At 40.9% G+C, this 72,089-nt stretch overlaps 2 protein-coding genes across 9 annotated transcripts in view; both read left to right on the plus strand.

Annotated features, from left to right (window-relative positions):
* The first annotated feature begins 19,741 nt into the window (after positions 1-19,741).
* On the plus strand, positions 19,742-35,128 carry Fcrl3 (Fc receptor like 3). 8 transcript variants are annotated; one of them, XM_048357361.1, is made up of 14 exons: positions 19,742-19,884; positions 20,658-20,678; positions 21,905-22,147; positions 22,644-22,865; positions 23,090-23,374; positions 24,164-24,442; positions 24,842-25,120; positions 28,317-28,595; positions 28,950-29,069; positions 31,504-31,528; positions 32,584-32,696; positions 33,227-33,295; positions 34,783-34,814; positions 34,902-35,128. In XM_048357361.1, the coding sequence occupies exons 1-14, from the start codon at positions 19,824-19,826 to the stop codon at positions 35,034-35,036; spliced, it is 2,163 nt and encodes a 720-aa protein (XP_048213318.1). In that variant the 5' UTR covers positions 19,742-19,823; the 3' UTR covers positions 35,037-35,128. The 8 variants fall into 8 exon arrangements, 7 of the variants coding, with proteins under 7 accessions (XP_048213318.1, XP_048213319.1, XP_048213315.1 ...); XM_048357358.1 differs by having other exon boundaries at positions 19,743-19,884; positions 22,602-22,865; XM_048357363.1 differs by having other exon boundaries at positions 19,743-19,884; positions 22,602-22,865; positions 23,222-23,374.
* Positions 35,129-55,359: 20,231 nt separating this feature from the next.
* Positions 55,360-72,089, plus strand: part of Fcrl4 (Fc receptor like 4) — a 19,917-nt gene continuing 3,187 nt past the window's right edge. Inside the window, exons 1-6 of the mRNA XM_048358209.1 lie at positions 55,360-55,463; positions 57,445-57,465; positions 64,479-64,736; positions 66,059-66,313; positions 68,059-68,343; positions 69,085-69,372. Of these exons, the coding sequence (XP_048214166.1) occupies positions 55,433-55,463; positions 57,445-57,465; positions 64,479-64,736; positions 66,059-66,313; positions 68,059-68,343; positions 69,085-69,372 (1,138 nt within the window). The 5' untranslated portion in view covers positions 55,360-55,432. The remainder of the gene's footprint in view (positions 55,464-57,444; positions 57,466-64,478; positions 64,737-66,058; positions 66,314-68,058; positions 68,344-69,084; positions 69,373-72,089) is intronic.

Raw genomic sequence — 72,089 nt, forward strand, 5'->3', positions numbered from 1 at the left:
TGGCCTGTTCTGATTTTTGTGTGGTTTGTGAAGGTTGTTATGAATATCCAAATGGCCCTTGGCAGAATAAAAAATTTCCCATGCAGCACTAAGCCCCACAAAGTGATCTAGCAGAGTATCCCCCACCCCCCATGCCTCCCAGGGGAATGACAATGCTAATTTGCATATTTGACTCCTGTTGTTACTTCCTCTTTTCAATCTGTAAGGGGGATTTCCTTTCATTCTTATATGTTCAATGATGCACTTATAATTAAATAATGTTTATTCATCAGTTAAAATCATTGAATATGGGAAGACTTTCAAGATTTTTAAATGTACCATAACAGAGTCAAGATTCCCTAATTCTTGTTTTTCTAGTGGGAGTGCTACTTGATTTTGACTTTAGAATCCCCTCTTCTGTGTGTGTACGTGTGTGCATGTGTGCGTGTGTGCGTGTGTGTGTGTGTGTGTGTGTGTGTGTGTGTGTGTGTGTGTTGGGGCTGACCTCAGGGCCTCACATTCTAGCTCAACTTTTTCACTCAAGGCAGATGCTCTACCACTTGAGCCACACTTCCCCTTTCATCTTCTTGCTGGTTAATCGGAGATAAGAATCCCTTGAATGTATTTCCCCAGTCTCGCTTCAAACCTTGGTCCTTAGGTAACAGCCTCCTGAGTAGCTAGAATTAGAAGTGTGATCCAATAGGTCTGGGCTTGAATTTTCCAATCTCTTAATGAGATTTTGAAAGCAAAGAGATTTAAGTTGTTAATGTTCAGCATGCCATTTTGGGTTCTCATGTACCTATAGGAAAAAACATAGATTTTTGTTTAATATGGTGATTAATCTTTAAAAATAATTCCTGGTAAATTCCAGATGTTCAGAGATCTATCCCTTAGCTGTCTCTCTTTGCAACTATGCATCTGCCTTTCTACAGTGCTTGCAGGTCTCTGAGCATTCCAGATTGGTCCCTACTCTTTCTCCTGTGTTCCTTTCCAGGACTGGAAGCTCTACCTCCTCACAGGTCTAATTTGTTTTATTAAGACCTAATCACCTCTCAATAATTATTTCTCCTGACAGCCTTTACTTCTTTCTTAATCTCCCCTGTGTCTATTTGGTACAGACTACTGCCACAGAAGATGTCACAGAAGTGGGTTTACTTTTCTAAATGTTTGTCTTTTACTGCCAAGCTTTAAATCACATAAGAGTTGGGAACATATGTTTTCATCTGTGTATATTAGATGTCTTAGAAGAATGCCCAGAAAGTACAGGGTATTGAATAAAACTTTATTAAATGAGTGCAGGAATTCATGCGTGCATGGGTAAATGTGTCCTCTGCTTTAGAATCACGCCTTTGCACATCGGGAAGAAGTTGTTAACTTGGAGAAATCAAGGCCAAGAGTCAGAATGATCATCTAGATCTTAGTGCTCAGGCTTTCTTCTGCCACAACACAGCTTATATTCACTTACTTGCCAGGAAAATACCCACAGAAAATGCTGTGGATGATTCTACAAAGTTTGGTATAGTCAGTGACCCATGGCCAAAAAAGTTCACCTTCATCACTGGCTTCTCTTCTGGAAAACCCACAAATGTAGAATTAAAGCAGAAAGGAGAATATGGACTCCTAAGGGCTCATCCTCACTTGCTTTTCCCAGGGACTACATCAGGAGGCACTTCCATTCATACAGGGAGAAGCCCTTGGCAGAGGCTGCTTTGGTATTTACTAAGAATCTCATCAAGTCCTCCTGTCTCGGCCTACCTCCAATACCAAGACTGGAATTTCCTCCACTTCTTCCTACGGGTGGTGCGTTTTTGAGTAGGACATTATCAAAGCTTCTGCAGAAGCTACTGAAGGGACTGACTGGTGTTCTTCATGAAAAGGAACACCTAGAAGCTCTGTGAAACTCCACTAGACAAGTTACCATCCCAAACATCAACTTATTCTTGGATGTCTAGGAGCAAATATGTGGATATAAGTATTTTAGAAACTGGATCTCTAGGGCTAGGGAGCATGGCTCAGGTGATAGCCTAACCAAGCATGTGGTTCAGAGTTTAAACCCAGTACTACCAAGACACTGGATTTCTAGGACATCTCCTTTGTATCTGCCGGGGAGGTAATGAATGGTAGTTTCCAGGCACTCTTACTCAGTCTGAATTCCCAGTCCTGGTTTTAGTCTTTAGGGGCCTCAGTGGATTTCTATACATTAATGAATTGTGTTGTAGAAGATCTTCATGGCAGGAAAGGATTAGTTCACATAAATGGCATCCAGATATTGTCTATATATATAATACCTGGATTTCCAACATTTAATTCTGAGTTAAGAGTTCTCCAGAAAACAGCATAACTTCCATAGCAACTATAAAAGTATTTATAACCTTAGGCCAGCCTCATTCAACAAAGACACATCATCTAAGGTAATAATAGTAACTTAAAATTACTATGGCTACAGATACCATAACAACTATGGTGCCATAATTGCAGCTCTTTCTACTGTTATTTATGCAGCAATTGCTATGGTCACACACACACACACCACACATACACACCACACACACACACACACACACACACACACACACATATTGCCGCTCCTGGAGCTTGAACTCAGGGCCTAGGCACTGTCTCTGCACTTCTTTTGCTCAAGGGTAGCACTCTACCACTTGAGCTAGCACACTTCTGGATTTTTCTGTGTATGTGGTACTGAGGAATCGAAACCAGGGCTTCATGCATGCTAGGCAAGCACTCTACCACTAAGCCACATTCCAAGCCTGAGTTATATTCTTAATATTGTAAAATTTACTTGTGACTTAGTGGCACTGTAGCCCTGAGTTCAATAAAAGATATCTAGAAACCTTTGAAGTTGACCAGCTCCATTTTTTTTACATTTAACTGAATAATCAACTTTTTAAAGCAAGGGATGTGATTTGTTTTGTTTTTCTAATTTGTACTTCCTGAACAGTCTACTTGAAGTCAGGTACCAGTGGCTCATGCCTGTACTCCTGGCTACTTGGGAGGCTGAGAACAGGAGGCTCATGATCCTCCTAGTTGAATCCAAGGCATTGCATAGAGTTCACAGAGAAGACTATGCTAGTGCATGTAGCAGAATAAGTTTCAGTAAGCTCACCTGAGGACTCTCCAAGGTACAGGTCTACCTGGTAGATCTAAGGGACTTCTACATGTTTATCTAACACTGCTTCCCTCTCCATCCTTTGGTGGCCAAATATCTTTGCACAAAGAATATTGCTACTCTTCAAATCTATATATACACACACAATCTCATTTCTGCCATAGTAACCTTAACCATCAAATTGTTCTCCACGCCTCTCTACCAAGGAACTACTGAGCCTTCTAATCTTTGACTGTTGCCCCAAGTTGCATCCAAATTTAGGTATACTCCAAAACTATGAGCTCCCATTTGTAAATGTCTACCCTCTGTGAAATACAGAGTACCAGCTACGCACATGAAATTAAACGTTCCTTCACTGCTCATGACCACAACAGTGGTCTCTAATACTATTCTCCAATCTGCCTGAAACACTTATTTTAAAACCAGCCATGAATTCAACCTCATAACATTTGGTAATGCTATAGGAAATAGTAATTCTCAACTGAAGAGCCATAGTTCTATTGATGGCATATAAAAATCAGTGAAAGGATCAGTGAAGTCGGAAACATATATACCTACCATCAATATATATCACCATCTTTTGCATGCTCCTCTCTCTTCTCCCTAGCTCAATTCCCCTTCTATCCACCAGATTCTTGCACTTTCTGGCTGGAGAGGTGGAAAGGCTGCCAAGAAGCTCATCTCATAGGTAGGACTTGATAAGATTGGTAACAGCTCTAATCCCTGGGAGACAACTGCCCCTGGTCTCTTCCAGCTACCTGCTCATGCAGAAAATTGAAGTGGAATAGTCGGTACACAAGAGAGGCTATACCATGCAGGCTTTCTTTCCTATAAATCTTTAGAAAATATATACATTTCATATGTTTATTATAAGAATACTAGCAATCATTAAGCACATAGAGAAAAATAAAGCCACCTTTAATTCCATTTTTTTTTCAGTTACAGTCACCCCAGTACTTTGGTGTTTATCGCTCTAGACACTTTTCACTGGGTGAGGTCGGTGATGTGGTGCAGACAAAGTATATTCTGTGGCGCCTTTCCTCTTAACAGTATGTCCTAAGCATCTTATTTTTCTATGACAGCATCTTCTACAGAATCATTTTAATAGTTGCTTCTCATTCCATAAAGTTTTAAAATACCATTTATTTTTAAATCTTTCCTTGTTGGCTATTTTCAGTCTTTTCCTTTTATACTATTAGAAGCAAGAGGATGAGCAGGATCATAGGGAAGCATATGTGTTTTCCCAAAATAAAACTACAGCATTAGGGAGCAGTGAAGTGTGAAGTGTTCACCTGATCATACACATTAAGTCTACAAATGTTTTGTGATCAGTCAGTCTCCACCTACAACATTATGGTTTAAAGATTCATGCTGCATACACTCTAAAAAGGCAACTTACATATCCATCTCTCTCTCTCTATCTCTATCTATCTATCTATCTATCTATCTATCTATCTATCTATCTATCTATCTATCTATCTATCTATGTGGGCAGAGGACAATACAGTCAACTTCCCCTTGCCTATGGGGAATGCATTCTGAGAACCTTTATGGATGCCTGAATCTACCAGTAGTCCCAAACCCATGTGTACTATGGGCTATGTGTTTTCCTCCTACATACCTATGATGAAGTTCAATTGATAAATTATGCACAGTAAGTATTTTCCAGTAAGCAATGATAGAACAACTCTAACAATATATTACAATAAAAACAGTTTAAAACACGAATTGTTAATTTCTAGAATCTTCTACTTAATATGTTTTGAACTGTTGACTCTGGGTTACTGAAATCGTGAGAAGGAAAAATCACAGGTGAAAAGGGGCTACTTTATTCAACACCCATGGGGACTATACTTTCTCAGGATGAGAATGAGAGTGAGTTCTGATCAGGGACCCTGGCCTGATGCATGCTTCCCATTGCAGGGAGAAACTAGTTCTGGAACCAATCTATGGGGCAAAAGGCAATGTGGGTACAAACAGGAAAAGGGACTTCAGGGTCTTAAATGATACAGAGCAAAACTCCATTCTAGACGATCAGAAACTGGCTAACGAAAATTGCACCTAAGGAAGCTGCCTTTCAAACAACGGCCTTTGTTTCTGAACACAGAGAAGGAATATATCATACTAATATATCAGTTTTTCAGAGCCAGATTGTAGAGCTAGACCACCTGGGTTTGAATCCCAGCTTTGTTACTACTAAAAAAATGATCATGTTGATCTTGGACAACTTGCCCCTGCTACAGTCTGAATGTCTGCCTTCCTCCATGATGCATCTGTGGATTCCTCATCCTCAAGGCAATAGTAGGGGTAGTCCTGAAGGTGGTGATTAGACAGTGAGGGTATAATAAGAGCATTAGTGCTCTTATAAAAGAAGCTTGAGGGAGCAGACTCATCTTCCACCAGGTAAGAACACCGCAAAGGCATTACCTCTGAGGAACAAGTCTCATCAGACACCAGTTCAACATGTCCCCTGATACTGGACTTCCTAGCTTTCTAGACTGTGAGCTATACTCTGTTGTTTATAAATTATTCAGTCTAATATGCATTGTTATAGGAGCCCAAATGGGTTGAGACACTTACCTTTGCCAGTAACTTGGTTTCCACGTTTGTGAAAAGGGGGCAGATGAGACCTCAAAAGCTTGCTGAAGGAGGGGCTGGGGATATAGCCTAGTGGCAAGAGTGCCTGCCTCGGATACACGAGGCCCTAGGTTCGATTCCCCAGCACCACATATGCAGAAAACGGCCAGAAGCGGCGCTGTGGCTCAAGTGGCAGAGTGCTAGCCTTGAGCGGGAAGAAGCCAGGGACAGTGCTTAGGCCCTGAGTCCAAGGCCCAGGACTGGCCAAAAAAAAAAAAAAAAAAAAAAAAAAAAAAAAAAAAAAAAGCTTGCTGAAGGAAGAAGCAGCCATGAGCACAAGGCACCCAGAACTGCATTCAACTCAGAGCTGTATACAAGTGTTACCATCATCCCCAGTGCCAAGACGGGAACTTTTTCTGACATCAGAAGGATTATTTTTAATGCTCTGTACCTACAGGACTAAAGATAGAGGTCAAACATTGCAAAGTTCTTTTACTTCCCCTTTTTTGTGCTAATTATACAAAATCTGTTGTGAAAGACCCTTTTTATTCTGGGCTCACGGGTCCCAGGTGGTAGCTGGGAGAATACTTCTTCTCTAACAGTTGGATCGAGTCCTCATGTGACTGTGGTCACTGCAGGTCAACTTTGGTGAGTTCAATCATCTGAGTTAGAACAGAGGTGGCAGAGCCAAGAGAACAGTGAGACTACTTAGGTCTCTGTCTCCACCTGCAGTTTTAGAGGTAGATAGATGCAATGCTGGGCCAAGGAACATGATAGCACAGCATACCCTAACCTTTATGGTCAAGGCAGGTCACCACCATGACTATTGGTTGATGATGTCAGTGCTCTAATATCTTAGATGTTATTAAATAATATGGTAGTATCATAAGTGAAAAGTTTAATATTTTTGTTTAGTATTTAATACCTTCCCTCTCTATGATAACCAAGTATCCCACAAGATTTGGGTTCAGAATATATATTGAGATCCTTTGCTTGTGGGCAAAAGAAAGCCAAGGGCTACTCTAAGAAATAAGATTTCTTTTCTAATTCAGTAGGCACTGAAGAAATAGTTATTATTGGAATGAAAGTGTTCTAACACAAAATATGGTCAGGAGAAGGGTTAATTTAGAGTGGGTTCAGCTCTCATGGGTTTCCTGATGAACATTTTGGGACTTGTGGCCACAATGCTGTGTCCCAATCTGTCTATCACTTGAAAGAGAGGAGGAACCCTGGGCTAGGGAGGATAGAATCACTAAGTTTCCAGCATCCATAACACTTACAACCTGCCTTGCAATTGTAAGGTCTAGTTGTGTGTTTGAGGATAATTTAATTGTTAGGCTATAAAAGAGTAAGAGAATAGAAAAGAATAGAAAGATGGCAAACAGTTTCTTAGCAACTTATCAGAGTAATCGCAGTGTGCAGTTTTTGTAGACAAATCTTCTGGGCTAACCTCAGGCTTTTGCTCCCCTCACAGCTGTAGTCAGTGAATAAGCAGGGAAGTCTCCATCCTCCTCGAGTGTTCTGTCTCTGGCATGTGCATTGCTCGCCACCATAGGGTCCAGTAGAGAAACTGGGGCAATGTCCGCATGCTGACCTGCTCTGCAGGGAGTCATGCAGCTACTGCTCCAGCACTGCATGCCTTCTTGGGTGATCGTTGTCACCTCGCCTTCCCCGTCAAGAGCCCAAGTACAGTCTATCTGAAGACCAGCTAGATTTACTGGCTGAATGCAAAGTGTGCTGAAATCTCTATAAACATGTATCCATAAAGGGAAGCTCAGGCTTAACCCCTTCTGTAGGGTCAGAACCAGTCCATGCCATCATTGCCTTTCTAGCTCTGGGTCAAGAACCAGAAAACTTCTCTAGTCTGAGGCCAGAGAATGACTATCTCAGATTTCCCTGGTCTCTGATATCCCTGCTTAGCTGTGTCCTGTGAACAGGAAAGCCACTATTGATCATACATAAACGAAGGGGCTCCCCTGTACTCCAAGAGCACTTTATTTATCAAAACTGGACATTGATGGGGCTGGGAATATAGCCTAGTGGCAAGAGTGCTTGACTCGTATACATGAAGCCCTGGGTTCGATTCCCCAGCACCACATATATAGAGAATGGCCAGAAGTGGCGCTGTGGCTCAAGTGGCAGAGTGCTAGACTTGAGCAAAAAGGAGCCAGGGACAGTGCTCAGGCCCTGAGTCTAAGGCTCAGGACTGGCAAAAAAAACACACAAAAACAAACAAAACAAAACAAAAAAAAACTGGACATTGACCAGCTCCATAGCTCACAGGGGTTTGCAGACCTATGTTCAGATTCATTATTGAGTTCTAAATGTTTTAAATCCATGTGTTCATTTCCTAAAACCAATTTCATTTTTGCCTTGAAAAGATTAAAGCTATGCTCAGTAAAGGAATTAAGTAAGAAGAATATTTTATTCTATGTACAGAATCTCCACCTAAGCTCAGTCTAAATCTAAAGAAAGACCAGTGCTAACCACTCAGCAGAACTGAAAGCGGCTCTTTGGGGGGCCTAAGAAACTGCTCTGGGATATAGATATGTTTCACCTTGGCACGGAGACATCTAGGGACACCCCAGGAGCTCTGGCCTGGGGCAGGTTGATAAGCAAGTCACGTCTCTTCGGTTCATTCTGTCCCACGTAAGGTTCCTGAGCCTTACCTCATGCCACCCTCAATCCCAGTTTCCATCTTGGTGGAAATTAGTTCATGCTCCGCTGGTTTCTGATCACAAGTGGGAATTGTGCATGTACTCGGTTGTCAGGGTAATATGAAGGCAGGCTCCCCAGCGTAGGTCACTCACCAACATTTAGAGAACAGGGTAACATCCACTTTATTTCCCTTTCTCTATTCTCCAAAAGCTGGGCTGTTCTTTAGAATCTTGAGAGCCTTCTCACTCCCTGCCACAAACAACAAAAGGAATTTTTTAAAGAAACAATACATGAAAAGAACAGGAGTCATATAGCTAGAAAGATCAGATTCAAACTGTGTGCTAGTTATCTACCTGCTCTGTGGGCTGGGCAGTCATTGGGTCTCCGTACTCCAAGTCTTGACTCGTGTGAAGTCTCTAGCCTATGGAGGGTTTACCACCTTCTGCAAACTATGAAAATAGCATTTAGTACAGCCCCTGAAAATGTCATTTTCTCCCCACTTCTGCCTTCAAGGCAGCCCTTCCCTCTCATTTCCTCTTTCTAGTGCTGTTTACACCCTACTCACTACCTGGGACCTTTTCCCTATCATGTAAGCCCCTGTGAAGTAGTGTCAGCCTTTTGTTCTTACTGCTGCTCTAGTAAAACTTTCCCCTCAAGTTCTTGAACATTCCTTTTCTTCAGCTCTATCTTGGTCCTATTTGTCAAGTCTTGGTCCTATTTGTTCTACCAAAGATTTCTCTGTTCACAACTCAAAACCTTCTCCCTGCCTCCTCCTACCATTGCTCCACCAATGTGGTCTGTATTCTCTGCATGTCAACAGGCTTAGCCAGTGAGATCCTCAGTAGTACAAACACTCTTACTCTGTCTCTTCTCTCCTCCTCTCAGCAATCTTAGCTGCTAGGGGATTTGGAACTCCCTGGGATGAAACAAGTCATCCTGATGGCTTCATCCTTGACCCTCCACGACTTCTGACTCCTTTCACTCTACTAAAATGAGTGTTCAGCAACCAGAACTCTAGAAGCCACAAAGACAAATAGATGTAGAACCCGCACCATGTCTGCCACACCACCAAACAACCTGTTAGTAGACATTAGAATAGCTACAGCAACCTAGGAAGCGAGTGGATGCAAATTCTAACACAAACTCTATCAAGCAAGTGGATGCAAATTCTAACACTCGCCATTCCAGCTGTAGACTAACTTAAGTCTATTCCTGAGACGTCATTCTTTGAGGTTTTGATTTTATGTCATCTTCATCCCTTCAGGCTCCCCACATCCACTCATCTCCCAGATCTGAGGCCCATTACTTTGTTGCTTTTGGAATACATGCTGGCTTTCTTTTCCTCAGTCATCATTAGCTTCAGCAACAAAGACATTCACAGCCTCAAGGCTGTGAAGGTTCATAGTTCACTGAGTGGTTTGTTTATACAAACACAATTCTGTGCTTGTATGTCATAGAGTCCTTAAAACATCTGGACACAAGGCAAATATCCTTCATTGTTCCATTTCTCAGGGCTTTACCAGAGACCAATCAGCTAAGAAGTAGCGGAATTAGATTTAAAACAATGTGGCCTGGCTCTTAACCCCTGGGTGAAGCATTCTGGGAACTAAAATCAACCTGGGGCAATGAATTACCTTCACCGCACCAGGGCCTCCAAGCTCTGTGCCTCCGCTCCCAGGTGGATCCCACTGCTCCCAGCTCTTGTCTGAACATGCCTTGTTCTTATGCTCGGCAACATTCTGTTCTTAAGGAGTTTGAGATTATGAGGCAACTGGCCCCAAAGCTCACTTACCAACAGCCCCCAGCCCGTGACACTGTCCATTAGGAGTATTGTGGTTTTTTTGGTAGTACCTATGAACTATGATCCAGAACTTTTCCTTCTTGTTCTCCACAGGTGTTCTCTCACAAGCATTCCCAGTTTCTGAATGAAATATGTCCTTGTGGTTTAAGGGAAATGTTGCACAGCCAGACACAGTGGTACACACCTGTATTCCCAGCATTTGGGAAGCTAACAAAGGAAGATCATGCGTTGGAGGCCAGCCTGGGTCACCCAGTGACACCTCATCCACTTTCCCCCAAGTGATGCTAATTACCTTAATATGATCAGTGCAGAACGTATGTGTATTGAAGTATCTCATAGTACTCCTTACACATGCACAATTAAACCCAGCCTTTCTGTCTCTAGGACTTCATTTTTAAAAAGGAAGTTTATTTCCTAGCATCCAACAGGAAGTCTGGTTCTTCTGAAACAGCTACTAACAAGCTGTACACTTTTCTAAAAAAAAAAAACAAAAAAAAAAACTCTGGCATGATGCAATTGTCTTCAGCAGTCTTCACTTGCTGTGTCTCCAGTGTCTTTCACTCCCTCTCTCCCAGCCTCAGTCCTGTCTGTTCTTACTCTCTCTCAGAAACCACCATGTATCCAGTTCACTGTACCACAGAAGGGCTCCCAACCCAAACCCTCATGAGTCCATCCACTGCTGCCCACTCTCAGCCACCGAGGAACAAGAATCAGTGTAAGTCAATGCTGAGTCTCCCCACTAGGAGGCGCTCAGGGACTGAGGCAAGAAGGGAAGAGGAACCAGGAGACAATACCAGGAAGGGTCTAGCCCCCCCAATTTAAGGAGGAGCAATCACTCCAAATAACTGGCACTATGGGAATCATGTTGGGATAGAAGGGAAGATGTAGCCATGAGGCGGGGAGTGGGGGAGCTGTGTATGATCCTTGACTTCTTGTAGTGAGCCTTACAGGAATGGATGTATTTATTCTGAGGGGTGGAGCATCCAGCACCCAGAAAGCTCAGGTGAGGAACAGCAGGGTGCCTCTTGTCAGGTGCATCTGGCCAGGAAAGGGGTTGCATTGTGTGTCACAGAGGCTCTGATACACTGCTTGCTCTTGTTATAATCCAAGAAGGATAGAGAAACCTGGGAAGGCAGGTGCTTGAGAAGAAGCTGATCTAAAACAGATAAGCAAATGTACAGTGGGTTTTAATTGGGATAGGACTAGATAGGATTGCCTAAGATACAAGGTGAAGGGAGGAAATCGGGCAAGAGAAGTCTGAAGTTGTAATATCTCAAATCCAGGAGAAATTTCTCAGTTGAAACAGATCAATGGCACCACTTTTAATGAATCTGTAATGGTATAAAGGGGTGAGAAAAAGTCACCGAATGCATCATCCTGGTGAGAATTGTCACTTCGCTATGAACGTTTGAGACCACAGAGATGACATTTCTGAAGCAGGGCAGGAATCCATTGTCTCCTTCAAGCTTTGGCTCTAAGGTCCGAAAAACTTTCAATTTATCATCTTAAAGCCTACCATTTCCTCTGTGCTTCCAGTTGCCTTTCAGGAACTGTTGGTAGTAACTTGGCCAGTTTCCTAGTGAGTGGTGTCTCTCCTCTGCACCCAAGAAGCTGGTCTTCTGCTCACCTTGCTCAGAGTTGTGTCACTGCGGCTTCTTGTAGAGGGTTAGCAGGATAGTGACCCATCGTTGCCACTGTCTACCTGCAATTAGCCCAGCAGAATAAACAAGGTGCCATAATCTCCATCAGCTGCTCTTCTCCCAAATTTTTTTGGGTGTTGATCTACAATTATTGAGAGGAGAGGAGATTCTGTCCACTTTACACACCCAAAAAGAAATGTGAGAGCTGCACATATCACTGAGCTGCCCAGCTCAAACTGCTAGGTAATTCAGGATCCATTGTCTCTTATCTGTGCCTCTAATCTCCTTCTGTATGATGGATGACTCACTTGCGGTTAATTATCTCACGGATACAGAGGAATGGGAAGAAAGTGAGTTCTGACAGAATATTACAGCAGTCAGAGGAGCAAAAAGGAAAAAAAATCAACAACCTAAGGATTGTAACCTATGGGAAGTTGCATCAGAGAGAATGGCTTTGTTCTGGTGGGAGGCTAGGATGCATGATGTTTACAACACTTGCAGAATGAACAGCACTGAGGGTTTTTACAGTGGAACAAGAATAGTTGGAACTCCATACATTAATTCTGTGTTATGGAGCATAAAGCCTGGGCATGATATGTAAACAGGAGGCTAAATTAGTGGTATTTTTTCACTCTTTCTTTGTTGCTTTTTCTCCTCCACAGCAAACACCAAAAGAACATTTCTGGAGAACATGGTGTGGTAGACTCCTTGGAAGTTCTTCAATTTTGCTTTCCTTCTCTTGCTCACTTGGCCCTTACTCCTGTGTGTCTCTTCTAGGACTTCTGGGTCATACACTGTACCGTGAAAAAGTTATAAAAGCCAGAGGAACAAGAGGAGGAGATAACAACAAAGACAGTTTCTCGGCATCCCGTAAAATCTTATAAAAATGCTCAGAGTCATTACCGTTCAGAATCACCTGTCGCATCATTTCCTTGTCCAGTGTCTTCTTTCATTCATTAAGTATTTATTGAATTTCTGCTGTATCCAAAACACTGATAAAGTTATTCCTGCCACTTTCCTTAAGCTATCAATGTGCAAAGGAGTAGAGACAAACAAACAAACAAAAAAAAAGAGCACGAATGAATTAGAGAGATAAGGCCTTCCCTTCTCTTACACTAAAGTAATCCATGGGCTAATTTTTCCTTCCCAAATTAGAACTTGAATGTCCTCCCCAGTGGTGCAAGATTTTTAATTCAACCTCTTATTACTTTTGTGAGAACTTTAGGGTTGGGGCCATGGGAAGAAGCTGCAGCCAGAGTTATTTTACCATATTGTTCAGGCTTTTGTTGATTCAATTCTACATTAGCTTAAGCAAATGAAGGGGGTGCTAATACTTTTTTAAATGCTAAATGTTTTCCATTGATTATCACTATAATATATGGAGAGTATTTCTGCAGTCCACTACTGATAATAGTGTTTTAATGCCATCCTCTACCTGTCACATGGTTTGGAGCAAAGTATTTAACCTCATTATGCCTCAGTTTCCTCACCTTTAAGTGGAGTTTACCTGAAAGGTCATTATGAGGATTAAATAAATATTCATACATTACTTAACATTATTCATCCTAGGTAAGTGCTGATCACACTCATGTAAAATATAATTATCACATGGCCTTCAAACACAGCACTAAGAAAGTTCAAAATACTAAGTAGTGAGACTCTAACCATATGTCCCTCAGTGGAAACTACCAGATTTTTAACTGCAATGCATGTTGAGTAACATTTTGTCTAATTCCTTCTCCACTGGTTGTTTACCAATTGGAAGAAGATAGACAACCGAGGGCCTGAAACGGATACTTAACCTGTGCCCCCAAAGAATTTAGACTGCTGTATAAACTATACAAAACAAAGTTTACCCATCAGAAAAAAAGAAGAATGGTTATTACTATTTAATTTTATTTTCAAATGATTGCAGGGAGTCATAGAAAATTGCAAAGTAATATGCTGACAAGCTTTACCTACCCTTAACCTTACAACTCTGCATGGTAGTTTTTTGAATATCAGTAGTACTCTATAAGAACCAGGAAACTGATATTAGTACCATCAGCAGAGCTTTCTCAGATTTTTCAAGTTTTATAAACACAGTGTATATAGTTTTATCCCATGCATGACTTTGTCTAATAACTATCACAATAATCAAAATAAAGAGCCGGCATCACCATACAACGCCTCGTGTCATTTCTTTATAGACTCTCGGCCTCCCTTCTTCCAGTCTTCTGTGTCAATTACTAATCTCTTCTCCCACATTATAATTATAATTATAATTGCCTCAGATACAAGAAGCTCTGGGTTCAATTCCTCAGCATCACTCATATACAAAAAGGCAGAAGTGGTGCTGTGGCTCAAGTGGTAGAGTGCTAGCCTTGAGAAAAAAAAAAAAAGAAGAAGAAGAAGCCAGGGACAGTGCTCAGGCCCTGAGTTCAAGCCCCAGGACTTGCCAAAAAAAAAAGAAAAGAAAAGAAAAGAAAAATAATATTTAAGTGGAATCACAAAACATGTAACTTTTTTTACTCAGTACATGCCTTAAGAGCCACCTTTGTGTATATACATTATTATGTCATTTATATTTGGAGAACATTTGGGTTAATTCCATGTTTTGGCTATCATCAATAAAACATCTATAAACGTTCTTCTATATGCTTTGAAATTTTTCATTTCCATGGGATATATATGCAAGAGAATCATAACTGAATTTGTAATGTGTACATATTTAGGTTTAAAAGAAGATGGCAGGGTGGCTACTGGCTTTCATTCATATCAGCTCTGAACAATTGTTCTGGTTTTCCTGTGTCCCTCATCATTTAGATAAATGCATAGTGACAGCTTATTGTTGCTTTAATTTGTCTAATTCTGGACATTTACTCATGTGCTTATTTTATATTTTCTGTACGTCAATGCCCCTTGGGGAAATACGTGTTTTGTCTATTTTCTATCTAGGTTCTTTGATTATTTCTACTGTTGAGGGTTTTTTTTAAACAATATATCTTATTGTTATTGTAATGGTGATGTATAGAAGGGCTACATTTACATAAGTCACGCAATAGCACATTTCTTTTTGAACCATGTTATCCCTACCCCTACTTTCTCCTAGTTTCACTATTTTGATAGCTCTTTGAGTGATCTGGATACAAGCCCTCTGTTTTGCTATTGGATGCACATATTTTTTTCCAGGTCTATAGCTTATGCTTTCATTTTTATCACGAGGCGTGGCAGAGATCACTTGTTTTTAATTTTGAAAAATCCAGTTTAGTGACCCTTTTCTTTTGTGGTTCTTTTCTTTCCTTGCTTTTCAAGTCTAAGTCTTCTTTATCTATTCTGGAGCATACAGATTTTCTCCTGTGTTATTTACCTAAGTGTATCATGTTTCTACATGGGATATCTAAGTGTGTTGTCCATTCTGACTTAGTTTTTGTAGGACACGTGAGAGTTCGATAGGAGCTTGTTTTCTTTGCTTGTGTGTCATTTGCTGAATATTGAGTTTTGAAACTTTCTCAAAAATTATTTGGGCAATGTGGTTTTACCCCTGCTATCACTGTAACTGATCTTATATACTATATATAATCTTATATACTGATCTTATATACTATATATTGGATACTATACATACGTGTGTTGGAACTAGAGAAGGGAAAGGAAATACCAAAATTGAGAGACAAAGGATAAAAAGACAAACCATTGCAATAGCAATACTTACAAAACTAATTGGTGTAAACCAACTGTACAACTCAAGCGGGGGAGAGGGAAAAAGGGAGGGGGAAGGTGGGAAATGAGGGAGGAGGTAACAAGTTGGATAAGAAATGTACTTGCCTTACATATGAAACTATAACCCTTCTGTACTTCACTTGGACAATAAAGAAGAAAAAATTATTTGGGCAAAAATATGTAGGTCTATTTCTGGGCTCCATAGTCTTTTCCACAGACTTGCTTGTCTATTCCTCTATCAGTATTAGCCTGTCTTTGTTACTGTAGCTACACAGTAATCTATAACACCAGGAAGAGTAATTCCTCCCACATTATTCTTTTTTCTCTAAATTCATTTTGCTGTCAATGATTTTTAACAAAGGCTAATGAGGGAAATACCAGCTGTAATATACTACTATATTTGAAGCTCTTAAAAATGAAATCAGCATGACAGTGGCCATAAATGGATACACCAAAATAATAGAGCAGAATTATAGTGGAAAATAGGCCGTCAAGAAAAAAAAATGGTATTTGAATCAAGGAAGTACATGACAAAGGAAACATCACAAAGAGAGATTTCCATTTCGAGATTATGATCAGTGTTATATCCTTATCATGAGACTTAATTTCCTTTCTTATCATATCATAATTAAAATAACTAGAGAAACATAAAAATGGGGGGATGTGCAGCAGCACAACATATTCTAAAAGAAAAATTTCTATGAGACATTATAAACAAATAGAAATACCCAGGAAACACTTGCCTAGAAATGAAGTGGATAAACATCCTTCATAAGGTCACATAATGGGGCTTGGAATATGGCCTAGTGGCAAGAGTACTTGCCTCGTATACACAAAGCCCTGGGTTCGATTTCTTAGCACCATATATATAGAAAAGGCCAGAAGTGGCGCTGTGGCTCAAGTGGCAGAGTGCTAGCCTTGAGCAAAAGGAAGCCAGGGACAGTGCTCAGGCCCTGAGTCCAAGCCCCAGGACAGGCAAAAAATAAATAAATAAGGTCACATAACATCTAAGATTGAGCATCAGAGACTTTCGTGATAATCATATGGTTAGATAGAACAGGCCACTATCCAAGTGGGCCTCTGAGGGACACAGATAAGGTTAGAGTATTTTTATTTTTCTTAATGTTTCCTTATATAATAATCACTAGACAAGTCTTTAAAAAATGTTGTTATAAAATTCAAGAAAAAATGTAATAAATTACTCTAAAGAGTAATGTGACAATTATTTTTCAAATGAGGTGATTATCAATGCTCTAATTCCAACCAAATTGGAGAAGAATCTGGGGACAATTGAATAATTTTTTATGAAAGGTCACTGTATGATTTTTAAAAACAACTGTACCTATGTGATTACCTGAATATAAAATTCAAGAAAAAGAAAAACTAAACAATACTACTTAGGGATGGATCATGAAAAATGAAGAAAGGATTACCATACAAGGTAAACTACAGAGCGTGGAGCAGTTATGATAGAGTAGATATATGCCAGACTTCTAGGGTTCTGGAATATCCTATCTCTTGGTCTTAGTGGTGATGACAAGGGTTATTACTTTATAATCACTTATTAGCACTTTTTAAGGTACCATGTTATATGTGGGTATGTACACATACATTTGGGAACAAAGAATATTCTTTTTGAGTGTGTGTGTGCATGTGTGTGTGTGTGTGTGTGTGTGTGTGTGTGTGTTGGTAATGACACTTAAACTCAGGGCTTGAGTGCTATCCCTTAGTCTTTTTGTTCAAGGCTGGTGAGCCACAACTTCACTTCTGGCTTATTGCTACCTAATTGGAGACCAGAGTTTCATGGAGTTTCCTGCTTTGAACCGTGATTCTCAGATCTCAACCTCTTAGGTTTCTAGAATTACAGGCAAGAGCCACCAGTGCCTAGGTAAGAATATCAATGAAAATGAAATTTGGGAAGGGCAGAGGGCTAGAGGTTGGAGGGGGTTCTTCACCCTTCACCTGTCCACACTGAAATTGCCTCTGCTCCTCTTCCACCACTAGCACATCCCTACATACTGATGCTTATTGGGGCTCTGTCCTAAGACTGCTTCTCTCCTAGTCTCGATAACTTCCTGGGCAACTCCATCTATTTTCACAACGTTCCCAGGTTGAGTCTGACCTGAAAATAGTTTTTTCTGTGTACAGAGTTGTCGAATGCCTTCAGAGTGTGTGCAGTAAAGTAAATCTAATCTCACAAACGTGGGCCAGTTCAAATGGTTTAGCTTCTAAACCATTTTATGCCCATTACAGGAGTCAGATATATTTTAACTCTCAAGGAATATTGGATTCTAAGGCAGAATGTGTCATTTTCAAGTCTTTTCAAGAGTTTAACAGTTAGAAATCTGCAAAGTGCAGCCACTTCGTACTTGTGAATCAAAGAAAGAGAAGAAAAGGGATAAAGGAGACAGAGAAAGAGACAAAAAGAATGTGAAAGCATATTGTATCTTATTGTATTCATTGCTAAACTTTCAAATGCTGTTAAGATTCAAAAGGTGAAAGTTGAAACATCTTGTTTTGTTCTAGGATGAGCTAAGGGATATCAAGTCTCCATTCTATCTGACTACGGACTATCCTATGGTTTTCTTCTATCTTGACACTCATGTAGAGACTTATTTAACAAACATTTATGTCAGGAGAGTACCTTGTGCAATAATACATTTGTTTCCTCTTTGTTTTAGTTCTCTATATACTCCTTTCATCACATGTATCATCCTTTCATTTAAAAAACAAAAAAAACCTTTACTTCTCCATAGCTTCTTAGGGCTCCCATCTCATTTCTCTTTGTATTGCCATAGTAGCTACCAAAGTCCTGGAGGTCATCACTCTCCACTGATCTCCTCCCCAGGATGAGCCTTGCCCCCAGTGATGAAACTTTACTATCATTATTTCCCTTCCCAGATTAAGTCCAATAAGTAGTTCTGAGGTTTTTTTTTGGCCAGTCCTGGGGCTTGGACTCAGGGCCTGAGCACTGTCCCTGGATTCTTTTTGCTCAAGGCTAGCACTCTGCCACTTGAGCCACAGCGCCCCGTCTGGCCATTTTCTGTATATGTGGTGCTGGGGAATTGAACCCAGGGAAGTTCTGAGTTCTTGAATGACATTAAACAATACCACAATATCCTCCAATACTAAAATGACAACATTGCAGTATCTATCATATTTTACTGCAAACAGTCTTGTCCTCCCCCCCCCTTTTTTTGCCAGTTCTGGGCTTGAACTCAGGGCCTGAGTGAGCACTGTCCCTGGCTTCCTTTTGCTCAAGCCTTGCCCTTTTTACACTTGTAAAAAGAAATGGAAAATTCAAAACCTTCCTTTTCTAAGTCATTCTGAGCACATTAAAATCCAAATAAATTAAAGCCTTTAAATTATCTTACAAAAAGCTAGCTGGACATGGTGGCCTAGAATTCTCATATGTGGGTGGCTGAGAAGGTTCACATGAGGGAGTCAAGCCTGAAATACCTAGTCAGATAGAAAGACAAACAGAATGAAAACTTACAGTGAAACAAAGAAGAACTATGAGACACGTAGCGCATGTGATGGCAGATAAGACAAACGGGGTCCTCCAAATGTTGGAGGGGAAGGGGTGGAGGAGGGATATAGAAGAATAAGTACGTGTAGAAATTAATTTGCAATTGTGAAGAAAGCACACAGAACCTGAAACAGAAAATCATGGGGTAGGACATGTTGGATTACAAGGAGGGAGAGAAGGTCTTTCTGAGAAGGGCTCTGGCTTCAAAGTAGGAGTTCCTATTTGTGTGCTTGTTCCTTTACTTCCTAATTTGCATAGATCTGAGTAGGAGTAGCCCCGTTTGTGAACCTGTAAATTTCTATTATTTTCCTATTCCGAAGTTTCCTGCCAACTGATGTAAAAGTGAAAAAGAAAAACTGTTCAGACACCTTGACTGTGTGTGGCTCACATCACAAGACACAATCCTATGCCACATTGACCAACCGTGGCATATTAAGAGCTTCCTGGGCAACCAAAAGGTATGTGACATTGAGGTAATAAAGAAGGGGTTTCCCATTTTAAAACAATGAAGAACTGGTCATTTTGAATCTGGAAATATCCACAGCTTGGCATTTTCAGGGAACTGAGGCATGACGTGGAGACGTTTCTCCAGAGAGACACCAATGGTTAGAAGATACCCCTCCATATCTGAAAGTGCCTGGTTTGCTGGGGCTGGAATACAAATGCCATTTAGGAAGGCAGCTATAGTCACATTTTCAAAGTAGCATGTGACACTAAGTTCTACTTCTCCTTTTCTAATGTTTGCAGGTCTGAGTGGCAGCCTCCCTCTCTCTTCTTAGATGAGAGATAATCCTGTCTTTTGGAGGGAGAGACATGTCCTGCCATCAGACAGGCCTAGTCTGTGTGTTCCTGTGGCTTCTACTGCTGCACCTGGGTGAGTAAATCGGGCCGGGCTGGTCTTGCTTTCTCAAGTCATCCAGGGGAAATGGCGAGGGGCTTCTGTCTCTTCTTTCACCCAAGGTTTACAGACAGATAGCAAGAGATGTGAAAGAATTAACTTGGTTTCCTGAAATGTCTTAAAGGACCCAACTACAACTACCAGAATAAGCCCAGCATGTTGCCCTTGGTTTCTCACCACTGTTCTTTCTGTCTCAGAGCACATTTAGACTTTACTTTCTGCCGAACCACCAACCATATATCCCTCAATCTAATAGCTTCAAGCAGTGTTATTGTTCAGATACACAGTGACCTCCAAAACAAAGGCTTGTGAAAGAAGGAGAGCAGAGAAGCAGGATTCCTTTCCTGGTGTGCTAAGCGGAAACTTAATTTGAGATTGAAAAAGTAGAAGGAACAATAGGAAGCCCAAGAAAGAAAGGGAGGATAAATAACTTTTCCAAGTCTTTCCCTGTACCTGAACTCCTGCATTTGGGCCAGAAAAGAGAGATTTGGGATAAAGTTGGAAGCTGCAAGAAATGTAATAGCAAAGAGATGAACCAGGAGTGTACATGTTTGTAAAAGGAATTGTAGACTAAATTCTTGCTGGTATTTAGGAATCCTAGGTGATATAAAATGGGAGCAAAAAATGGGGAGGAAAAAAATTAAAAGAGTTATGTAGTTAGGTTGTTGGAAAACATGTAGAGTATTGAATGAAATAGTTTGAAAAATGTGGCTAGGTGCTAATTTTTTTTAATCTTGATTCCCTCACAGCTCCTGCAAAAGGTCAGTCAGGTATGTTTCCCCTGTGTTCCTCCCAGGCTATGAGCATTCATTCTCTTGGCTAGCATAGCCTTATAGAGGAGGGTGGCTGGCATGTACCAATGTTAGTCAGGTGGCTGTGCTGGGTTCGCATCTGTTACTATGTAGGGTGATCAGATCCTCCTTGGATTTTTCCAGTCTCCATATTTTCCCTGATAGCAGGATGCCTCAGTATAAAGGGAGGAAGCATTTGTAGAGGCAAAAACAGAGGCAGAGAATGGATCTTGAGAGACTCTCGTAGCTGAACTCCTCTATCTCCTAAGTTCCATCCCTCTTGGTCCCCAAGGAAATAGACGTAGCTCCCAATCAAAGGAAAATGGGACAGAAAAGTTCTTGTAGATCCTTTAAAAGAACTGGTGCCACCATCATATCTCAACATCCAGGTTCATCTGTCATTGTAATTCCAAACACAAGTCTGATTTCCCAAACAGTTCATTCTCTTTGATTCAAATGGTTCATATCCTTTAACTATTGTCTGTGCTCAACTTAGATGGAGAGCCAAGAAAAGTTGTCTTCTCTATAGAATCTCCAACTAAGCAAGGTTAAAAAATAACAAAAGTATCAGGTGCCAGTAGCTCCTATCTAATCCTAGCTACTCAAGAGGCTGAGATCTGAGGCTTATGGTTCAAAGTCAGCCTGGTCAGGAAAGTCCCTGAGACTCTTTCTCCAGTTAATTACAAAACTGGCTGGAAGTGGAGACATAGCTCGAATGGTAAAGGGCCTAGCTTTATAGAAAAAGCTGTTATGGTGCCCAGGCCCTGAGTTAAAACCTCTGTACCACTACTAAAAGGAAAATGAAAGTTAAAAAAAAATCTTATTCATTCAATGTTAATAGCCAGACAATGCTATTTTCTGGAGTCTAGAAATGGCTTCTGAGGTGTATTTGTAGCCAGTTCACCTTTAGATTGACAAGAATGAATACAAGAGCATTTCAGGATCAATCCAGTTTCCGAGACCTTCTAAATAATAAATTATATCTCCTAAGCTTTTCAGAGTCCAAACCAGGAGCCTGGGACCCTCTCCCTACAACACTCCCTATCTGTGTCCACATTAGAAAAAGATAAGAAGGAAAGGTTCTAGTCCAGATATTTCTTCAAGTACTTTTTGTCTAATTTCGCATCCATATGCCAGGAAAACTTGCAGGTGCACATCTGGGATCCCCCGTGTTCATTCACTACATTGCTTTCTTTCCTGCACAGGAATACCTCCAAGAGCTGTACTTGTGCTTCATCCCCAAAGGTCCACAGTCTTCAATGGAGAATCAATGAGTCTCACTTGCATGGATTCCCTTTCCTCAGTTCAGGGACCTATAACCTGGTATAATGGCGAGGATGTGTGGGAAACTACATCTGAAAAGATCACAATAAGAAAATCTGGGGATTACCAATGCAAGACCAGAAGGTCCTCCTTCAGTGAACCTGTGCATGTAGAATTTTCATCTGGTGAGGAAGGGGAGGGGGCAGTCTCTCAAGTCAAGCCATTGAGCAGAGTGTCTGAGGACTGGATTAATGTAGGGAGCATAGGCAGAGATCTACACAGGTATGGAAATGTGTGATTTGCTGGTCTTAATGGTGGATAATAAAGAGATCACTATCTCTTCCTACCTGAGAAGTGTCAGCACTCCAGAGGCTGCCAGACAAAAAGGAAACCAGATCTGAAGAAAGCTGCAGCACAAAACTGTTCTTTCATGGAAAGACATGAGAGGATTTCTGAATGACAACGGCTGAATGTTAGTTCACTCTTCTAGGTCAAAACAAATCTGGTCCTGAGTGTATGAAAAGGAAGTTGAGGACATTTGCTGGTGTATGCAGGGTGCTAGCTCTTTTTTGTGACTAGAAATGAGGGGGGAGAGAGAGAGAGCATGGTTGGCTTGAGTGTGTTCTCTACTTTCTGCAGATGAGGTGATACTCCAGGTCTTACCCCACCCTATCTTTGAAGGAGATGACGTATTTCTGAAATGCCAAAGGAAATCAGGGGAATTAAATAAATCAACTTACTTTAAAGATGGAAAAGAACTTAAGAAGAGTGGCAATTCAGACATAATCAAACTACGCTCAGTCTCAAGAGACAGCAGTCAATACTCCTGTAAAGCCTTTTGGAAAACTGCTATGATACTGGCAAGGCAAGAAACCTCAAAGCCTCTAAAAATCCAGGTTCAAGGTAATGGTGAACTCTTGTGGTTTATAGGTTTGGGGAATGTAAAGAGTGAGGGAAGGTGATTAATGGTGGGGGATTTTAGGAAAAACTTGTTATGGCCTGATCATGGGAGAAGGATGGTCCCTGAGTTTAGTTCTCAATTTCCTACTGCTCATGCAGAGAGCACAGGTTCGCCTCTGCAAAGATCTTGTGTTCACTGCCTCGAGGATTGTGCTTATTCTCTCTAGAGCTATTTCTACCTCCTGTGCTGACATCCAGCCCATCTCAGCCTATTGAGGGGGCCCCAGCGACCTTGAAGTGTGAGACTCGACTCCCTCCACAGAGGTCTCATGTCCAGCTCCGATTCTGCTTCTTCAAAGATGGTCAGCCTTTGGGGTCAGGTTGCAATAGCTCTTGGGAGATCCAGATCCCTACCATGTGGATGGAAGACTCGGGGTCCTACTGGTGCCAGGCAGAAGCAGCGAAGTACAACATCATCAAAAGAAGTCCTAGCTTCCAGATGCATGTACAGAGTGAGTGTCTGAGGGGTGGGAGGATGACATTGCTGAGGAGTACAGGAAGTGACATTGTCTGCCCCCAACTTCAGGATGGTGGATGTAAAGACGAATTTCCATCTATCCTGGCATCCTTTCTGCTTTAGACTCAACATTGACCTAACTTTCCTGGCCAAAGGAATTCCTTTCCCCCTAAGTCAGGTAATGGGGGTTCCTGACTGGTTCCTGGATGCTCAACCCTATGGGGTTTCAGAGATGTACAGGATAGTTTCTCTCATGAGTCACCTGACAAGTAGAAGCCCTGCTGACCACACGTGGTCTCTAAAAACCCCAATGGTGTTTCCATTTGTTGACTTAAGCTCACATCAAAGTGATAGGAAAAGGGGCAAGATGAACATGAAGTGGAATAGTGGGAGAAGAATGCTGGAGACATGAAGGTAGGGCAAGAGGGCAGGAGAGGTGCTTGGATTGGAAAGAGTCACTTCAGGATGTAAGTGACATTCCAGCATTCCATCTTCTCCTGAGGTCCATTAATACAGCAATGACACCTTATACATAAATCATATGCATCGGCCGGCAATGTGAGGTTTAGGATGATCTTAATGCGTGCCTATGTTTTCCAAGGATGGAAATTGTATGGGCAGGGAAGAAATATTGCTCTCTTTAGAAAAGATCAACCATTGACTTCTACTTTTCCCCTGTCTGCTGCACCTGCAGCTACGAGCCTCCTCGTGGAGGCATCAGCCTTTTGCTTGACCTTGAGATGCCTGTGTTTGAGTCCCTCACATGCTATCTTGTGTCCTCCAGGAATCCCTGTGTCTGATGTGAATTTAGAGACCTGGCCCCCAGGAGGGCAGCTTATTGAAGGAGAAAATCTGGTTCTCATCTGCTCTGTTGCCAAGGGCACAGGGCCTATCACATTCTCCTGGCACAAAGATGGAACAAGTGTGGGCAAGAAGACCCAGCAGTCCCTGTCAGCAGAGCTGCTGATACTCACTGTAAAGATACATGATGCTGGGAAATACTACTGTGCGGCCGACAATGGTGGCCCTGTCCTCAGCAATCGGATCAGAGTCACTGTGAGAAGTAAGTTCCTGATTTCTTGTTTTCTTGTTTGGTTGGGTTTGTTGTTGTTTGTTTGTTTGTTTGGGTTTTTACCCCCTTTGATTCATCAACCAGGGTTTTGGTTTTCTGTCAAACACAAGGATCAGGGGTGAAGATTGAAGAGCAATTGTAAAGATGACAAAAGAAGTTGAAGGCACTTTGCTTCTTGTGGATAAGATGGAGGAGTGTTGAAAACAGAATTACCCAAGATAACTTCTCAGGATGTTGAGTGCATGCTTCTAGATTATTAGAAGAGAAAACTACACTCCATGGGCAACAGAACCAATCAAAGAATGTGCCTATTTCCAAACTTCTTGAGTGGGGTTATGAATCTGGGGAAATATCAGAGTCCTTCTCTCACAGAATTTCTATCTCTTCCAGGTCCCGTGTCCCACCCTGTCCTCATTCTCAGGACTTCCAGGGACCAAGCTATAGTGGGGGACCTAGTGGAGCTTCACTGTGAAGCCCCGACAGGCTCTCCCCCAATTTGGTACCAGTTTTATCATGAAGATGTCACTTTGGGGAACAGCTCAGCCCCCAATGGTGGAGGAACATCCTTCAATTTCTCCCTGACAAAAGAACATTCTGGAAACTACTCCTGTGAGGCTGACAATGGCCTAGGGCCTAAGCGTAGTCACAGAGTGAGTCTCAAGGTCATAGGTAAGCAGACTATTCCACAGTAGATAATAGCTACATTAAGCCGTGCTCTTCTTCAAACACAGCTCCATTAGGCTCTTGCAGGTAGGAAATTCCAGCTGACTTCCCACTTTTTCTGCTTCTATCTGGGAGTTCTGGGATTCTTCCTTGTGTTCACACCTTCAATAACTTAGTCCACTACGTCCTTTACTCTGCTAAGTGTCATGGAAAGCCATAGGATACAGCCTTATACTCTTAACAATAGACTTTACTGCAGTTATTCATAAAGGGAGCCTGATTTCTGAATTTCTTTGTCCAGTAACAAATGACCCGACAATTTCTTGTCTACCTCTATCCAATAATAATTATTATTTAGCTCTCTGCTGATTAAACAAAGTTGTATTTTTTTTTATCTAAGTAGTCTTCAGGCTACCTTGAAAAGTTGTGGGGTTTTGGGTTGTTGTTGTTTTATTTAGCATTACTGGGAGACTGCACTAAAGGCCTTGAGCTTGGTAGGCTGGTTGTTGGCCTTGTGAGCCACACTCTAAGCTTTTTTAAGAGCCATTTAGTCAAGTATGGTTGTATATCCCTATAAATTCAGCTACTCACGATGTAGGGCCAGGAGGAGTGTCATTTTGAAGCCAAGTCAAGGAAAGTTAGTGAGACCCTATCTCAGAAACAAAATACTAACAAAAGAACTAGGGCCTGACTAAAGAAGTCTAGCATCGTTGAGGCTCTGGGTTCAGTTCCTTCTACTGCAGCAGCAGCAGCAGCAACAACAACAAAATGTTTTCTAAGTATTATTACACAACTAATAAGCACCAATCACCCCTCAAAATCGCCAATAATTAAATACTGTCTATCTTCATAGAGAGACATAGGCTTCATCTTTAAAATCTGACCTCTCAGAACTTTGCCACAAAAAATAGCAGAATAATATCTAGGTTCTGCAAAAAGGTTTGTAGTCATTCCTCCATCTTATCATAAAGCAGTGTAAAGATTTTATTATTTAAGTTAAAATAATTGATAAGGGGCTGGGAATGTGGCTTAGAGGTAGAGTGCTTGCCTAGCATGTATGAAGCCCTGAGTTCGATTCCTCAGCACCACATAAACAGAAAGATCTAGAAGTGCCACGCTGTGGCTCAAGTGGTAGAGTGCTAGCCTTGAGCAAAAAGAAGCCAGGGACAGTGCTCAGGCCCTGAGTCCAAGGCCCAGGGATGGCAAAACAACAACAACAAATAATTAATAAAATTGTACAAGTAGACAAGCATATGGGCAAAGTGTTCCAATATACTGAGTGAATGAAGAAGTGAAGGAGCACTGCTGCCCACTGCTCCAGGCACCAGGAGTCTCCCCAAGATCTTACCCCTGTGTCTTTCCATCACAAGGTAAGATGTGTGGCTCAAGGAAGAGCACAGCATGGATATCAGTAGAGCCAAATGTCTTTCTCTCAAGGTCAAAATGAAATACTATTATTCTCATAATCACAGTACTTTTTTTCACACACTGAATGGCATATGATAGGCTTGATGATAGCTATATTAGTTCCTGAATTCTCTAATTTTAGAAGAACATACATAAGGAACCAGAGGTTCCTAATGTGAAAGATAAGCAAGAAGCTGGCAGTCTGCTCCCAGAATACAGAAGGCTAGAGATGTGGATACAAAGGCAAACTAAGTTGCACAAAGTACCAAATAAAGATTTCTCTTAGGTTGGGGATGCAGCTCCATGATAGAGAGCTTGCTGAGCATGCATAGGCCTTAGGTTGGATCTCCAGCACTATTTTTTTTTTCCCGGTTGCCTTTATTACTATTTTTTTTTTAAAGCCAGGTGCCATTGCTCACACCTGTAACCCTAGCTACTCAGAAGGCTGAGGATTGGAGTTCAAAGCCAGCCTAGGCAGAAGAGTCGATAGGACTCTTATCTCCAATAAACTATTCAGAAAAATCTGGAAGTGGTACTGTAGCTCACATGGCAGGGTGCTAGCCTTGAGCACAGAGAAGTCAGGGGCAGTAGCCAGGCCCTGAGATCAAGCCCAAAAACTGGCTTGGGGAAAAATGACAGTGACCGGTTTATTTTTAAGGCCCTTAGCATCTCACCTAGGACATTTGATGTTTCAGGTGGCATATAGAAGGATCAAACATAAACATTCTGTTTAAACTTAGCAAGAGCCCTTCAGTTGCAAAAGTATGACTTTGTATCTCTACCTGGAAAAGAGAATATGTCCCATATTTCTTATATAGAGTCAGAAGATGGCCCATTCTCAAGTGTAATCATTGTCATTTAATGAATGGTCTCACAGTAGCACCCATTCCCCTTTAGACAATCTCTAAGGCAAAGCAGAGTTAAGACCCTTAGCAAGCCTCCCTTGCCAGTAAAGCACATAGTTGATAACTCAAGCCTCCGCACAAATCAGCTCTTCCAGCCATTTTTCCACAGCTTAGTAGAACCAGTGATTTTTATAGTTCACATTTCATATTAATGTTTTTTTTTATTTAGACTACCTACCCTATTTATATAATCATCAATTAAACAGAAGTCATTTTTGCTAGTGCTACATCTGGATAGTTTTGTGCCATACTGATCAATTCTGGCACTGAATATTGGGTAACTATTGTAAACCACACAAAGTTCCAGCAGGTGAAAATGAAGCAAAGAAGAATTAAATCTGTGTTCTTTTGGAATTTATATTCAATTGAGATAACCAGATACATAACAATGGTAGGGAGATGGATGTTTTTATGTGGGTATGTATATTTGAGTGTATGTAAGGCAATATTAGATATTATGTTGAAAAGTGAAGCAAAGTAATTGGAAAGAGAGCAATGATGTCTTACTTTAGACAGGTCTTGGTCTTAGAATTAATATGCAAGAGTGAGCATATTCAGAAATGACTTTCAAGTTATTCTCTCAGTAATGATAGGTCATGTTTATTGAGCACTTTACATACATTCTTATTCCAAAAGCATAAGATATAGCTGGTGATTAGCTCCATTGTACAGAGGAATGAACTGAGATTTTGATTACTTTAAAAGTTCCTAAAAATTATAACTGTAGAACCAATAAAGAACAGAAACAGGATCCAAGCCCACATTTCCAGAATCCAGATCTGTGTTCTTACTAAAAATAAAAATTAAAAAACTCCCACACATTTCTTTATTAAGTTTTCTGGTATACACACTTATGCAGAACTATCATGGAAGTATTTTTCCTCCCTCAGTTCCAGTGTCTGACATTGTGCTCAACCTCAGGGCCCCTCAAACCCAGGCTATGGTAGGGGATGAGGTAGAAATTTACTGTGAGGCCTTGAAAGGCTCTCCTCCGATCCTGTACCAGTTTTATCATGAAGACATCACCCTTGGGAACAGTTCGGCTCCCGCAGGAGGAGGTGCATCCTTCAAGCTCTTCGTGACCACAGAAAGTGCTGGAAATTATTCCTGTGAGGCTGACAATGGCCTTGAGCCTCAGCGCAGTGAGGTGATCACATTCAACATCCCAGGTGAATTCATGGTGGCTGGGCCTGAAGCCATGATTGTGTTTCTGCCTATCAGATAGTATGAATTCAATCACTATCACTAGCATCACTATCACTAGCATCTTGCTAGCATCTGGGGCTTCTTGGGATTGAGATTGATTTCATGGATATTCATAAAAGCAATACATTTCAGTGCTAGATGCTATTTTGTCACCCTTCACATGTCATTGATTTGAAGATGGCAAATTAGTGGAGATAAGTTTAAAGGGAGAAATGAGAACCTGGAATATACTTGCCCTCACCCATCTCCAGACTGTAGGTTTTGTCTAGATTTAAAAGCTTTGCCACTGGGACTCAAATATAGGTCTTCTTCCTCAGGCCCACGTGGGAGCAAAGCCGGCCTCATCCCTGCAGGAGTCATTGGGGGGTTGCTGGGTGTCCTGGGCCTAGCCGCGGCTGCCGTCCTGCTACATCACTTCAGGGCCCGAGGGAAGTCGGGTGGGTGTCTGTGTCTTGCCCTATGAAGCTATGACTTTTGCCATTGCCATGTTAATTTGCTAATGGGTAGGTGCATCTGTACAAGTCTATTGTTTCTTTCCAATGACAAGGCTCTCAGTGTTACTCCTCACTGTCATCCTGTTAGAAAGCAGTAACAAACAAAAAAAAAAGGAGAGTCCAGTTCTCAGTGACTTTTTCTTTCTTAGTTGTTGGAGACTTTAAGCCAAATAGGAATTTTGCTTGTTTTTAAATATTAGCAAATATTTACTGCCCCGTGTCCAATCCAAAGTCTTCTGAAAGTAAAAAGAAAGCCTTGCATTTGTCACAAAGTAATCACCAAACGTGCAGACCATAAACTGAGGTGTATTTGAATAAGTCAACCATAATGAAATTTTGATAAAATTAATAGTGAATTCCGAGAATGATTAAAACTCAATTTCTGATCACTTTTGTTAATATATATGCTATGTATATGATTGTTTTTATATATTAATCTCATACCCTAATGTCTGATAATACAGCTTTACTTTTTATTCTGTGTGTGTGCACACATGTGCATACATTCATGAGTGCTTGAACTCATAGCCACATGCTATCAATTGGATTTTTTTTTTTTTTTTTTGCTCAAGGCTGGTACACTAATACTTGAGTCACACCTCTACTTACAGCTTTTTGCTTGTTAATTCAAGAGATAAGAGTCTCACAGACTTTTCTGACCAGGCTGGCTTTGAACCATTCCTCAGATGTCAGCCTCCTGAGTGACTTCTTCACTAATTTTAATCCTTCTTTTTTCTTGCTTGCATTGACCAGAATTTTCTATATGATATTGAATACAAGTGGTGAAAGAAGTCAGAGGTTTTTGTTTTTTGTTTTTGTTTTGTTTTTGCTGGTCCTGGGGCTTGAACTCAGGGCCTAGGCACTATTCCTGAGCCTCTTTGTGCTCAAGGCTCTACCACTTGAGCCACAGCACTACTTCCAGCTTTTTCTGAGTAGTTTATTGGAGATAAGACTCCCATAGACTTTCCTGTGTAGGCTTCCTTCGAATCATGATCCTCATATCTCAACCTTCTGAGTAGCTAGGATTACAGGTAGGAGCCATTGGCACCCAGCTTCAGGTTTTGGTTTTTTTTAAGTATATTAACTGTGGGCTTTTTGTAAATGTTCTTTATCTGCATGAGGAAATGCCAACTATTCCTAGTTTGTTAGAAGCCATTACAGGAATAAATGGCTGATTTTCTTTTCTGCATTGATTGAGATAATCACACAATTTTCTTCTGCACTAGTAAAATGAAATCTGCGTGTTAAAACCGTCTTAATGTTTCTTAGACCAACACAACTTGGATATGACTGTTAAATTTGATTTGCAAAACTTTTGTTAAGCATATTTACTGCTATATGTTTGAGGGATATTGGCTGGGTGACTTTTCTTCCTTCTTCCTTATAAGACTTGCCAAAGAAATATACTTCATTCCCTTTTGTGTATCTGTATTTCTACCTGGTATCATTTTTGTTTTGCCTAAATTCTTTTTAACATTTCTTACTGTATGAATCTGCTAATGTTATGAAATTCTTCTATTTCTTCACTGATTTTCTCTTTATTTGGTCTATCCGTTATTGACATAAAGAGTATTGAAATCTTCAACTACAATTATGGCTTTTCTTAATTCTTCTTACAGCTCCAACTGTATGAATGTTTAGAGCTGTTTCATGTTCTTGATCAATTAACCACTTTATCTTTATTAAATGACCTTCTTTACCCCTAATAGTATCACGTATTCTGACATAGTCTTTGTCTGATATTAATGTAAAAATAAAATATAACTAATATGATTATAATCATCAATGTATTAATACACCAGTAAATAATGTTAGCATATTACTTGTTCATCCAACCTCTTCTTTTTTTATTCATGTCCTAGAATGACAGTTACAATTATAACTTTAGATGTGTAATTCTTGTTTTTTGCTCAAAACAACAGCCCCTTTTATTCAGTTTATATTTTTTAAATTGACATAATGTTTGTATTTATTTGTGGAGTTCAGTATTATACATTCTGGATATTAATACCCTGTTTGATGTTTAGTTTGCCAACCTTTTCCTCCCGTCTCTCTTTGGACCCTCCAAAGCTTTATTGATAGGGCCTGTGGGCAGCTGAGAACCTCATCACGTGGGGCAGAGGCAGAGGCAGCAATCTGGGCTTACAACTACTGACTTTTTGCATTGTTGTTACTAAGAAAAGATTTAAAAGAGTAAGTGCAATTCTGGGCAGCTGTTTCTTATGACCTTTACCTTCCTTGCTGATAACAAGGTGATAGATATTGCCCAAGATTTGCTCTATCTGAGATCTTAGAATGAATTGTTATTTCTAGCAAACAAGGCTCCAACATGGAGCACACAGCACTTACCATCCATGTTCCTTTGTTCATTTTGCAGGACGTTCTGCCCCTGAGACACCTAGGTAAGGTCTTTGCTTCTTTTGCTGCCAACATGTTTATGATTTGTTTATAACCACAAGATAAGAACATGGAAGTATGCACATGGTAAACTGTTTTGAAGGGGCTTCCTGTCAACATTTTTTTAACATTCTTACAAAACCCAAATGGTAAGTAAGGAGGGGCCTATCATATTTGTAAAGCATACTCAATAGGCCTACTGATGCACAAAACATATATACCTTGTCCCTGTTTGTTTACTAATATGATCTGATAAAAATTGACCATGGGTGTCCTAATGACATCAGCTCTCACAGGCTAGAAGTGATTGTTTCTTGTTCCTATTCCTTCACTCAAACTCTCATTCATGAAACGATTATTGAATGCCAGCACTGTTGAGTTAAAAAAAAAATAACTATAGGGTCTGGGAATATGGCCTCGTGGTAGAGTGCTTGCCTTGTATACATGAAACCCTGGGTTCCAATCCTCAGCACCATATATATAGAAAAAGCCAGAACTGGTGCTGTCTCTCAAGTGGTAGAATGCTAGCCTTAAGCAAAAAGAAGGCAGGGACAGTGCTCAGGTCCTGAGTTCAAGCCCCAGGACTGGCAAAAAAAAATTGTAAGGATGTGAAGTTGCTGGTTTTTTAATGCCACTTTTCTTGAGGTGCCTTCATGGTATCTTCTGCAAACAACATAGACCATTGCACCCTAAGCTAGAAGATTGAAAGAGCTATTTTTTTTCACAAAAGATAAAGGTTAAGTTCCATGAGAATGCAGATGTCCTTATATATCATTGTTTAAACATTCACATCTTTGAAAATATTTTTTAAGTTAGCCAGTTATGAGTCTTTACATGATAAAAGCCCTGAGACTGCGTGGCTTTTGCCCTCTGACCTTACCTGCTATACTGCCCAGGTTCCATCCTATGTATGTCATTCTCCTAGTGATAGTTTCTTGAAAGTGTCCTAGAGATGTGACCATAATACTTTTACATGAATTGTGCTGGGCTGTGTGCCTTCCTGGGTATTCTGTCTCAGGGAACTGCTTCACATCCATTGTCTCTTCCCCCTCTGCCACAGTCCCAGCGATCGGCAGGAACCTTCCTTTTTCAGTCTCTCCAGCTCAGACCCCCAGGAACACCTCCACGCTGGGCACCCAGCCCTAATGGAGCAGCAGCCAATATACACTAATGGTGAGAACTCCTTAAGAAACAGAGGCCTCCAGGGATGTGCTAGCAGGAAAGAGGGTTTAGTGTACTTAATATTCGATTTCAAATGGTATTCCTGGCATTATTGGGAGAATAAAGTTGGTGTCTGGTAAGCTATGTCAGTCTGGTTTCATTACTATAATGAAAGACCTTGACAATGACTAGGTACCTTATGAGGAAAAGAGGTTTAACTCCCCGTTCTGGAGGCTCAAGGGCATGGCACCAGCATCAGCTCTGGTGAGGGGCTCAAGGCAGAAGGCAGGAACACACAGGAGAGGGGAGGATCCCATGGTGAGACAGGAAGCCAGAGTAAGGTGAAGGGCCTGTGGTGCCCTCCCACTGGACCACACCTCTTAAAGGTCATACCACCTCTTATCATCAGCTTGGGGACCAAGCTCTCAACACATGAGTCTTTGGGAAAGAAACCAAACCCAAATCTACAGCACAATAGAAAGAAAGTCTAGAGTGTGAACTCTTAACTGTAGCCAAGTATAAGATCTGTTCTTGTCTCACAGTAAATCCTGGAGGTAGCGATGTGGAGTATTCCCAGATCCAACACATGCAGCCTAGAAAAGGAAATTCAGGTGAGAAAACTTTCTATAAGCAGAGGTGAGGTGGCTGTGTGCACTCAGTTCCAGCAAGGGGTCTTTGATAAAAGGATCATCTCAATAGGAACCCAATATGGAAAGTATTTCCTGCTCTCCTATAATGTCAGTCATCTGATCAGCTCTCTTACCTCACTCCATAAATACTTGGAGACAGACAGACAGATGTTTTCACTTATGCTTGGTGAATCATAGGCCCCTTGAACTATACTTGGTTTTTTTGTTTGTTTGTTTGTTTGTTTGGCCAGTCCTGGGGCTTGGTCTCAGGGCCTGAGCACTGTCCCTGGCTTCTTTTTGCTCAAGGCTAGCACTCTGCCACTTGAGCCACAGCACCACTTCTGGCCATTTTCTGTATATGTGGTGCTGGGGAATTGAACCCATGTATACGAGGCGAGCACTCTTGCCACTAGGCCATATCCCCAGCCCTTGAACTATATTTGGAATGAATGAATGAATGTTACTCACACAACTAAGCCTCTGATAATGGGATATGTCTCAGCTGACCTCCATGTCTATCTAATCTTATTCTTCAACCCTGCAACATGAGAGGTACAACTGACCCTACCATTGCATGGAGTTATTATCCTTGCCTAGATCTGTACTTCTAGGCTCTGCCTTAAGTCTTTACTGTAGCATTTTGTCCTTACTCTTGTCATTTTAATACTTTGGAAACACATTTCTCAGTCATCCTGAAGTAGCTTCTTCTCTAGTTTAGCTGGTGACCCTGGTCACATTTCAGGGCATAGTTCAGGTATACCACAGGGAAGCTTGTCGCAATTCTTCTTGTCACTCTTCATATCCTGTCACTCCTTCTAGCCTAACCTGGGAGAAACCAGTCACCCTTGGTGGCAACCAGAATGGTTTTAATCTGAGTGCCCACAATACTTTAAAAAATGTTTCTGTCATTTCTCTCTTTCAAAAGTATGGTCTTCTGCCTCATGTGGACTGATTGTTATTTCTGCATCTGGAACTTACCTATGCCCGTTTTCAATGAATGCTTACTAGATAGGTAAAAGGAAAAATAAATGAACACCTTGAAAGGCTAGAAGGAATATACACACTGAATTTACATAAAGATCCACTGCCAAATCTTTGGCTTCTGGTGCAGTTACTACGTAGCATTAGATTTCCAACCTCTCCCTCAGCCTCCTCCAACTTTTCTGTGCCCAAGAAGCCTGCCATACATATTACCTTCTCCCAGGTGATCAAAACAGCCATCGAGGCCTGTGCTGGCTGTCAGGGATGCATGGCTGGGGTTGTGATGAACAGAGGAATAAGAGAGGAGTCATCTGGAAAGTCATCACGGGAACTTAGGACAGGCTTTATCCTGTGTGTAGTCCAGCTCTGAGGGTTTGGAAAAATAACTCAGTAGGAACAAGTCAAGAGCTGAACAGTGGAAGCAAAACTGGCTTGGCACCCATTGTAATAGAGAGCTTAATTCGTTCTTTGCTACTCTCATTCAACAGCCAATTCACCAAGGATGTGTCAGAAAGATAAGGTGAGTCACATCCCCTGGCTTTCTCTCCTCTCTGTTTCTCCTCAACTGTATTTCAGAATTTATCTTTTGTGGATTTTTTCTCACCAGGAACCTGTGGCCATTTATTCTGAGTTGAGGATGGTACACTGTGATGACTCTGCCTGGCAGGCCAGCCGCAATCAGGAAGATGATACTGAAAACTATGAGAATGTCTCACGTGAATCAGCCGTCTTGGGCCACTAGCTCGTGACCCAGAATGGTGTTCAGAAACCTGGGGAAGAGCTGTGCTATTTTCCCTGCTCTCCCTGCTTGAGCCCATGTATTTTCTGAGAAGAGTATGAGCAGCATCTGAGCAAGTGTGGCAGGGCATGTGGGCCCGCAGCTTCCAGGGCTATAGAATAGAAGATGGTCTAGTTATCTTCTAAAGCCACAAGAGCTTTACATATGGAATTGCAAAAAAAAAAAAAAAAGAAGAACTGCAAGAATTGAATAGTTGAGTACCTATTTTACAGATGTGATAGAGGCTCATGAAGTTTAAATAACTTATCCAGGATCATTCTCAAACAAAATTTGCAGAAGCAAACCCCAGATTTGATCAATCTGAAACTTAAGATCTTAAATACTACATTATCTGTCTTCTTAATACAAAGATGACACTAGAGTTCAATAGGACCAAACAGTTCTGTAAAAGAATTATATGAAGCAGGGTGACTCAAGCCTGTAAGCCTAGCTACTTAGGAGGCTGAGATCTGAGGTCTGCAGTTTGAAACCAGCCAGTGCAGGAAAGTCTGTGAGACTTTTATCTCCAACAAACTACCCAGAAAAAGCAGGAAGTGATGCTGTGGTAGAGTGCTAGTCTTGAGCACAAAAAGGCTCAAGGACAGCGTCCAGGCTCTGAGTTCAAGCCCCAGCAAAATAAAAATAAATTATATGCAGTTTATTAAACAACTAGATTAAGCATGTACAAATGATTTTTATGATTGGCTTATAATAAACCTTGAGTATATCATCCCAGTGTTCAGATTTTCTTTTTTATTGTCTTCTGCATTGTTCATTTACCCTTTATTTCTTTTCCATGATTATTCTGTATGAAATTTGCATTAAAAAGTGTTTCCCATGTGGTACATATATACAATGGAATTCTATTCCTCTATCAAAAAGAATAACATTGCCCCATTCGTAAGGAAATGGAAGGAATTGGAAAAAAAATTATACCAAGTGAAGTGAGCCAGACCCAAAGAAACATGGACTGTATGGTTTCTTTCATAGGAAATAATTAGTACAGGTTTAGGCTAGTCATAGCAGAAGATCATAATAGCCCAATAGCTATGCTCTTATGAACATATAAGATGATGCTAAGTGAAGTGAACTGCACGCTATGGAAACAAGTGTTATAACATTGTTGTAATTATTTGCAACATTCCATGTGAAACCAAGCCTTTTTTTGTTTCTCTCATATTCCCTTCCTGTGGTTGTACTCCCACTATCACTGTATCTCATCTGAGTACCCTAGATACTTTTTATACATGTATTAGAACTAGGGAAGGGAAAGGGAACATCAAAATCAAGAGACAGGGATAAAAAGACAAATAATTCCAAAAGCAATACCTACAAAACCATTTAGTGTAAACCAACTGTACAACTCATGGGGGGAGAGGAAAAGGGGGAGGGGAGAGATGGGGGAAAAATGAGGGAGGAGGTAAAAAGTTGAACAAGAAATGTACTCAATGCCTTACATATGCAACTGTAACCCCTCTGTACTTCACTTTGACAATAAAGCGGGGAAAAGGTGCTTCCCTTCTGCCAGGATTCTAGTGCTATTTGTAAAAATTCTCAATTTCCGTTTGAAATTATTCAAGTACATAATCTGAATCAAATCCCTTTCAAAGGAAAAAGATTGGTTTCCTGTGATGTCTAATTTGACATGATGTAACACATGCCTCTATCCACCTATATACTATTTCACGAGATATATTACTAATAACAAAATTTTTAAAATCCATTCCTATTTAATAAAGATTGACTTTCCAAATTGTTTGATTTTAAAAACACATAGACATATAGGTGATAGGTGACTGATGATAGATAAGTAAATGGGTGATAGAGATAGATGATAGATACATAGATGATAGATATAGACAGACAGATAGATAGATAGATAGATAGATAGATAGATAGATAGATAGATAGAATAATGACATTCCCAACCACTTGTGACCTTCAATATAGCTAGTCTGTCACAAATTCAAACATACCCTTACTTATCGCAGCACAATTTTCTGCTTAGTGTTATCAGTCCTGTTTTGTAGATATTTAAACCTCAGCAGCATCATACATCCCATGATTGACAGGACTCAGATGGCTGTGGGTCAGAGGATCAGCACAAGACTGATCTGGTCAGCAAGAGATGGGGACACCAGGTAGTGGACTGAATTATTCTGTGTGTGTGTGTGGAGAACCTCCCTCCCAGAATGCCTCATTCAGGAGTGCTTGTAGGCAGTCAGGGAGAGGTTAAGGAGCAGATGAGAGGGTCCAAGAAGTTACTTCTAGCTAGTCAGTAAGGTAATCTGAGAGAAATCAATATCTGGGATATTACTATAATTTTTATTCTTGCATTCTACTTATTTGATTTGCTTATAAATAGTAATTTATGCACAGTATACTGCACATATGTAAAGTGTGCAATTGAATGAGTTTGGACAGATGAGCACCCTTCATGAAACCCTTTGATGCCTAGAGTGTTTTCTGGCTCTATTGATTGTATTTTCTAAAAATTTATGTAAATACGAGTATATAGTACAGACTTTTTGGTACCTGGTTTCTAGCACTAAGAGAAAAGATTTTGTGATTCACTATGTTGTCTCATACATCCATGTATATTTCTTTTCATTGCTGATTAATAGTCTATTGTGTGGAAGTACCACATTTTGACGATCTATTTACTTGTCAACAGACATTTGGACTGTTTAACTTATCATTATAAAAGTAAAACATGGGGCTGGGAATGTGGCTTAGTGGTAGAGTGCTTGCCTAGCATGCATGAAGCCTTGGGTTCTATTCCTCAGCACCACATAAATAGAAAAAGCTACAAGTGGTGCTGTGGCTTGACTGGTAGAGTGCTAGCCTTGAGCAAAAAGAAGCCAGGGACAGTGCTCAGGCCCTAAGTTCAAGCCTCAGGACTGGCAAAAAATAAAATAAATTTAAAAAATCTAAAAGTAAAGCATGTGCCAGGTGCTGGTGGCTTATACCTGTAATCCTAGCTACTCAGGAGGCTGAGATCTGAGGATCATGATTCAAGGCTAACCCAGGCAAGAAAGTCCATGAGGCTCATATCTCCAATTAACCACCAGAAAACCAGAAATGGTGTTGTGGCTCAAAGTGGTAGAGTGCTCCCCTTGAGCAAATGCTCAGGAAAAGTGCCCAGGCCCTGAGTTCAAGCCCCATGACTGAGTAAAATAAAATAAAAGTATATTAAAGCTTATTATGTATAAATCTTTGTTTGGACATAGTACTCCGAGTGGAATTGCTGGATGACATAGTAGACTTCTGTTCAACAGTTTAAAAGGAGGCCAAACATTCTTTTCCAGAAGAATTGTACCATGTCACATTCCAATGAGCAACATTTGATAGTCCCAGTTGCTCCATATCTGTGTCAACACTTAGCCAGTCTCAGGGGTATGTACATAGTATGGTATTGTATTGCGGAGTGCACTGTGGTGTTATTGTGATTTCAGTTTTCATTTCCTTGATGACAAATGACATTGAACATCTTCCCGAGTCCTTATTAGATTTCTGAAGATCTTCTTTCATGTATTCTTCTGTTCAGTCTTCACTTTTTTTTGTTGTTGGTGGTGGTGGTTGTGGGCCTTGCACTCAGAGTCTGGGTGCTGTTCCTGAGCTCTTATGCTCAATGCTAGTGCTCCACCACTTTGAGCCACAGCTCCACATCCACTTTTCTGGTGGTTAATTGGAGATAAGAGCCTCATGGCCTTTCCTTCCCCCGCTTACTTCGAACCTTGATCCTCAGAGCTCAGCCTCCTGAGTAGCTAGGATTACAGGTCTGAGCCACCAAGCTGTCACCTCTTCTTTAATGAGTATTGTGTCACCTTATTGAGTGGCCATTTCTCTTCATATAATCTGGTGTATTTATGAGCTGTGAAAATTTTTCTTCCTTGTTTATAGTGTTTTTTTTAAATTTTCTTACTATGTGTTTTGAACAGTAAAAGTTTGAGGGCTTGGGGATATGTGTGTGTGTGTGTGTGTGTGTGTGTGTGTGTGTGTGTGTGTGTGTGTGTGTACACATGTGCCATTACTGGATCACTGTACCTTGAACTCAGGACCTCCAACTCTTGCTTAGCTTTTTCACTCAAGGCTGGCACTCTACCACTTAAGCCACACCTCCACTTCCAGTTTCTTGCTAGTTAATTAGAGATAAGAATCTCTTGACTTTGTCTCCATGGACTGGCTTCTCAGCTTCCTGAGTGGCTAGGATTACAGGTGTGAGCCTCCAGCACTTGATCAACTTTTTCCTTTCATGTATCCTTATGCTTTGTATTTGCTCTGTAAAAAAAAAAAATTAAGTCACTAGCCCATTTATTAAAGGGGGGCAGTTGTTTCTTTGAAGATTTGTTTGGGGGAAATTTGTTTGAGTTCTACGTATATTTTAGATATGAGGCCCTTGTCTGTTGTACGGCTAATGAAGATTTTCTTCCAATCTAAGAATGGCCAAAAGGCACATGAAGAAATGTTCAACATCACTGGCTATAAAAAGAAATGCAAATCAAAACAACAATGAGATTCCACCTCACCCCAGTAAGAATGTCCATTATCAAGAAAACTAAAAACAACAGATGCTGGCAATGTGGCCAAAAGGGAACAACACTACTACACTGTTGGTGGGAGTGTAAACTTGTTCAACCACTCTGGAAAGCAGTGTGGAGGTCCCTTAAAAGACTAAACATAGAGCTCCCCTGTGACCCAGCAACCCCACTTTTGGGCATTTACCCAAAGGGTTATAAGCAAGACCACACTAAAGCTACCAGCACAATTATGCTCATTGCAGCATAATTTACCATCGCTAAAATATAGAACCAACTCAGATGGCCCTCAGTAGATGAATGGATCAAGAAAATGTGGTACACGGACATTCAACAGACAAAGGCCTCATCTCTAAAATATATGCAGAACTAAAAAAATTACCTTCTTCCAAAACAAAACCGCAAAGAACCAACAGCCCCCTCATCAAGTGGGCTAAAGACTTACAAAGAAACTTCTCTGATGAGGAAATGAGAATGGCCAATAGACATATGAAAAAATGCTCTACATCACTGGCCATAAAGGAAATGCAAATCAAAACAACATTGAGATTCCATCTCACCCCAGCAAGAATGTCATATATCAAGAAAACTAATAATAACAATTGTTGGAGGGGATGTGGCCAAAAGGGAACCCTACTTCATTGTTGGTGGGAATGTAAACTGGTTCAGCCACTCTGGCAAGCAGTATGGAGATTCCTCAGAAGGCTCAATATAGAACTCCCCTATGACCCAGCAGCCCCACTGTTGGGTATCTATCCAAAAGACCACAAACAAAATCACAGTAATGCCACCAGCACAACAATGTTCATCGCAGCACAATTTGTCATAGCGAGAAGCTGGAACCAACCCAGATGCCCCTCCATAGATGAATGGATCAGGAAAATGTGGTACATTTACACAATGGAATTTTATGCCTCTATCAGAAAGAATGACATTGTTCCATTTGTAAGGAAATGGAAGGACTTGGAAAAAGTTATACTAAGTGAAGTGAGCCAGACCCAAAGAAACATGGACTCTATGGCCTCCCTTATTGGGAATAATTAGTACAGGTTTAGGCAAGCCATAGCATCACAAGGCCCAATAGCTATACCCTTAGGAACACATAAGATGATGCTAAGTGAAATGAACTCCATGATATGGAAACAAGTGATATATCACAGTTATAACTACTTTCAACGTCCTATGTGTATGTGTAGTTTCTATTATTGATGATGTTTTGTATCACCCTCCTATGTTTGTACGTACACTATCTCTGTAATCTTATCTGAGTATATTGGAAACCGTGGTTACTGGTATTGGAAGTAGGAAATTCAAAGGGAATACCAAATTCGAGAGACACAGGGTAAAAAAAAGAGAAATAACTACAAAAGCAATACTTGCAAAACTGTTTGGTGTAAGTGAACTGAACAACTGGGCGGGGGGGAGGGAAAGGGGGGGAGGGAGGGGGGCATGAGGGACAAGGCAACAAACAGTACAAGAAATGTATCCAATGCCCAACGTATGATACTGTAACCTCTCTGTACGTCAGTTTGAAAATAAAAATTTGAGAAAAAAAAAAAAAAAGAAATGCAAAAAAAAAAAAAAAAAAAAAGAAAATGTGGTACATATACACAAAGGAATTCTATGCTTCCATCAAAAAGAATGGCATTGCCCCACTTGTAAGAAAATGGAAAGACTTGGAAAAAATGATATTAAGTGAAGTGAGCTAGACTCAAAAAAACATAGACTCTATGGTTTCCCTCATTGGTAATAAGTAGTACATGTCTAGGATAGTCCTAGCAGAAGATCACAATAGCTCAATAGCTATGTACATATGAACACATAAGATGATGCTAAGCGAAATGAACTCCAAGTTTTGGAAATAAGTAGTTTATCATTGTTGTTATTTCCAATATACCATGTGAAATTATGCCTTTTTCTTTTGTCTTTATTCCCCAAGGTTTACCCCTGATGTTACTGCAAGTGATTTTGGTACCCTGGGTATTGTATATATGTTTCTTGGAACTAGAGAAGGGAAAGGGAACATCAAAATGGAGAGACAAAGGTAAAAGGTAAACCAATGCAACAGCAATATTTACAAGACAATGTGCTGTAAGCCAGTTCTACAACTGAGAGGGAAGGAGTTGGGGAGGGGGGAAGGTTGAAGAAAAATGAGAGAGGAGGTAACAAGTTTAATAAGAAATGTACTCACTGTCTTATACATGAAACTGTAGCCCCTCTGTACACCACTTTGACAATAAATTTTTAAAAAATTTAAAGAAAATTTTGTCAACCAAAAATTAAGAGATTCTCTATTTTTAATAGTTTCCAGTTTTATACTATTTAATTTTGCTGATCTTTTGAAGAACCTTTATCCTTATATTATTTTCTCTCCTTGGGATAATTACAACTTGTGAATGTGGTACCATTCCTAAGGTTACTAAAGTTTCCCTCACTTCCTTGGATCTGTAAGTAATTGGCCTCCTTTTCCTCTTCCTCTTGCCAGAAAGAGTGGCATTTCTAACAAAGTTCTAGCCAACCTAACCTCAGATAAAATCCACCAAAAAATGTAAACTCCCCTAGATCACTCACTTCTCCAGGTAGTTTATTACCAGTAGGAGGGCTTGTCTCTAGGAAGTTCACATATCATACTAGAAAGGAGATTTTAACATCCACAGGTGCATGTGTGCCCAGTAGTGAAGGAGGGCTCATTCAGGATACACACACACACACATGCACGCACGCACAGACACACGTGTGTGCTTTGTATACTTGCACAAACTACCTTTGAAAAGATCTTTGCCTTCTTCCCTACCAAGGAGTAATTGATTGATTCTTCAACAACTACTGCTTCTCCAGCCTGTCAAGTAGTACAAGCTGCTTTACATATGGGTAAGGAGTTAAAAAGAACAGAGGGAACTCATCATAAAAAAGGGGAAGTAGTGGTTAGTGGAGTCCTGAGAAATTCTCAGCTGGCTACCAATCAGTCAGAAAAAGTGGAAGATTTCTAGTTTACCGTTACTCTGTGGTTTCTCCTTCTTACAGTTCCAAACAGAAGGAAAAATATCTGACTTTTTCTGGGCCTTAAACATGACCTCCAGATTAGGTGGCTTTTCATTCAGGACACAGGGGACTTAGGAATGCTCATCTTGGCCCCAGGCAGGGGTTCTGCAGTTACTCTCATCTCCATTTTTGTCATTCTGTATGATCAGAGCTGCCCTCAAGAGTAATCCTATGTGCTGAGGAATGCCGGTGATAGAGAGATGTCCAAAGACAAGGAGACTTCCTGTGCTATCAATCTCCTGTATAGAACCATTGACCAGCTCCAGTGACTGCCATGGTTGTTGATAACAGATATGTTCAAAAGAATCTCACAGAGAAATCTATATGCCATGGCAGAAAAAGATAATGTCATTATGATGATCATGTGTGTTTAATATCTAACCCTGATATTCAGCATCTGCTTCAGATTTACATGCTCCCTCAAAGGTTTCTTTTCCCCCTTCAGAATGTAATGGAAAAATCACTGCTGCTAACACAAACAAGAAGAGCCTGGACCTCCATCCAGTGTTTAAATCTACTGAAAATGGGGATCACTCTTCTACTTTAGTTGTTGAGTTCGTTCTTGGTGGTACTGGGACTTAAACTCAAGGCCTTATACTTGCTATGCAGGCCCTCTTCTTGAACCACACAGCCATCTCTTTTGTGCTTTAGTTCTTTCTTAAATAGAGTCTTACAAACTTTGTTCACAGGCTAGCCTCAAACTATAAGTCTCTCAATTTCTACTTCTCACATAGCTAAGATCACAGGCACACAGCACCATGCTTGGCTTATTAAAAATAGATTGAAATGATGGGAGAGAGTGATAAAGATGCACTGTACTCATAAACTGACAAGTTGTATTTGAAACTTCTTTGTACAACTACTTAAAGATAATGATAGATAAGGCAAACAGATATATAGATAGATAGGAGACATGGAACAACTTATGTGACCTTAAGCATGGGATTTTATCATAAAGAAATAGGGATGGCTTTTAGGATGCTGGGCAGAAAGGTCAAAAACAGATTAGAATCAAAAGGTGGAACGTTATGGGGATCTTAGACCTCCCCTGCCCCTGCAAAAAACAAAGGAGACTCCCTTATCTCTGCCCTTTGTGCCCTCCCTGTGCCTTTGCTTCCTTGCCCTTGAAGAGAGTAAGGGCATCTATCCCAAATGGTGACAACTGAATGTGGTCACACAGGTAAAAGGTTGGAACTGCCTGGAAATGTCTGGAATTTCTCAACCACTCAAATAGTATGTTTCTGCTGCTGTCCATGTATCTCAGTTTCTAGTTTATTCTTTCATGCACACAAATTCCCACCTCTGAAATGATGGTGCATACACGTTTATTTGGAGACGACAAATCTTCTCTATGAGAATTCAGAATTTTCACAGCTTGGGTGAAGGGAAGGCAATGCACGTTCTTCTATGTGTCCTCTTTGCCGGTATTAAGGAATTCATTTTTCTTTAACCAGGCCTTTTAAAAAGCTTCTGCTCTGGAAGCTGTTGCTCACCCCTGAGCCATTTCCACATCCCCAGCTAAAGCCTAGACTTCTAGACCAGTGGCAGAAAGCTCAGTAACCTCATCTGTAAAGATATTTGAATTACAACTGATTTGGCTTCAAGTCAAACTGAGTTTAAATGTTTTATCTTCCTTCTTTAATTTACTTATTTTAATTTTAAAAAATTATCTTTAAGTAGTTGTCCAAAGGGGTTTCAACTCAACATGTCAATTTGTGAGTACAATGCATCTTGTTCAGTGCCACCCCTTCGGTCATTCTCTTCCATCTCTCTCATCCCCTCAAGTTATCAGGCTCCATTTTCACCTCTTTATATCAAATATTATGACTGCATTCCCCCACTCTCCCTCTCTCCATTCATCCTAGTTGGGGTTGTGATGGTGTGGCTGTCCATTTCTAGTTGTTGCTAGTATATCATGAAAAACCATCTGCAAAACAAAACCTTAATTTTTCTTCTTTAATTAACTAGTTACACAGGGCTGTACCTAAGGCTACAGACCTGCACTGCATAAGAGAAAGCATGCAGCAGAAGCAGGGTGGCTTTGCAGCCAAGCCCCCCCCCCCATACACATACAACTTACTCATACCCGCTTGAGCCAGGAGCTCTATGTCTACATTTCCTCTTGAGGATGAACTGCTGTGATGCATGTACAGCTTGTGGTTAGACAACACTTCAGGTAGGAAAGCAGTGAGTACTCTGTGATCCCTTGTAATCACTTGATGAGCCACAGTGAAGCATTACATTTCTAGTAAAAGGTAATGTCACGCCAATGCTATTAGAGTAGAGGTTTGCCCTAAAATCTTTAGAAGTCTATGCTTTAATCCCCCTCCCCTAGCTCATGACATGCACCATACAACATCCAGATTTGTAATAAAGATATCAGGTTTGTGAGTCATGAATCTAAAAGGTGAGCTGCTTCCATGACTACCGGGAATTGTAGAGCTTTCTCTTGCCTCATTCAACACTGACAGCAAGTGGAGAAGAGGAATACACTTATGAAAGGAATGTATTGCTTCCCAAATCCAAAGAGATGGACCAAGAATCATGCCTCTTATTTGGTGTTAAGAGGGTACAATTTGGCTTAGCTCTGTGACATCTTGACACAGATACAACACTATTCTCTATTAAAATGAGATATAGGGATTAATTGTTCAAGATATCGTGATTCACAGCAGAGGATCACAAGAGCCTAATAGCCATGCCCTTATGAATGCATAAGATGATGCTAAGTGAAATGAATTCCATATTATGGAAATGAGTGTTACATCACGGTTGTAATTACTTTCAACATGCCATGTGAAACCGTAGCTTCTATTGTTGATGATCCTTTTGTATCCCCTTCCTGTGGTTGTACCTGCAATATCACTGTATCTGATCTAAGTACATTGGATACTATATACTGGTATTAGAACTAGGAAAGTGAAAGAGAATATCGAAATTGAGAGACAAGGGATAAAAAGACAAATGTCTACAAAATCAATACTTGCAAAACTATTTGGTGTAAACCAACTGAACAACTCATGGGGGGAGAGGAAAAGGGGGAAGGTGGAGGGGGAAATGAGGGAGGAGGTAACAAACAATACAAGAAATGTACCCAAGGCCTAACATATGAAACTGTAACCTCTCTGTACATCACTTTGACAATAAATAGGGGAAAAACCACACAATGGTAGGTGTTTATTATACCTGCCTACTGTGTAGTACCAGATCTGAAAGGTTTTACAGCTCAATATTTTTTAAAGAGAATAAAGTGTCCACAAGTAGAGTAACAAAATAAAGATGTCGTGATCATGATTTTGATTATGTTTATTATTTGAAATTTAAGCATGACTGCCCAGAGAAAGCCTTTGCAGACTTTAAAAGACTTCCTTTCTTCCTCATCCTGACTACGATGCATCACTATCAGCAGTCAGGAAATGACAGAAATCACATGATAGGTAGAAACCACTGCATCCATATCACTGCATAAAAAGCAGCTATTGAATTCAAGAAGCCAGTTCATTCATACCTATGCAAACAAACGTTGTGTGTCCCAATTGTTTTCAAGGTAGCAATATATTCTAGGGAAAGCCTGGACTAGTTTATAGTTTTCCAAGAATATGACAGGAAATATCCTCAGTCCATACTTGCTGTGTATGTCCCATGGGAACTGGGACTTCCTTCTCTAGGAGGAAAACCAGGCCTTTGGGTTCCTAAGGATTGAATCTTCCCTAATGGTAGGAAGAATAGGCAAACTCTTTGGGGTTTCCATGGGCTAACCTGTCCCTAATGGATAATCTCTACTTTGGAGAAGGGAATGAACTGTGTTCAAGGCAATGATAGGTGGACTGGGAAGGAGAATAAGGAAAAGGGAGGTTTAGGTAAAGGAGGAAGCTGATCATTGGCTCCTAGAGAGAAGCTCTCTTCCTTGTCCTCCAGGAAGTATCATGGCTCATCCACCACGAAATCCATAACTGGGAAAGGCATCTCACGCTCATCAGAGAACACACTCTGAAAGTGCATCTTTCCAAAGAAACATCTCGAAACATTCAAATGGGGTCATTGATAACTTTGGGCGGAGGAAAACTTAGCGACTCATAAGGCCAACCCCTGGAGTCACTGAGACCCACTGGCTCCAGAAGAAGGGAAGTGTATGTATTTCAAAAGTAGGCTAGAACAATTCCATATATGCTGAGTTTGTCACAGATGGACATTACATTCTTTTTTCATTTATTTCTTGTGAGTGCTACTCTTTATCTTAATTGCTTTTACATAGGAACTCATTTAATGATGAGGAGATTGGTATTTCTGTCCAAGGTGAGAGTCAATAGAATTTTAGAGAGTATGAATGAGTGTTTGAAGGGTATGGGTACAGTAGAATCTATGGGAAGCCATGTGGAATATAGGTAATGGTAGATACAGATATCAAAAATATTTGGATCTTAAGAGGATTGTAGAGGCATGTCATTCTCAATAATCGTCTTTCTGTAATCATTCCATGAGAAATTGCCTGGGGGAAGAAAAACCGGTGAGAGACACTACTCAGCAAACGGAGGCAGGAAATATTCAATAGATAACTCCCCGTGAGTAACTGTCACTAGGACACAGACACTAAGAATAGAACAGAATAGAAATCTTAAATCTTAACAGAATAGAAATCTTAAAGTCCCTGGACAATTTGCCATCTATTTTAGCCACAACGTTGCCCTATGTTGAAACAGATCTATAAACAAAAGGATATTTCATCTATTTAGAGCCTATTCCAGAGGAAATGGCAATTAGTAAATGCCAGTATCCTTGGCTTTCCTTCTTAGAAGTCACCTAAGCAATGAATCCTGGTTCCAGAGTGGACAGCCTCTGCCCAAAGACTTGAGTTTATTATGATTGATGACCAAGAGAAATTTGCATCAAGTCTCCTGGAGTCTTTCTGTGCTGCTGGCCTTTGTTGCTCGCTGTAGGTATTTATAGAACTCAGAGAGAACAACATTTTAATTGATCTTAGCTGGTTATGTTTTTTTTTTAGATCATATAATAAAGAACATAGACAGGAAGCTAAGTGAAGAGGCATTTGATCACGAACATAGGAGTGTCACTCCCCATAGAAGTAGGATAGACACCTACCCAGCACGTGGACATGTCAACAACTTAGAGGTTTCCTGAAGTCTATGCCGGCAGACTCTTAGGAAGGCTTCATCTTACAGACATGGGCTATTAGTTACTCAGTCTCCACTCCATCTTCCCTTCTTGGAAATTGGCATGTGGTAGAGATCTAACTGCAAGTTCCAAGCTTCTACTCTGGCTTGGTCTTTCGTGAACTCTAACCAGTTGCTCTCTTGGAACTCTTCAAGACTGCACCAAGAGGCACTTTGTTAGAAGAAAAGATGGTCTTATCACCCAGAGAATACCAAAGAAACTAGGGGTTCAGTGTCAGGAACTAAGGCAAAAGAGCAAATATTAGAACAAATGTTGATCCTAGCCCTCTTATCATTCAGGAAATTAGGAACACTATACCAGAAACAAAGGTCAGAGGCTAAAGTATATTCCCTATCATGTTACAGGAGACAAGATCAAAGAGTATTCAAGACCAAAGAAATAACAAAAAAGCTGGACACTGGTTGTTCATGCCTGTATTCCTAGATACTCAGGAGGCTGAGATCTGAGGATCATGGTTCAAAGCCAGCCCAGGCAGGAAAGTCCATGAGACTCTTACCTCCAGTTTACCACCAGGAAACTGGAAGTGGAGCTGTGGCTCAAAGTAGTAGAACACTAGCCTTGAGCAAAAGAGCTCAGTCAGGGACAGTGCCCAGGCCCCAAGTTCAAGCCCCATGACTGACAAAACAAAAAAACCCACAGAAATATCCACAAAGTCACATTGTAAGGCTGTGGTTATGTAGAAGGGAAGAATCTGTGGCCATTTTTCAATTTATAACAAGCCTTGAAAAAGTCAAATGCAGAGTGGAAACATGGTAAAGAGAATGGAGACCGAGAATTAAAGTCCGTCATTACATCATGCAATCTCTTTGTGCTTACATTTTTTTTTTTTTGCCAGTCCTGGGGCTGGAACTCTGGGCTTGGGCACTGTCCCTGGCTTCTCCCTTGGCAAGGCAAGCACTCTACCACTAAGCCACATTCCCAGCCCGTGCTTACATTTTATTTTTATTTTTATTTTTTTTAATTCGCCTAGGGCTTTATTTTCTTTTTATTTTTTATTTTTTGGCCAGTCCTGGGCCATGAACTCAGGGCCTGAACACTGTCCCTGGCTTCTTTTTGCTCAAGGCTAGCACTCTGCCACTTGAGCCACAGCGCCACTTCTGGCCATTTTCTGTATATGTGGTGATGAGGAATCGAACCCAGGGCCTCATGTATACAAGGCAAGCATTCTTGCCACTAGGCCATATTCCCAGCCCCTGTGCTTACATTTTAAAACCAGAATATATCTCAGATTGAATACTTTTTTTTTCTTTTAACAAAAAGGGGAGGTCATAAATTCTTAAGGATAGAAACGCAGAGAGCCTAACGTTTCTCTTAGTGAATAAGATGCAGAATACAGTGATCAACTTGATACAAGACTTTAAGTTACTTGAATCTATTTGTAGTGTCCACCAATGGTAAAGGTTGGGTTCCTAGAGTGGTAACATTGGGAACCTGTGGGATCCATTGGGAGGTTCTTAGCTCACTGGGGGTGGGGACCTAGAGGGTAGTTCTCATGGACTCCTCTACAGTTTTCATGACAGCATTGTTATGGAAGTCTGAGTTTTGTCCTCCCCTTTCTGTTCCTGGTTTGAGACGTGACCTTTTGCTCTGACACATCTAATCCCTACCACTCCCAGCTGCTGCCATGATCAGAACTGAGCCAAAGCAGTTGGCTCATGTCTACAAACCTCTGAACTAGAAAAGAATTTTTTTTCTTTATAAGCCAGTTGCCTCATGCATTTTATTATACTCCAGGTGGCTTACTTGAAACATGATGAACTAGAGCAACTTTATGTTGCCCAAACAACAACGTTGGCCTTAGCATCTCAGTAAAGAGCAAATAGTTAGACTTTTTAGTGGGCAATACTTCCACTACTTCTCAGATGAGCATTCATGAATAATTACCCCCAAATTATTACCCTATTCAGCAAAAATCAGTTTAGAGAAATGAAAAGAATGGTTTGAACTGCACATTCCCAATTGTGAAATTTTAAAATAATGAATTCAGTAAATAAAATGCTGGAAATAAACCAGCATGGTTATATTGGACTTTTTTTTTTTCCATACTGATAGCGGGACTGGAGAGTTACAAATAGAAATAATTGAAGAGCAAGGCAACACTGAAGAACAATACAGCAATGGAGGAATGCCAGCATTCTGCAAAGATCTCAGAAGTGATCCTAAATATAAAAACTACTGTGCAAAATTCCTTCCCAGGGCTAGAAGGGCCTGCATTTGCAAATAGCTATTTGCTTTTATGAAGCAATAAAACTAAATAAGGCAGCCATCTAAAGAACACAAAGCCAAATCCTGTGTTTCACACACAAGGTAAAATGTAAAGTTCTGACACTCATTTCTTGGTACAGAAGAAATGTCAGGTTTCCACTTTCCAACTAAGAATTAATGAATAATGAGGGAAACGTGAATAATTAATTAGGTCCACATTCCAATTTATCTTTTTCAAATTTGGATTTAAAATGTAATCTCAAATACATGCTAGTATTGTCACAAACATGCCCAGTAGTTCAGTGAAAATAATTGGATTTTAAGCATTTGGGCAATAAATAAATAAAAATTTTTCTAACACCTCACTCTCTTCACTCTACATTGCTGTAGGCTTTGGATTTGCAAAGTCTATTTGAAATAGGCTAAGTCAGATTAAAACAGAGGCCGGAGGCACCAATCTATGAAAACAATCAAACCAGAACAGTGCAAATCGGTAAAGAGTGAGCAGACTCCACTCCCACAGAGAGCACTTACCCGTGTAATACTTAAAAAAAAATATTCCAGGGAACTTGCCAATGAAATTCATTTTTTAAAAATATTCTTCTCTGAAGCAGCTTTCTCTGTTGAATATTTTTGTGATGTGAAGTTCAAGCTAAAAGTGAAATTCTAAAGTCACATAACATAAAGTGTAATAATATTTACCACTGGGTTTATCAGTTTACCTTAGTATCTAAAATTTAAATTATTTAATGCATGGCTTTCAAATAAACCGCTTAGTTTGAAAAGTCACAAAATCTAATGGAAGTTTACATTTTAGTTCTTTTAATTTGGTTATTCTCTCCGCAGCATTTTAACTCAATTTTAACCAATGGAAGTGAAGCAGTAAGAAATTCAATTTCTACATAAAATAAAGTTAATGGAAACTTATTCCCTTTTGGGTCCCAGTTTTTGAGCAAAAATATCTGTGTGTTCCTGAAGATGGAGGATTTTTCAACATAGAATAAGAAAGCATCACAGAAAAGTCTCTGAAAACATAGCATTTTATCACTATAAATTAGAAGTATTTTTTACAAACAGGCAGGGAAAATGAAATAATGTTCCAGATCATACTGCCTCCATAGACAGCTAATGAAACTTATTGTCTATTCTGTGAAATTCAGTTGCTTATTCCAAGTGATTGTTCCTCCATCACTAACACACGGCTACAGAAACCACTACAGACTTGACCACAGGTTTGAGGTAGGTGCTATTTATAAACAGAGCAATACATTTATCTGTCTAATATAACTTACATAAAATGTATAATTTCAAGAAAGAAAAAAAGGGGTGTGTGGCTTATATGATAAAGTGTCTGCCTACTAAGCATGAAGCCCTCAGTTCAAAACCCTAGTACCACTAAAAAAAATTTTTTAAGGTGTAATTTCAGGATAAAGGCATGGCTCCAATAATGGAGTGACTGCCTAGCAAGTATAAGATCCTCAGTTCCAACCCCAGTACCACCAGAAATGCATACGTGATTTTCCCCCTTGTAGTAAAGAACATATTTTGCATGTAGATCCTGGTGTCTCAGTACAGTTCCAAGCTAAAAGGAAAGAGGTTGTGTTGAGGAAATAAATGGCTGCTCCTAGAGTTGGGAAAGATTGAGGAGTAGGACGATCCTGGAGCATCTTTATCACCGTAAATGTAGAAATCAAGGAACATTTACCAATGTCATAAGGGATACAAACGTTGGAAGAACATTGTATCCATTATAAAGCACTTTTCAACTTATTATCACTGTAGTTTCTACTATTATAAAATGGCTACTTCATTGTTGTTAACTATTATAAAATGGCTACTTCATTGTCGTTATCAATCCCTGGTTGTTCAGTGTTCTAGACACTGGGCCAAGAGTTCTACATCATTATTGAGTTTATGTACACATCATTACCAACCTCGCTTTAACATGGACATTTTTACCTCCTTTTTTTTCTCCAGACTGAAGTTCAACCCTCCATCAAAGTCATACAACTCATAAGAGGTAGAGTCAAGTAAGTGCAGTGGCTCACAACTACAATCCCAACTACTTAAGAGGCTAGGATAAGAAGATCACAGTCTGACACCAGCCCTGGGCAATAACACAAGGCCTTATTTAAAGAAAATAACCAAAGCAAAAAGGACCAGAAGCTTGGCTCAAATGGTAGAGCACAAGCACAAGGCCCTGAGCTCAAGCCCCAGTACTGTCCCTCCAGACAAGTGAGACTGGGTTCCTTCCACCAATTTTCATACCCACACCCATGGGACAAATGAAGGCAGCTAGAAAGGCCACGGGGCAGGAGACAAAGCACTTGAGTGCTAGCCACCTTGGCAATCTTTGTGTCTCTAGAGTTCTCGTACCTAGCTATGTCCACTGTAGTCCTTCCCACACTGATTTTCATCAAGTAACTTCAAGAAGATATATTTTATTCATCGTTTTATACTTCTAAGGTCAAAGATGTGGCCCAGAATAATGCTAAAGTTCAATATTATTACTGAATAGCATGTAGTTGAACAATACTAGGTGAAAAGAAAGAAACTCTTACAGATAGGAACATAAATGTTACATTAGAAAAACTCCCTCAAGGGAAGGTCAAGGGCCATGTAGGGTAATCTCTCAGTCCTAGAAAAATATTGTTTCCATTTGGGTGCTAGTTCAACGAGGAATTCCCTCCTGGTTCTGGACCCCAGAGTCAGGTTTCTCTCTCAACAAACCATTTGAGGACCTTACCCTTGATGTGAACTTCCCTGGGGACTTTCTTTCCCACTAGAATGGGAAGTGTGCTGAGTGTAGGTTTCCTCCATGTTCCCGGCATGTAACAGCACACCTGTGAGACAGTTATGTGCTCAGAATGTATTTGCCAAGACATGCCAGTAGCACATGCTAAGATTCTAAGAACTTTGAAAACTCGTGGTCTGTTCTAGGAAGCAAGGTGGGGCTGCAATTTTGTCTTCCGGACACCTCCTCTCAGATCAAAGGTTGTGGCTCTCCCCTCCCCCTGGGGACAGATGAGTCAGGATATTTTCATATAGGTCAGAAATGTGGCTTGTCTTCTGACCGAGAGGTTTTATCACATGTCGGGATGGGCAGCTGGGGAGATTCTCACAGCTGTAGCAGTGGCCAGAGGAAAGCATTTCTCTTCTTTAAAAAAAAAATATTAGCATCAATATATAATGGTATTTCATTTGGACATATTCATATATGCATTCCATACACCTTGATTAATGACTCACCTCTCTGTTGCTCTCCATTATTGCCCCCTTGCTCAAACCAATCTAAAAAGCTCCACTGTTACATTTCCACAGACATATGCAAAGTATTTTGGCCATATTCACGCTCCGTTACCCTCTTTCTTTGTCCTCCCTTTTCCCAGAATCACCCACACCCCAGACAGGACCTGTTTTACATTCTTGCCTTTCATATCTTAGTGTATGCTAATTGTTCAAAGAGGTTTCACTATGATATTGCACACCTCCATATCCACTATTTTAATCAGACTAATTCCCTGCTTTGCCCTTTCTCTCTCTGTACTCATTAGCTTCTATTACTCAGTTGCTTTCAGTGAGTTTTATTTTGCTGTCTTTCACAAGTGCAGTGGATTTGGGGGTTGCCCACCCTCTAACATTCTTTCTCCACTCTCTAACCCCTCAAAAGATTCCACAATTACAAACATGTTCTGAAGATATATGCATACATGATATTGGGTATGTTTACATATCACTTAATCTTAGATCTGGCATCTACACATGAGAGAAAAAAATGCACCTTTTGTCTTTCTGAACCCAGCTTACTGATGTACTCTAACATGATGTACTCTAGCCCCATTGATTTCAGGACAAACAATATAATTTCATTCTTCTTTATGACTGAGTAATACACCATTGTATATATGTACCACATTTTCTTGATCCACTCATTCTTCCTCTTCAATTTCCTTTTGTGAAGGTTTTATGGTTTTCACTGTAGAGGTTTTTCAGTTCCCTGATTAAATTTATTCCCTGAGGCTACCATGAATATAATTGCTTTCCTGATTTCTTTCTCAGTCTGTTCATTGTTGGTATACAGAAAACATACTGATATTTGTGTGTTGATTTTGTGTCTTACTACATTGTCAAAGGTGTTTATCAGATCAAGGTGTTTTTGGTAGAATCTTTAGGGTTCTTTAGGTATAGGATCATGCCATCAGCAAAGAGGATAATTTGACTTCTTCCTTACCTAGACAGAGCCCTTTTATTTCTTTCTCTTCTCTTACTTCTCCGTCCAGGAATTTAATTAATTTATTGAATAGGAGTGGAGAGAAAAGACACCCTTGTCTTCTTGATTTTGGGTAATGATTTGAATCCTTCCCCATTTAGTATTATATTGCCTATTGGCTTGTCCTGTCTATCCTTCATTATATTGAAGAGCATCCCTTCTAATTCCTAGTCTCTTCAGCACTTTTATCTTAAAATTGAATTTTACCGAAGACTTTTTCTGCATGAATTGAGGTGATCTTATGATTCTTGTTCTTACTTGTGTTTATGTGCTATTGTGTTTATTGATTTATATATGTTGACCCAACCTTGCATACCTGGGCACAGGAGAAGGTTCCTGATAGAATGGGTAGGCCTCCCCTTCTGGGTATGCAGCTATAACCTCAGATTATGTGAATCTTAGTGGATCCTCAGTCTTGCCTGGTGTCTAGAAGAAAGGATTAAGTTGCAATTTTCTGGAATGACAGAATCTTCTGGGTATCTGAAAATGGAAAACCTAAAGCCTAGGAAAGCTCTTCACACAAGGATATCAGATCAGGACTTAAATAACTCTCTTAAATACTTGTTTGGGGAGGCTCATGCCTATAATCCTAGCCACTTAGGAGGCTGAGATGAGAGGATAATAGTTTGAAGCTAGGCTGGGCAGGAAAGTGCAAGACTCATCTGCAATTAACCACCAAAAAGCTATAAATGAAGCTGTTGCTCAAGTGGTAGAGCACTACCTTGAGCCAAAAAAAAAAAAAAGAAAGGAAGGAAGGAAGGAAAGAAGGAAGGAAGGAAAAGAACCAGGACCAAAAAAAAAAAAAAAAACCAGCAAGAAGCAAGATCTTTCTTCTCTTGTTCTCTCTCTCTCTCTTCTCTCTCTCTCTATATATATATAGTTATCTGGATTATAACATGTGAGTAAGATGCTATTGAATGTTTTAAAGGAGAGCCGCTTACTTCCTCTTTTTACTTCATAATGTAACCAGCTATACCCAAAGACACATGACAGAGCCAGTTTCAGAACTCACTCCTGTGGGCAAGCAGTGGGACATGCATTGCATTGCCTGTCTGATTTTCCTGGCCTTTCTTTCACAACTGCTCCTTCTCCAGCTACTGGAGCAGGCCTCCATGTTGCTGTGTGCATCCTTGCTCATCCTTGGTAAGTGATGTAAAGAAGCCTGGTCTAGGCCTCATCAAGAGCAGAAGGCCCCTCCTTGGCTGGCTAAAAGAATAGATTTTACTCCCATTTCAGAATAGCATAAATGAGCAGTGGGGGAGATATTGATTTCATGGTATGAGAGGGAAAAGTAATTGATTTACTAAGGTGTGTTCCTCATCTACTTTTGCTTTTAGCTATCAGTGAAAAATTCTGCCCCAAATCAGGAATATTGTTTGTGTAAAAGTAACAGCAAAATTAAAACCCAAAAACCTACTGCTAGATTCAGTTTCCTTCCTAAATAACAGCTCATGGAGCTGGAGAGAAAAAGACAAAATGAAATCTTTGTGAATGACTATATCCTAACTCTGAGCTGAGTGAGAAACAAGCTTGCACTGAGAATAGTTGTTCCTGCTCTGTATCCTAAGATCAAACCCACCCTTATTTGCAAAGAGCAGGAAAAGAAATAAAATGGATTTCCTTGGTTCCCTTCCATGTTTTGGTATTATTTGTCAGTATTTGTCCAAATAAAGCACGGGGAAATTTGGAAAAGCAGTCTTTTGTATATCAAGTATTTGTAAAGTGTATTTATCTTGTTCTCATGTGTAAATGTAGACTCTAAGAGAAGAATTACAACAGTGAGAGCTCAGTAATTTGTGGATGGATGGAAGCACTCAATATAGTACAGTGCTGGGTACCACAGAGAGTGCAGAAATCAGGGGCAGGGAAAGGGTGCAGCTCTACCCTCAAGAGCTGACACTGATTAGAGCATCAAAGTACAACTGCAAGAATGTTTGACAACAGAAGAGCAAATATTGTACAACAGATCATAGGATAAGGGGTGTTGATAGTAACTGATTCTTGATGGGCTCTGAAGAGAAAATATTATACAACAAATCATAGAATAAGGGGTGTTAGTAGTAACTGATTCTTGATGACCTCTGACAATGTTCTAAGAATATCTCATGTATTAGCCCACTCTGTTCTCTATCAGTCAACATCTGGAGCACCTATAATACCGGTAACTCCTACCTCCATGTACAAAGTTAGAAATTAAGGCACCGAGACATGGGTAGCATGATTGATGCTAGTACAGTGACAGTGTCAGGATTCAAACGCATAACCTGGTTGTTGTTGGGGTTTTTTTTTTGTCTTTTCTTTTTTGGTACTGGGGATAGAACCAAGGACGTTGCACTTGCTAGGCAAGTGCTTTGCCACTGAGCTACATCCCAGCCCATAACCTATTTTTAGAAATCTTACTTTTAATCACTACCCCATGCTATATGTCCAATTACAAGTTCCAGATGAGCTATGGCAGGCAGTGTTTTGAGTCATGAGGAAGGAGAGGTTGCTTCAGCAGAGTAGCATCAAAAAAGACTTTAGTCGGGCCTTGATGAACAGGTGTGACTTGACTTTATATAGTAATGATGGAGGAAAGAATTCTATTAAATATTAATTTCCACAAGATGATGGAGCCAAGAGGATGCTGTCAGCAGCAGCCTCATATTTTTTAAAAAATGACAGCAACCATTAATTGAATTGCTAATTTAACTCATTACAATTATGTTACGAACTCATTTTTATGGTCCTCATTTTTTTTTGTTTTTTTTTATTTTATTTTTTGCCAGTCCTGGGCCTTGAACTCAGGGCCTGGGCACTGTCCCTGGCTTCTTTTTGCTCAAGGCTAGCACTCTACCACTTGAGTCACAGCGCCACTTCTGGCTTTTTCTGTGTATGTGGTGCTGAGGAATCGAACCCAGGGCTTCATGCATGCAAGGCAAGCACTCTATCATTAAGCCATATTCCCAGCCCGGTCCTCATTTTTTTTTTGACCCTTGTGTTCCTCCGATTTGTTGAGTGGGTGGAACTGAGTATGTTTCTCTTCCTCTTGGTAGAAAGTAGATGGGTGGCATGCAGGCTCTCAGGGGAAGCTGGCTGGGAACTCCTTTTCTGTGCTGATGCCTATCTTTTGCCTTTCTTGCAGTTGCAGGCAGTGGACAATTTGGTAAGTTCCTGCTTTCTTTTTTTTTTTCTATTATATCTCTAATAACTAGCCTCTCTATCTCAAATATCTCTAAGAATAAACCTAGTTGTCCCCTTTCTCCTTTACCTGTGGCTGAAAGGACATCAAAACATGTTGTTCCATTGGCTGGGACCCTACGTGCACCTAGCACGTACTTGAGAATCACTCACAAACCAAATCTGCCGTGGAAGGCTGAGATACACACGGTAGGATTCTCAGCAGGAGGAGGGACCACTGGCCTAAGGTGGGATTCAAGACAAGCCTGACAGAATGCAGAGAATCCTAAGAGGAAAAATCATTTTAAAAAAGAAAGAAAGAAAGAAAGAAAGAAAGAAAGAAAGAAAGAAAGAAAGAAAGAAAGAAAGAAAGAAAGAAAGAAAAGAAAGGCCACTATTTGAAAGTAGGAAGAAGATTGGACTCCCATAGCTTTGCCCCTAACCATGTATAGTCAATTTAGTCCCAACTTTGTTATTCTCTGAGATTTATTTTTTACCATTAATAGCTCAAATCATGATGACTCTGAACTCCCATCCATTCTACTAGTCAACAGAAAGAAAACAGACATAGCTGTTTGGAAAACCCTGTCGGGTATTTGTTTTTCAAGCACACCAAGTGCATCCTGGGAGCTGCTGGTGGTCACCCTGCTCCCCGCCAGCAGGTGTCATGGCTCACAGGCTGCACACTGTCTCCTGCAGTGCCTGGGTCCGTGGCTCTCCCCCTTGGTACCATTTCCCACAGCTCCCTGCCTACCCTCAAGTAAAGGAACTTGGCAAGACTCTGATTAATGTTTCGGGATGGGGAAACGAAACAGAATGATTTGCTTCAGTTATTATATGCGGTTAATATCAGAGCCCACTGACTGAGTAGCAAAGTCAGGAAGGTCCTGGCAAGGTCATGGAGCCTCTTGCACAGACAGGGCAATTCACCCAGATCAAAGAGGAATCTAGTCATATCCACCAAAGAAAGGAAGCCCCCTACTCTCTGGCAGAAGACCTGCTGCTCAGGGTACCCATTTCCCTGTCTGCAGGGCTTTTCAGGACGCTGATGAGGATTTCTATTTTCTACAGGAGAAATGTATGCGATTTTCACTGAGAACATAGGGCACTCTGTCCAAACTTTTAAGAAAATTTCTCTCTTAAGTCTGCAAACACTTGCAAATGTCTTGCATTACCAAACAGCACATCTGGATTCTTACCTAAAGCACCCATTAAGAGCACTTCACAGCTCTTACTCCCAGGTAGAGGCAGTCCTTTATTATTTATTTATTTCTCCATAACTAATGAACCTATCTGGGTAGTTCATCTAGGAAAAAAATTGGTAAGAACATTTAAAGTCCCAAGCTTTGGGGGTTTTTTGTTTGTTTGTTTGTTTTTGGCCAGTCCTGGGGCTTGGACTCGGGGCCTGAGCACTGCCCCTGGCTTCTTTTTTGCTCAAGGCTAGCACTCTGCCACTTGAGCCACAGCGCCACTTCTGGCCATTTTCTGTATATGTGGTGCTGGGGAATTGAACCCAGGGCCTCATGAATACGAGGCAGGCACTCTAGCCACTAGGCCATATTCCCAGCCCTAAAGTCCCAAGCTTTGGAAAAAACAATTGTTTGTAGGCCCTTCAGTAGAAATACTCTCCCTTATCTGAGTGTAAAACTCCCAAGAAAGAAACATATGTAAAGAGATTCCATGTAAAATTTTACAGTAAACTATGTACCCTGAAATTGATATTTTTATTTAAAAAACAATACTACTTATTTTCTACTTCCCAGAAATTACATGACATCAGCAATTTTCACAAAAAAAGGCATGAATCTCACATTGATTTTTTGTTTGTTTCAAGTGTGGTGGCTGCCACAGCTTGGTAGCTTCAGGCTTCATGACTGTAATCAAGGCAGGAAAGGGTGGGATGGGGTGGTAGAGGGAACTGGAGCTGTCAGAGAACCACCTGCGTGCTTCTCTTCTTCTAACACAAAGAAAAAGCTTTTCCCCAGAACCCCCATTCTCCCTAGCTTTCTTCTGTTACTGAAGTCTTAGACGAGGGGCTTCATTCTGGGGGTACAAGAAGACTAGTCTGTGGCTCTAAACAGCAGAGATGAGACAGGAAAGGAATTTGTTTGCATGGTCCCAATGGGAAGACAGTGAGTATAGAAAACTTGTAAGAACTGCCTTCCGAGCCAGTGGCTCATTCCTGTAGTCCTTGCTACTTTTAGGAGGCTGAAATCTGACAGTCACAGTTCTAAGCCAGCCCAGGCAGGAAAGTCCATAAGACTCCAAAAAAACTACTCAGAAAAGTGGGAAGTGGAGCTGTAGCTCAATGTGGTAGTGCTAGTCTTGAGCAAAAAAGCTCAGGAACAGTGCCCAGGCCCTGAGTTCAAGCCCCAACCAACACCACCAACAAAAGAACTGCTTCACAGGTATTGGCAAATATCTCAGGGTTACATAGGAGAAGCAGGAGATTTTGGTTCTTGTCATGAGATACTTTTTCTGCAAAGTTTTTTGTTCCTAGAATTTGAGATAAATTGGGGTAAAGAAATGACTCAAAAAAGTAACAGGTACTGGGGCAGGGAGACTTTTTTCCCCAAGGGCCATTTGGATATTTGTGACATCTGGAGTCCATACAAAAGTATCAGTACAAGCAGACAGGCAGCAAAAGACAGCTGATAAAAGCCAACAAAAAGTATGTCTGTCTCGCCATGTATCAAATGACTTTGCAAGCCTTATATGATCCAGGAGCTAGATGTTTCCTACTCCTAGTAAAGAGACAAAATGGAGTCATTTGGAGGTGACACCTGCCCTTCTTCAGGTTTAGGGAAATGATGGGAGTCTTATAGGTACCATTCCTGTGATCTGTAATAAGACATAGTAAAATATGGTGTGTGGTATTCTGTTGATTATGATGTTCTAGTCAATCTTTCCCTTCCCTCCCCTTCCGTTCTCTTCCCTTCCCTTCCCTCCCCCTTCCTTCCTTCCTTCTTTTCTTCCTTCCTCCCTCCCTTCCTTCTTTCTTTCTTTCTTTCTTTGTTCCTTCCTTCCTTCCTCCTGTCTATCCTTTTTTCTCTGTGTCTTTCTTTATTACATTACATTGTGTAGCCCCAGCTTTTTGTTCCTAGAATTTGAGATAAATTGGGGTAAAGAAATGACTCAAAAAAGTAACAGGTACTGGGGCAGGGCGCCTTTTTTCCCCAAGGGCCATTTGGATATTTGTGACATCATCTGGAGTCCATATAAAAGTATCAGTACAAGCAAACAGGCAGCAAAAGACAGCTGATAAAAGCCAGCAAAAAAAAAAAAAAAAGCCAGCATTGTGTAGCCCCAGCTACACAATGCCTCAAGGTCCCTAGTACTAGGATTACAGGTGTGTACCACCATGTCAAGTCTAAAATCTTTTTTTTTTTTGGCCAGTCCTAGGCCTTGAACTCAGGGCCTGAGCACAGGAGCACTGTCCCTGGTTTCTTTTTGCTCAAGGCTAGCACTCTGCCACTTGAGCCACAGCGCCACTTCTGGACGTTTTCTATATATGTGGTGCTGGGGAATTGAACCCTGGGCTTCATGTATAGGAGGCAAGCACTCTTGCCACTAGGCCATATTCCCAGTCCTCAAGTCTAAAATCTTGAAAATAGTTATTCTTCTGTCTTCAACCTTCAAGGAGATAGATTAGGTAAATATTGGACTATGTTACTAGTTTTAGATAAGTACTCTTAAATGATTAACACAACTACATGAAAATTTGAGAATTGGACCCAGTGTTTAATTTTAATTTTTATTTTTTTGCCAGTCCTGGGCCTTGGACTCAGGGCCTGAGCACTGTCCCTGGCTTCCTTTTGCTCAAGGCTAGCCCTCTGCCACTTGAGCCACAGCGCCACTTCTGGCCATTTTCCATATATGTGGTACTGGGGAATTGAACCCGGGGCTTCAATGTATATGAGGCAAGCTCTCTTGCCACTAGGCCATATTCCCAGCCCATGGACCCAGTGTTTAAAGTAATAACAGGCATCAATGCAATATGAAGGCAGATGTGCCAAGCTTTTATCCTGTGTTCAGTTACTCATCAGACATATGCAAGTGAAAAGTCAGTGTGTTTATAAAAGCAGCCCTCTAGTCCCCAGCACAATTTCTCTACAAGAACCTAGCACTCCTCAAAGTCAAGGCTCGCTTTTTTAAACCGTGGTGGGCAGCATTTTAGAGGAAAATGCATTGGGACTCACCTTCAGGAGCCAGACCCATGTTATCGTTTCTCCTCCTCGATTGTTAACTGTGTTTGCTCTGCCACACCCCTCAGTAGTGTTAGAAGCCATCAGAACAGTGATTCCATGGAACTCTCACCAACTTTCTGGAGTACTACACCTTGGATGGAATCTGAAATAGCAATACAAATTCATTTGTATTCCCACTGAAAGATTAGCCTACCCCCAACACTGATCTTGAGCAGGCCAGACAGTAGCATTGTGACAAGAAAGATACTTCTCCTAGTGAACAATTTGTATAGCAATTATTTTTTGTTGTTAGTCCTCACAATCTCAAAACTACACAACTCAGAAAATAAACACTCAAATTTAGAAAGAGCCCCAGCAAGCTAGGCATCGGTGGCTTATACCTGTAATCCTAGCTACTTAGGAGGCTGAAATCTAAGGATCACAGTTCAAAACCAGCCTGGGCAGGAAAGTCCATGAGACTTTTTTTTTTTTTTTTGCCAGTCCTGGGCCTTGGACTCAGGGCTTGAGCACTGTCCCTGGCTTCTTTTTTTGCTCAATGCTAGCACGCTGCCACTTAAGCCACAGTGACACTTCTGGCCATTTTCTATATATGTGGTATTGAGGAATCCAACCTAGGGCTTCATGTACACGAGGCAAGCACTCTTGCCACTAGGCCATATTCCCAGACCACCTCCATGAGACTTTTATCTCCATCCAATTAACCACCAGAGAACTAGAAGCGGCACTGTGGCTCAAGTGGTAGAGCACTTGCCTTGAGCCGAAAAGTTCAGGGACAGCGCCCAGGCCCAGAGTTCAGACTGTACAACCAACTGAAAATAAGAAAGAAAGAAAGAAAGAAAGAAAGAAAGAAAGAAAGAAAGAAAGAAAGAAAGAAAGAAAGAAAGAAAGAAAGAAAGAAAGAAAGAAAGAAAGAAAGAAAGAAAGAAAGAAAGAAAGAAAGAAGAAAGAAAGGAAGGAAGGAAGGAAGGAAGGAAAGAAAGGAAGGAAGGAAGGAAGGAAGGAAGGAAGGAAGGAAGGAAGGAAGGAAGGAAGGAAGGAAGGAAGGAAGGGCCCCAGTAATAAGGAACTATCATTTAAAACAAAATTCTCCCCTAATGAAAAGAAAATTATCTTCACATAGCTAGAAAAAAAAAGAAAACACACTTTTATTATCAAATAAATAAACATAAATCCAGGATGCATCACAGGCAATCCACTAAAAGACTGAAAAGACAGAAAGGAATCCCACTCCTTGGTTCAGGCAAGCAGAAACAACCCATGCATACATTGCTTTCCAGATGAACATTAACTAGCAAAAGGACCTAAAGGAGCATGTCATCTTAACTTTATCATCGGAACCTTGGAGACCACCTATGTTAGCTAACTGGCTTTTCCTTAGAGAGATAAAGTTCTCAGAGTTTGATGAGAGACCATTAGTTTTGCCTATTAGAGCATTGTGAGCTCACCAACATTAGGCTCTTCCTCTCCCATAGGAACTGGGAAGACGAGGAATATATCCCTAGATGGCTACCAAACAAAAAGATGGCACCCAAGACTTAGCTGAGACTAGCAGATGCCGATGATCATAAGATTTACAAACATGTGAACAGATCAGAGAAATAAATTTCTTAAAAGGGGGGGGGGAGAGAAAAGTCTCTTCTCTTGCTTACAATAAGGAGAGTTAAGCCTTTTTCAGATTTATATTTGCCCATACATTCTCCAGCTTCTGTCCCTCCATGTTTCAAAAATCTTAGGGCCAAATTCATCCCAGGTTAGTGTCTTCTTGTCATAAGAGTGTCTTGGATGCTTGGGGCTTAGGCACTCTTGCACTTCAGATAATAGTTCAATTAATGCATATTTCTCATTGGTATGAGTAAAAATACAAGTTGGCCCTTTCCCCAAAACTGCACAATTGACTATCAAATGGCTATCTTCTCTCCATGTGCAAATTCCATCTCACCACATACTTGAGCTAGATGTATTTTTCCCTCCTTCCATTTGAGATTCATTGCCTAAAGATGATGAATTAAAACCAATAAAAAGACAGATTCCCAAGAGAAAGTAAAGTTTTAGCTATAAATGTACACGCAGAGCTCACACATTAAACTGTGTGAGCCAGATGACTGAAGTTGATTTACTATCTCATGCTAACAAAGGAAATCGAGTTTGAGGCTTTGGGGAAGGGGAAGCAAGTTATGGAAAGAAGATCAGAAATACATATTGACTAAGAGTTGTTTAATAAAGTTTGTTCTGCAAATTTAAGTTACTACTATCTCTATGAAGAAAGTCTAGGAGAGCAAGACATCTTACCAAAAGAAATTTTCTTTACAAAAGGAAATTGACTCTGTGTTTAGAGCTTTTCTTATTTTTGATGCTTATCAATTCTCACAATAATCCATATTCCAAAGAGCATATTTTGCAATCGCATATTCTGGTATAGGTACATTTATCTTAGAGAAGTATCTGTTACATGAAGAGCTCTGGAGGGAGTCAGGAGAAGTATAAGTCATACATGTACCTGAGTCTCTGGCCTACCTGAAAAGGTAAGAGAGTTTATGAGCCTCTTTCCATTCATCGATGGTCTATAAGCCCTCCTAGGCTTGCCCCTTCCACAGGCTCTGAGAGATCTATCACAGTACCTTGCAGTAAAGTAAGGCCATGTGAAAAGTAAAGACCAGAGGCCATGTGGAAGCAGTGTTCCTCCTTGGATGACTGGGGCTTCTCCAAAGCCAGACCATCTGTCTATCTCTCAGGAATCTCTGTGGCAGGGAAGGCAGGCGCCCCTGCCTCAGCTCCATCTCCCTCTCCTCAGCAGCTGTACCCAAGCCTGTGATTTCCCTTCATCCTCCATGGACCACAGTCTTCTTCGGAAAGACAGTGCGCCTGACATGCAAAGGGTTTCACTCCTACGAACCCAAGGAAACAAAATGGTACCAGAAATACTACACGGGAAAAGCGGAAGAAACAGAAACTTCAGGCAACACCCTGGAGGTCCATAAATCTGGAGAGTTCAGATGTCAGATTCCGGGCTCACCTGCGAGTGACCCTGTGCAGTTGTCCTTTTCTAGAGGTGAGAAAGACAGACAAATGGCTTTGAATTTAGCCTGGTTTCCTGGGGGTTGAAAGAGCTGGATACTTCATTCTTATCTAATTTTTTAAAGATATTTCTATGTACTTCTCTTTTCCTATCTAATTTTTTTTTAACCTCAGCTCCTGTCAACTTCACAGTCTTCTTCATGGTCTGTAAGTGTTTCTCCCTTGAAAATTGAGGGTTCCTTTTTTTTTTTTTTTTTTTTTTTTTTGCTTGTTGGTTAAAATTTGGATGTAAATGCTTAATATGAATGAACATCTATTCATACTTACATAGTGAAGGCAGTAAGTTAGTTTTGTGTGGCACAAGAAAGAAGCTATCTGAAACATTCCCTGAGTGATTTCGGAGCTTTGTAAGGAAGAAACCACACACATGAATGTGCTGAGCACAAACAGAAGATGGGAAGCCCAGAAAGAAGGGCGGAAATCTCCAACCTCAGGCTTTTCATCTTCATCTATTCTGCTCCTGGTTGCTGACCTTTCTTTTTCTCTTTTCTTTTTTTTTTTTTTTATCAGTTGTAGGGCTTGAACTCAGAGCGTGGGCACTGACCCTGAGCTCTTTCTCTCAAGGCTAGTGCTCCAGCACTTTGAGCAACTCAGCCACTTCCAGTAGCTGTCCTTTCTTCATTCCTACTTCTCTGTTTGACTGGCTTCAAACCCCCCTATATCTCTTTTGCAGTATCCCTTAGTTTAGACATACTGGTTTGGATCACCTCCATGGGCACAGATCTAGAGGAGGAGGCATTCTCCACAGTTATTTAATTTTAAAAATGATAGAATGTCAGCCTTGAGCAGAAAGTCTGAAGTCCTGAATTCAAGCCCCAGAATAATACAATGATTTCCATAGAGGGTCATCTTTATTGTCTCTTGAGCCTAGATTTATGTTTCTGACAAAAACCCCACTACATAGCATATACCCATGCCTGAACTACTGCCTTGTACATTTCTCCACATGCCACTTCTTTCATAATCCCTACTCTGAGATTTGGGGAGAAGGTTGGTATTGATTTTCCCCATATTCTATGATGTCAGGGAATTTAAGCCATGTTTCCTTTGCCTTTTCTTGTCCTTATTAGAAGAATCATAGTTTGAATCCATCTTTAAATGATCATATAAATATGCCTATAGTTTATATCGGATTTGTATCTTAAGTGTGACACATTGGCCTTGAAGGAGACCATTATACTTGTTTCAGGAGACAAAATCCTGTTGAAGAAGAAAAGACAATCAAATCTTTGTACTTCAAGGCATACAGAGGAAGTAGTCCCCTAAAGGATGCTGTCTTATCTCTATTGTTTCCAGGTCCATTAATCTTGCAGGCTCCACATTCTGTGTTTGAAGGAGACACATTGCTTCTGAGATGCCAAACAAATGGGAAAGAGAAACTATCTTCTGTGAAATATAAGTGGAATGGAAACCTACTCTATAACTCTAGCAACAGCATGGATTTTTCTATTCCAAGAGCAAGTTTAAATAACAGTGGCAATTATCAATGCATTGGATCTTATGGCAAAAATCATGTGCTTAAATCAAATAAAAAAATTATTAAAATTCAAGGTAAGCCAGACATGGTGATGTGCCTGCCTTCAATCCTAGCTCAGAAGGCCCAGACTAGGAGGATCAAAATATGAGGCCAGCCTGGTCAAAGAAATTTACAACAGCTCATCTCAACCAATTAAAAAAAAACTAGACATGATAATGCAAACCTATTATTCTAGCTACATGAGAATTGCAAATGGGGGGGGGGGGGATTGTGGTCTAAGCTTGTCCTTATTTTGAAAAATAAATAAAGCAGGCTTGAAGGGCTGCTGTGTTAGCGTCTGTTCGTCCGTACCATCACTCAATTAGTAGAAAATATATGATTCCCACCCTGGTGGGTAGAAAGACACTGGTGGCTCACATCTTTAATGCAGCTACTCAGGAGACTGAGAGATGATGATGGTAGTTCAAAGGCAGCCTGTCTCCAGTAAGCTACTCAGAAAAATCTGGAAGTAACACTATGGCTCAAGTCATAGAGCACTAGCCTCAAATAAAAGAAGCTCCAGGACAGTGCCCAAACACTGAGTTCAAGCCCTAGGGCCAACACACACACACACACACACACACACACACACACATACACACACACACACACACACACACACAAAAGCAAAAAGGGTTAAAGGTGTAGCTCAAGTGGGAAAGCACCTTCCTAGCAAATACAGGGCCCAAACCCCAGTACCACTACCACCAACAACAACAAAATTTCAAAGTGAAACCTTCACTTCCTACGGATGAATTTAGTAGTGTCGAAGTTGGAAACATTGGGCATGCCACAAAGTGTTTATAACACTATCAAAACTCCACATAAGTGAGAGACAGAAGTCTCCTAGGAGGCAGAGAAATAAGAATGACTGCTTTCTCTGTAATGACCATCCTAGGGAAGTCAGACATGTCCTGTTTCTCCCAGAGTGCAAAATACTCTCCTGTTGAGAAACTGAAGAAAAGAAATAACCAACCCTTTAGATGTTGGAGACATGGCTCAGTTGGTGGAGCACTGGGCCAATTATAAAAAGCATCAGATTCTTTTTTTTTCTTATTGTCAAAGTGATGTACAGAGAGGTTACAGTTTCATATGTTAGGCCTTGGGTACATTTCTTGTACTGTTTGTTACCTCCACCCTCGTTCCCCCTCCACCCTCCCCCATCCCTCTCCCCCCATGAGTTGTTCAGTTTGTTTACACCAAATGGTTTTGCAAGTATTGCTTTTGGAGTGGTTTGTCTTTTTATCCCTTGTCTCTTGATTTTGATATTCGTTTTCACTTTCCTAGTTCTAATACCAGTATATACAGTTTCCAATGTACTCAGATAAGATACAGTGATAGTGCAGGTACAACCACAGGAAGGGGATACAAGAGGATCATCAACAATAGAAGCTACAGTTTCACATGGCATGTTGAAAGTAATTACAACAGTGATATAACAGTCGTTTCCATAACATGGAGTCCATTTCACTTAGCATCATCTTATGCGTTCATAAGGGCATAGCTATTAGGCTCTTATAATCCTCTGCTGTGGGTAGCCTAAACCTGTGCTAATTATCCCCTATGAGGGAGACCATATGGTCCATGTTTCTTTGGGTCTGGCTCACTTCACTTAGTATAATTTTTTCCAAGTCAGATTCTGAGTTCCAGTCCTGGTCTCCAGCCAGAGAGCGAGAGAGAGGGAAGGAGGTGGGGGGGGGGGGGGAACAGAGGGAGGGAAAAAGAGAAAGAAAAAGAGAGAGAGAGAGAGAGAGAGCTTGAGTTAACTTTTCTCTTCTAGAACGATTTCCACATCCAAAGCTGAATGCCACAGCCTTTCAGCCCACGGAGGGGTCTTCTGTCAACCTGAGCTGCGAAACGCACCTTCATCCAGAGCGACTGGACACTCCCCTTCATTTCATCTTCTTCAGAGACAACGGAGTCATCTTGTCCGGCTGGAACAACTCCTCAGAGCTGCAGATCCCAATCCTCTGGAAGGAGGACTCAGGATTATATGGGTGTGGCATCGAAACCGTGACCCACAGCGTCCGCAAACACAGTCTCCTGCTACACATCAGCGTGCAGAGTGAGTGTGGCACCTGGGTGGCCTGGTTCGGGGGAAAGGGGGGGGGGTCTGTGACATCTTCTTGCCTCTTCTGTTCCTTCTGGCCCCATGGGTATAGAAACTGTCCATTGGAGATGGGTTTTTGTCATCTTCGTAGAGATGCCAGGCTTCTATTTCCCTAAAAGCTTAGTTTTCTTTGCCAACTTGGTCGTACAGAAAGTGGCAGAGTTGATTCATGGAGTTAGATACAAGGTCTGGAGAAAACAATGTGAGAACAAGATGCTCTGCTCCTGAGTGGTAGATTCCACAATGCCAAGCTATTCTAGAAAACAAACATCCACTGCTTCCTAATCCAGTGTGTGCATACAGCACAAAAGAAGGAGGTACACACATGTAAACTGAAATATGATAATACCAGCTTTGTATAAATGCCAGGGCAGGGCTTCTGGAAGCAGGTGCGGTCCAGCCTAGTGCCTTCATAGCCACTACCACTTCCCCCTATTTCTCAAAAATCATTCAGACCACCAGTTAGATCAGACAAAATGTCAATGCATCTCCAGGGAGAGACTATGACTGCTCCTGGGGCTTTGCGAAGGTATTGGAAATTTAGCACATTTGATGTTCTACATCCAAAATCCAGTGGATTGGTCACGAGGCTAGTTCTTAGTGAGAGGCATGTCTTAAAGTCATATGTAAATAGCAACCCTATACACCAGTCCTGCCTTCCCCTGCCTGGCCCTCACCTGCCCTCTCCTTTCCCAGGGATCCCTGTATCTCAAGTCTCCATGGAGACCCAGCCTCCAGGGGGCCAGGCAGTGGAAGGGGAGACACTGGTCCTTGTCTGCTCCATGGCAGAAGGCACAGGGTACACCACGTTCTCCTGGCACAGGGAGAACATGAAGGAGAGTCTGGGGAGGAAAACTGAGCGTTCCCAGAGAGCAGAGCTGGAGATCCCTGCCATCAGGGCGAGCCATGCTGGCGGATACTACTGCACAGCCGATAACAGCTACGGCCCCGTCCACAGTGAGGTGGTGACCATCAATGTGAGAGGTGAGTTTCCATCACCTTTGACCTTATTTATTCTCCACAGACTACATCAAACTAGGAGTGGGCAGAGTCAGCATGACCCAGTGACACAACTCTCCTTTATTGATTTCCATGTTACCATCCTTCCTTGTGACAGACATCTTCTGCTAGCTGCTTATTAGTAACTCACTCAGGTCCCAGCAAAGCGTGACCGTGGAGTAATGCTAATGCTGATCAGGAGCCCTTTGACCATGCTGAGGTGATTTGGTCTGTGTGTCCTCTGATCTATTGTGTGTTCATCTTAAAGAACAGCCTTACCTCATTAGCCACAGTGGGACACAGCTCTGTCACTGAAGTGTCAGCTACACCTCTCATTTCAATAAATCTTCCCTGATTTCAATAAATCAATAAATCAGAACAGTAGCTTCAAAATGGTCAGAACCCATGGCATCAAAGGCAGTCCTTTACTGGTGCAGGCCTGAGGGGTTATGTGCCAGCAGCTTATGAAGTTTACACGTAAAGACAATAGACAGAGCCCAGCTTGGTCCACTGAGGAAGGAACAACTCACAGCCTAGCTTACAGCTAGCTCCAGCTGTACTGCATAGCCTTCATTTTCTCTGGGCCAGAAGCCATACTGGGCCAAACCCACTTCTTAGTCAACAACCTTGATGCTTAGGATATGGTTTCTATTGGGCTTCTATTCCTCCTCCGTCTCAGGTTCAAGTTGGATTCTGGCTACCCAGTAATGCTCTTTTGTTAAAAAAAAAACACCAATAAACAATTGTGCCTTTCTTTACAGTAAAACTCCTCTGAAAAGTGACATCTACTCTCTTCAATCCTCCCATTCTCTCTGAAATCCACCACTGTCTGATCTGCTTCTTTCTGCTCCACCATCTTTCTCAGGAAGATCACTGATGACCTCCATGGAAGGCCATGGAAGGCTGTGGGCAGTGCTGTTTCTTGTCTTACTTGGCCTACCTCCAATACTCATCACAATTATCCTTCCTTGCTTGAAAACTATTCTCCTTGACTTCAGGGCCACAACTTTCTCCTGCTTCTCTACCTATTCATCAGACACTTTTTTAGGTTTCTTTTCTAGATTCTCATCATATTTCCAACCTTTAGATTTTGGACACTCTCAAGTATGTGTCCTTAGACTCTATCTGTGCTCTATTAGTAGATTTCTTTGCCAAGCCTCATGACTGAATGCATGTGTAACTTCTATTTACTGACAGACTAACAGACTCAACCGACAACTTGACCTCTAGTCTGTACTCAAAACATGTGCCCACGTTCTTATTCCAAGCACTCCAGAATACCAAATTAACCTCCCAAACATAACTCATATGTAACCCAGACTTGTTTTTGACTGTCAAATAAGTTTCTGCTTAAGATCTCACCTTGGTAAATATATAAAGCTCCCTCTCCTGATTGCCCAGACCAAAATGCTGGATACTACTCCACTCCTCCATGAACAATCCTCCAGAAAGTTCTGAAGGCTTTAGTTTTCAAATGTAGCTTAGAATCTATGTTATATCTTTGAATTCCTTCCACTCTCCACCCCAGATCCAGACCAGCAGAATTTCTTGCTTGGATTGTTGCAATCCCAGTCTTCTGCTAAACTCGTTGCTCCGTATTGTAGTCTCCATACACCAGAAAGAACTCTAAAATCACAAGTTGTTGCTCTGTTGTTCTAAAATCCTTCCCCAGCTTTTGTCTCCTTCAAAATGACAGCCAACCTCCTCCCAGTGACTCACCAGGCCTTGCATGAGCTAGCTTTCTTCCCCTCACTTTGACTCAATTTTCTACCACTCTTCCTATCACTTTCACAGCAGACATTTGACCTTCTGTCTCTTCCTTGGATTCCCAGGCATAACCCTACCTCAGGACCTTCATATTGCTCTTTCTCCACAGCCTCATGTTCCCTTATTTCCTCCATACACTGTAACTCACAGCCCTCTTCCCAACTCTCCCTCTCCTGGCTCTGCTTGATTTCTCCTTCCACAGAACTTATCACCAACTCTCAAGCCAAGAATATGACCATGTACACTGTGTTACTCACAAGGGTGGATCCTTGCCTTAGGCATGATTGTATGTCAAATGCCTGGAGCAGTACTTGGATCATGTATTATATATACTATATATGTATACATATATGTATATATACATATATATGGAATGGATGAGTTTTACTTTCATTGACTGTTGGTTGTAGTAACAATCCTAGAACATAAAGCTATTACTGTTTGCATTCTACAGAAAAAGAAGAGTTCAAAGAGGTTTGGTAATTTGCATATAGTCACAGAATTTATACATGACAACACCGATTTGAACCTTGATGAAATCTTTCAGCTCAGAGAGATGGATAATAATGTTGAAGTTCTCAACAGAAGTGCCACACTGTCAAGTCCCTGCCATCAACCATGCTAAGTAGGCAGGGAGCTGTGCTATTTATATAAGCAGTCAGCTCTGACAGTCAAAATCATGAACCTGAACCATTTAGTTAAAGGCTCTGGGAAGGGGTTGCCACACTAAAGGCCCAGCTGCTGCTCAATTTTCCCTTCAGCTCCCTTGGGGGAAAGTCCAGTGACAAGTGGGGCCCTCCCCAGGTCAGGTGACTGAAATGTTTTCCCAGAACTAGGTGCTATGGAAGAGCATGCAACATTGCCTAGGAACAGCTTGGGGAGCAGAAATACTGGGAATCCTTCTCAATAGAAAGACTGCGGTCCATAGCATTTCA

The sequence above is a fragment of the Perognathus longimembris genome, chromosome 11, assembly GCF_023159225.1.
Source record: "Perognathus longimembris pacificus isolate PPM17 chromosome 11, ASM2315922v1, whole genome shotgun sequence".
Lineage (NCBI taxonomy): Eukaryota > Metazoa > Chordata > Mammalia > Rodentia > Heteromyidae > Perognathus > Perognathus longimembris.

Bases quoted from the DNA above. Each gene is read 5' to 3' on its own strand.
- Fcrl3 (XM_048357358.1), top strand. From the start codon at position 19,824: ATGTCCTGCCATCAGACAGGCCTAGTCTGTGTGTTCCTGTGGCTTCTA. The intron at 22,148-22,601 runs GTGAGGAAGGGG...TACTTTCTGCAG, and splicing joins GCATGTAGAATTTTCATCTG to ATGAGGTGATACTCCAGGTC. The intron at 22,866-23,089 runs GTAATGGTGAAC...TATTCTCTCTAG, and splicing joins TCTAAAAATCCAGGTTCAAG to AGCTATTTCTACCTCCTGTG.